The sequence below is a fragment of the Ailuropoda melanoleuca genome, chromosome 7, assembly GCF_002007445.2.
Source record: "Ailuropoda melanoleuca isolate Jingjing chromosome 7, ASM200744v2, whole genome shotgun sequence".
Taxonomy (NCBI): domain Eukaryota; kingdom Metazoa; phylum Chordata; class Mammalia; order Carnivora; family Ursidae; genus Ailuropoda; species Ailuropoda melanoleuca.
Window position 1 is genome coordinate 40,446,051 of NC_048224.1, and position 63,027 is coordinate 40,509,077.

The 63,027-nt window shown below is 46.3% G+C and overlaps 2 protein-coding genes across 3 annotated transcripts; one reads left to right on the forward strand and one right to left on the reverse strand.

The window, feature by feature from the left end:
* Positions 1-20,850: 20,850 nt before the first annotated feature.
* SLC31A2 (solute carrier family 31 member 2) lies at positions 20,851-29,363 on the forward strand. Its single transcript, XM_002915797.4, has 4 exons — positions 20,851-21,000; positions 24,509-24,575; positions 26,749-26,935; positions 27,953-29,363. Exons 2-4 carry the CDS (start codon positions 24,509-24,511, stop codon positions 28,119-28,121), a joined length of 423 nt encoding a protein of 140 aa, XP_002915843.1. The 5' UTR covers positions 20,851-21,000; the 3' UTR covers positions 28,122-29,363.
* A 1,979-nt stretch (positions 29,364-31,342) lies between these two features.
* FKBP15 (FKBP prolyl isomerase 15) lies at positions 31,343-60,295 on the reverse strand. Of its 2 annotated transcripts, none has more exons than XM_034664315.1 (19): positions 60,116-60,295; positions 59,557-59,614; positions 56,934-57,041; positions 54,883-54,985; positions 54,299-54,405; positions 52,514-52,628; positions 50,980-51,089; positions 50,315-50,422; positions 49,788-49,882; positions 48,887-48,959; positions 43,183-43,354; positions 41,057-41,193; positions 39,183-39,338; positions 38,402-38,554; positions 37,286-37,408; positions 36,601-36,708; positions 35,656-36,329; positions 34,706-34,802; positions 31,343-31,993 (listed from the first exon to the last, which is right to left on the reverse strand). In XM_034664315.1, the coding sequence occupies exons 3-19, from the start codon at positions 57,003-57,005 to the stop codon at positions 31,916-31,918; spliced, it is 2,481 nt and encodes an 826-aa protein (XP_034520206.1). In that variant the 5' UTR covers positions 57,006-57,041; positions 59,557-59,614; positions 60,116-60,295; the 3' UTR covers positions 31,343-31,915. The 2 variants fall into 2 exon arrangements, with proteins under 2 accessions (XP_034520206.1, XP_034520205.1); XM_034664314.1 differs by having other exon boundaries at positions 48,857-48,959; positions 60,116-60,293.
* Positions 60,296-63,027: the final 2,732 nt, after the last annotated feature.

Below are 63,027 nucleotides of genomic sequence, written 5' to 3' on the forward strand. Positions count from 1 at the left end.
TGACTGGGACATGGATCAGGACACATCCTTCCTCTGATTAAGGCAGGTAACAATTAGTCAGCGTTGGGCACAGTGCTAAGCTCTGGGGTTATAAAGGTACAGAAAACACATTTCCTATCTGCTGGGATCTCAAGGTCTAGAGAGAAATACAGAAATTTAAATACACAGTTTTAATGAAGTTGGGTCCAGAGGGAGGGTGCAGAAGTTTCACATACTTGGGCCTCGGATTGAGGACGCAGATGCTGTTGCTCACTGTGTGGTCCTTCACCTGATGTCTGGGACACTGTGGGACCTGGGGAGGGCCAGCAAGGCGATGTGGCTTCCTAGTGAGCTGCCCAAACCTGCTGGGGCTTGGGGCTTCACTCCTATGTCAGGATGAAATGCCTGGGTGGGGTCACAACAGTTTTCATGGGAGTCAGGAAGGTTGTTCTTGGCCCAGCCCAGCACCCAGCCCAGTGCCTGAGGGAGGAAATGTCATCCCTCTCAAACCTGGTCTCAACTCTCAACCCTGGATCCCCAGATTCCCTGGGAATGGCTTTCTCTGGCTTCTGAGATACATAATGGAGACAGATAATCTTAAGGCTATCAGATAATAGGATGGCTATCATAAAAAAAAAGATAACAAGTATTAGTGAGGATGTGCAGAAAAGGAAAGGGTTGTGCACTGTTGGTGGGAATGAAAATTGGTGCAGCCACTGTGAAAAATAGTACAAATTTCCTCCAAAAATTAAAATTAGAACAACCATATGCTCCAGCAATCCCATGTCTGGGTATATATCCCAAGGACTGAAATCAGGATATCAAGAGATATTGCACTCCCACGTTCACTGCAGCAATATTGACAATAACCAAGATATGGAAGCAAACTAAGTGTCCACTGATGGTTGACTGGATAAAGAAAAACGTGGCATATATATATAATGGAATATTACTTGGCCATCAAAAAAGAAGGAAATCCTGCCACTGTGATAACATGGGTGAACCTGGAGGACATTATGCTAAATGAAATAAGCCAGTCACAGAAGGACAAATACTACATATCACTTATATGAGGAATCTAAAACAGTCAAAAATAGAAGGCAAAAGCAGAATGGTGGTTGCCAGGCGGCGGGGGACAGGGAAGTGTTAGTTAAAGGGTACAAAGTTTCAAATATACAAGATGAAGACTTCCTAGGGACCTATTGTACAGCACAGTGCCTATAGTTAATAATACTCTATTGTATACTTTTACATTTGCTAAGAGGCTACATCTCAGGTTAAAAGTTCATATCCCCAAAAATAATAAAGAATTTGGGCAGGAAGAAACTTCTGGAGGTGATGGTACGTGTGTAGCACAGACTGCGGTGATGGTTTCAAGGGGGTACGCTGACCCCAAATTCATCACGTTGTCTACATCCCATATGGTTTGCACATGTCAACCGCACCTCCATAAAGTGGGGGTTTTTTAAAACAAAAAAGCATGTTGCTTCACTAAGCGGCTGTCAAATCCCAAATATTTCTACATTATCTTGCCATGAACCCTATTTTTCCAATAAGAAAACTAACAGAACTTCATTCTTCCAGAAGAACTATTGTCAAAATGATTCCTCTATACCCCCAACCTCCCCAAGATCATTCCTCTCCTTTACTCAGAGACCTGTCATGCAGGAACTGTGTTTTCTTGTTAGTGAATCTGACGAAAAGTATGGATTCTCTCTAAAGAAATGACCCTGCACATGTGACATAACCTTTTGCATGTAATTTCTGTGGCTATTTGACAAATGCCCTTGGATCCAGGTTTTTTAAGTCTAGAAAAGGAACATTGACCTCTAAAACGTCTTAGAAGCCGAGGTGATGATTCTTTATTACACTGGTCAAGCCAGTCCAGACAATGATAACACCCCCTCTGTTTCTAGGGTGCTGCTCCATCTCCAGGGAATGTTCAGTTCAGACCGACCAAAGTCAACTGTCCCAGCAGAGGTCATGACTTCAAATATCTTTTCCCTCACACTCCTGGCTCCTCAAACATCCTGAACCAGTCTTGACTCATTGCACCGGTGTGGGGTAGATGGAATGGAGAAGCACATGGGCAGGTGGAAAGCTTCTAGTGGTAAATCAAGGCTGGGGACCAGCTCAGCTCTCCCACCAGTGCTCCCGGGTCCTTGGCAAGCCCGCTCCCTAGATCTCTGGCCATCCCTCCCTCCCTCTGCTGTACCACCACCCTGGGCCCACCTAAAGGGTCACACAAAAGGAAAATGCCTCCTTAGAGAGAACCCAGCTTGATCGGGGGCTCCCAGCAAATGCAAGAAGCTCAGAGAAGGGCCTCTGAGTGCAAGTGGTAGGACCTCACACTGCTTGCTGTCACAGACGGTGGTAGGTCATTCTGTATGGTCCCTAAGTGGTATAGGAATGGGGGATTGGGCCTCTCTCCACCTTCCGAAAGTGCAGAAGTAGAGGGTTGCTCCCGCTGTGCTGTCCTTTGGAGATTCGGATCTCATGCTAGATCAATGCCTGATAGGTAGGAAGCTTCGGAGAGTATTCTGAAGAGATCAGAATCAGACACAGTCCTGGGCCGTGTCCTTTGCTTCAACACTGAACATTCATTCACATTTTCTACACAATCTGTGAAATGGGTATAATTACCCAGGCTCATGACAAACTCCCTGGGCTGCTTCATGAGAATAACGAAATTTCCAAGGACTACTCTGTCTTAGGGTGAAGTCAGGCAAGCTCCATTTGTAGGCCTCTTCTTCTTAGATGCAAAATAAATTTTCAATGAGTTTCTGTACTCCTTTTTCAGAGAGCAAAGAACATATTAAAGTTTATTTGCAAGGCTTGCACAAGAAAGAGCCTCACGGCTAAAATTCCAGAGAACTCATGGTTATCTAGAATTTCCTACTAGATTATTTAGCCTTGGGCTTCTTGTCAAATTTTTTTCTTTTCTTAAGAAATGGGTCACAGGTGTATAACCTGCCTTTTCTTAATAAAGCTTTGATAACATCTGATTGGGTATCCAAACTCTTTTGTAAAGTTCTGCAGAAGTTTCCCCGGGGCACCATAAAATAGCACCTTTCCTTTGTGTAACCTGGAAGCCCGATAGCACTGGGGGGCCTTGGACTCCAGATGCCACCTCTAACCCATCATCTGGCTCATCTAATCTGCCCCAATGCCCCGCTGCGCGTGGGGAGAGATCACCTACCATGCTCCGGGAAGTCCGTGTCTGGGCCAAGCTGCAGTTCTTTGCAAAAGGTCTTCTGATGTGGGCCTAGGGTGAGGCAAGGACTGGGGTAATCAGTTACCTTGCGGCGGCGGCCCTCCTCGGTCAGACTTCTCCCGAGGGCGGAGCTAAACGAACACTAGCGCCACCCAGTGGCCAACTTCATTAAAACAGTGCCTCTTTTCTGGAGCTGCTGTTATGTGATGATTGATCACTTGAAATGTGGCTAAATGGGAATCAAACCCAGGCAGAGAACGGGGCTGAGAGAGTGATGCAGCATTCTCTTCTGCACGCTGAGCCTCTTGATGTCGTTAGAAGGACTGATTTGGAATGCAGCCCCAGCTCTTCCCTTGCTCTCTAGGGGTCCTTGAAGAAAGCACTACCCTTGCTGGCATTCATTTTCTCCTCTATCAGATGGGAAAGTATTTAACAAGATGAGCCCGAGGCGCTGTCAGGCCCAAATCCCATAATCTCTCTTGTTTCTTCTGTCCTCTCCGGACGAAGTGAAAGGGGGAGCTGTAAGGGAGGGCCTGATTTCTTGCTGGTCACAGGTTCCCACCATTGCCTAGCAGCTCAGGAGCTTTGAGGGGGAGAAAAGAGACACTCAGCATCTCAGCTCTTCACAGGACGCTGTCACACAGCCCTGTGGGGAAGACCAGTGTGTGTGTGTGGTGGGGTGGTTCTCCCCATTTTACAGAGGAGAAAACAGTTTCAGAGGCACTGTGGGACTCCTGCAGAGTCAGACACGGACTGACAGGATGTTAGTCCTGGAAGAGATGTCAGAGATTAAAGGAAGACAGTCCCCACTGTCACTTCGCTGATAAGGAGACAAGAGGATGGGACCAGGTAGTCGTTGTGGTAGTGCCCTCAGCTTCCAAGGTCCTATGATCTTCTCTTTAAACTGTGCCCCAGGGGAGCCTGGGTGGCTCAGCCAGTTGATTGGCTGACTCTTGGTTTCAGCCCAGGTCGTGATCACAGGGTTGTGAGATCGAGACCCCACGTGGGTCTCTGTGCTCAATGTGCAGTCGGCTTGAGATTCTCTCTCCCTCTGCCTCTCCCCCGGACCCCCCCCCACCTTCCTCTCTCTAAATAAATAAATCTTTAAAAATAAATAAAAATAAACTGTACCGCAGTTTCCTCATCTATATACTGAGGATGAGAATAGTGCCCAACTTACATGGTGCTTGTGAGCACTTAGAGGCAAGTTCTTAATAAATACAGCTATTAATGTGAGGCTGACCGTGCTGGCCTTTCATTTCCATTTAAGATTTATTATCCATGATGTCTTTGGCTAGAACTACCCCCAAACAGACTTTTCAAAAAAATTCACCCTTCCGTTATCCGCAGTGGTGGCCATAGAATGAGGCGGGTGATAAAGACCAGTGATAGAGTTGAAAGCATACCATGTGGAGGGTGTGGAGGTGGCTGTGATTTGGGGAAGGTTCTCTTGCAGGTATAAAGGAATAAAGCTCCTGACAGTCTCCCCCCCTCCTCCGCAAAGACGAATGCCGTAGGGGGAGGGACATCCGGGTCCAGCTGGCAGCTGACAAAGAGTTATTGTCAATGTGTGGCTGACCTAGCTGGAAGTCCCCTGAGAGAGGGGCAGCTGGGTCCTCGTGGCAATGAGTGCCATCCTCAGAGCACAGAGCCATCTCTGTGTGTGTTCCCGCCTCTCTGCTCATGGCGCTCACAGCGCACCGCGCTTCACAGTTTCTCAAGGTCAGACCGCTCAGATTGTATCCTCGCCCATGCTCCCAGCATCCCTGCGCAGGGTGCAAAGAAATATCTGTCTTCATTTCACAAGGCTTTCGTCTCCATTGTACCAGCTAGGGAACCAAGAGGCAAGGACGGTTGCGCGACTTCACATACCGTCACAGAGCGAGGACCCGGCTCAGCCACCACCGGAACTATGGGCTGACTTCCGGGTGAGTCCTGTCCCAGCCGCTCCTCCAAAGGACTGCACCGACCAAGTGATGTCAGCATTTGCCATCGCTCGGCTCAAACCCTAAACGCGCAGAGAAGCTTCTCCAGTCCCGTGTGGTCATGCTCTTTCTTTGCTCTCTTTTTTTCCATGCCTGCTCTGAGCCCTGAACATACTGCCTGGTATGTTGGGAGAGAGCATGTCAACATCACCAGTTAGAAGAACGCAAAGCATTTGTGGTCCAGGAAATCCCCAGACCCGAGGACGATGACGTGCCATTTCAGTGGTCCCATTTCTGGGGGGAAAAAAAATTTTTTTTCTAGCATTACAAAGGACCTCTGGGTAGGAAAGAAAACAGCCTGACACAGCTATTCCGCTCCTAGGTACGTACCCAAGAAAAAGGAGAGCATTATGTCCACAAAATTACTTGTACGTCAGAGTTCTCATATAACCCGAATACAGATTGACAGGAAATAATATATCCACACAGTGGAACACTACTCAGCAATTAAAAAAAAAAGAACTTTGGACAACGACAGGGATGAATCTGAGACTTTAGGTTTACCAAAAGGAGCCAGACACAAAAGAGTATTCATTTGGTGATTCTATTTAGATGACATTCCAGAACAAACAAAATAAATAATAGCGATAGAAATCAGAACGATTGTAGAGGGCAAGAGGGAGGTGGTGGGAAGAATTAACCAGAAGGTGACACATTCTAGGATGATGGAAGTGTTTCTATCTTGTTTGGGGTGATGGTTTACAGGTGTATATATTGGTCAAAATTCACCAAAGCGTACATTATGCCTCATTAGGTGAAGACATTAACAATAACTTGTTAAGTTATGCATCATTTTTGAAAGTCAAAATGGAGGGAAGGGTCAGAGTCACTTTAGGAAAAAGTATTTTCCCCATAATTTTACTCACACGCACATTCTCTTCTGCGTGCATGGTTCTATAAATCACTGGTTTTATACATATTGATTTTACGGTCACTTTGGGAACATTTTCAGAAGTGATCATTGGCCTTTTGTTATTCAGTCAACCTAGCATTGCGTGAGCACCTAACCACACACCTGGAAACATCTAGAAGTAGTGGATTGGGAAGACAGAAGCAAGCAAGACACAGGCCCATCAGCAGATAGGAAGTAAGCCAATAACCACGAAGGCAAGATTGAGGAAAAAGCACCAAATACTGTTCAAAAAAAAAAAAAAGAAGTATCCGTAAGACAGTTGTGGTGTCAGGGAAACTGAGCCCTAAAAAGGGATTTGACAGACTGAGAAAAGGAGGACATTTAATTGCAGGGAACACCTTATTTCACTCCAGCAATAATCAATCCTCTCTTATAAGCACCTGGACAGGTCCCCTAAGGAAGACCATTTTGTTTGCCCCTAAGAGGGGGCCTCTGGAATCAGACTGCTTGGGGTCTGTCCTTGACCAGCTGTGTGCCCCGAGCAAGCTACATGGCTTCTCCAAAAAGATGGGGATCAGCATGACATTCACGTCATTGGTCAATGCTGATTAGAAAAGATAGTCCATGTGGAGTGGTCAACATCGAATCAGGTACAGAGTGAAGTCTCAATGACTGTTAGATACCACCGCTGTTACTGCCGTCCTTTATATATGCCAGGACCTCGGGCAGGCCCTGAAATCCAGGAGAAAACCCCACGTTTGTATTACTCAGCTCAGGCTGCTATAAAAGAACACATAGACTGGGTGGTTTAAACAACAGATGTCTATTCTCACAGTTTCGGATGCTGGGGAGTCCAAGATCAAGGTGCTGGCAGATTCCAGTCCTGGTGAGAGCCCACTTCTGGATTTGCAGATAGCTGCCTCCTCTCTGTGTCTCCACTGGGCAGAGAGAGCTTGAGCCCTGGTCTTCCTTCCTTTTATAAGGACACTAATCCCATCAGGGGCTTCACCCTCATAACCTCATTTATTTTTTTAATGTTTTTTTATTATATTATGTTAGTCACCATACAGTACATCCCCAGTTTCCGATGTAAAGTTCGATGATTCATTTTGCGTATAACACCCAGTGCACCATGCAATATGTGCCCTCCTTACTACCCATCCTCATTTAAAACTAATTCTCTCCCAAAGGCCACACCTCCAAATACCATCACACTGGGAGTTGGAGCTTCAACGGATGAACTGTGTGGGGAGGAGGAGGGCAGACCAACCCTCCGTCTATAGCAACATTCGAACTGGGGAGAGAGACAAGTTGACAGATCATTACGATACTCTGTGTGCTAACAACTTGGCCAAAGAAGGAAATCTAGAGATTCTGTGCTCAGACGATCTTTTCTCCTCAATAGAGGCCCAGAGGAGGGAAATGACGTTCCTGAGTTTTGAGGGCAATAGACAAGACAGTCTGGCATCAGGCCTCCTGAGTCTCAGTCCGGGGCGGGCAGTGTCCACTACTGTTTATATCTCCGAAGGAAAAAGACCTGTATCCTTGCCCCTTTGGATTGACTAGAGCTTTGATGGTAGTTTTCTGGAAATGGCTAACCCCTCTATGACTAGAGAGACAAGCAAGGTCACCCCTCCATCCGGCTCGTGTGCTCGGTCCATTTATACAGAAATGTGTAGGCAGCTTTCTGGAATGTAACACCTTCATCCGTCCCCCCTGCAAACCAGGCAGGGACCTACAGAAGGAGATGGTCTGCAGAGAGGTGTGTCTCAGGGCACCAAGAAATGGGGGGAGAATTTCACGAGCTGTATGAGAGTAGGACCCAGACAGACTAGTCCTGGGGTTAGTAAAGCACGTAGTAAATCAACACTGACTCTGGCTGGGAGCAGTGGCAGCCCTGGGGTTTACCAAGTAAGGGTTTGCCCACTTACTTGGCAGTATCTGTGACCCATGTGGACCTCCCTGCTGCGGGGGGGGTGTCTCATGGCCCACAGTGAGCAGGCACCCCTTCCCCTTTCCCCCTTCACTGGAAGTGCCACACTCACACAGACCTACGTGCATGTCTGCACACACACGCATACACCATTCCAGCACTTACCCGCATTCGCAGCTCACATGCTAGCTTACGCAAGCTCAGGCTTGCCCTCTCATTCCAACTCGCAAGCGCAGAACCACAAATCCTCCCAACACACATACACAGTCACACACGCACTCACCGCACACACATCCACTCCTCATACACATACAGGCGGCCCCTCGTCCACAGTGCTTTGCTGACCTCTCCCTGCCAGTCTCGTGTGGTTTGTCAGAAGGGGACATGCGGGCATGTTTGGGACAGAACACTCTGGACCTCTGGGTGCTCACAGCAAAAACAAACAAAAACAACCTCCCTGACCTACAAACCTCCACGTGGTTCTCTGCAATACCTGCGGGCCCGAACAGGGCAAGGTGTCTGTTGAGGGAACAGATAAAGTAGGACCTGGTTATCTGATTCCTCGGATTTGCCTCTGAGTCACTGTTGGGGCTTCAACTATTTACTGCCAAGTTTATATACACTTTATGTTTGGCTAAATTAAGCATTCCTTAATACCAACCCCGTAAAAAAAGGAGTTTGTATGTGGGGATTATCAACCAAAGGAAGATAGCAATGGCGTTAATTGTCCAGCCCCCTGAGCCCTGATCAGCAGCCACAGAGTTGAGGTCTGGGCATGTTGCCTCTTAGGAAGGAGGCTGCTCAGAACGGATGTGGTACGAAGGGCTTCCTCCTGGGATGCTGATGGGCCACTGGGGTCTCACCTTCCCTATCCGGAGAGAACCAAAGGGATAGAGCTGTGTCTCAAAGACATTTCCTTTTTTTCTTGTTTAATTTTTAAATTTTTAATTAACATATAATCTATTATTTGTTTCAGGGGTACAGGTCTGTGATTCGTCAGTCTTACACAACTCACAGCGCTCACCATAGCACATACCCTCCCCAATGTCCATCCCCCAGCCACGCCAGCCCCCCAGCCCCCTCCACTCCAGCAACCCTCAGTTTGTTTCCTGAGATTAAGAGTCTTTTATGGTTTGTCTCTCTCTCTGGTTTCATCTTGTTTCATTTTTTTCCTCTCTTCCCCTATGTGCCTCTGCCTTGTTTCTCAAACTCCACATATCAGTGAGATCATATGATATTTGTCTTTCTCTGATTGACTTATTTTGCTTAGTATAATACCCTCTAGTTCCAGCCATGTCATTGCAAATGGCAAGATTTCATTTTTGATGGCCGAGTAATATTCCTTCATATATAAATAAACCAAATCTTCTTTATCCATTCACTGTCGATGGACATCTGGGCTCTTTCCACAGTTTGGCTATTGTGGACATTGCTGCTACAAACATTGGAGTGCACGTGCCCCTTCGGATCACTACATTTGTATCTTTGGGGTAAATACCCAGTAGTGCAATTGCTGGGTGATAGCGTAGCTCTATTTTTAACTTTCTGAGGAACCTCCATACTGTTTTCCAGAGTGGCTGCACCAGCTTGCTTTCCCATCAACAGTGTGGGAGGGTTCCCCATCTCCACATCCTTGCAAACATTGGTCGTTTCCTGACTTGTTAATTTTAGCCATTCTGACTGGTGTGAGGTTGTATCTCATTGTGGTTTTGATTTGTATTTCCCTGATGCCAAGTGATGTTGAGCATTTTTTCATGTGTCTGTTGGCCATTTAGATGTCTTCTTTGGAGAAATGTCTGCTCATGTCTTCTGCCCATTTCTTGATTGGATTATTTGTTCTTTGGGTATTGAGTTTGATAAGTTCTTTATAGACTTTGGATACTAGCCCTTTATCTGATATGTCATTTGCAAATATTTTCTCCCATTTTGTCAGTTCCTTTTGGTTTTGTTGACTGTTCCCTTTACAACAGCTTTTTATCTTGATGAAGTCCCAATAGTTCATTTTTACCCTTGCTTCCCTTGTCTTTGGTGATGTGTCCAGGAAGAAGTTGCTGTGGCCAAGGTCACAGAGGTTGCTGCCTGTGTTCTCCTCTAGGATTTTGATGGATTCCTGTCTCACATTTAGGTCTTTCATCCATTTTGAGTCTATTTTTATGTATGGTGTAAGGAAACGACCCAGTTTCATTCTTCTGCATGTGGCGGTCCAATTTTCCCAACACCATTTATTGAAGAGACCGTCTTTTTTCCATTGAATATTCTTTCCTGCTTTGTCAAAGATTAGTTGACCATAGAGTTGAGAGTCCATTTCTGAGTTCTCTATTCTGTTCCATTGATCTATGTGTCTGTTTTTGTGCCAGTACCATACTGTCTTGATGACTTCGGCTTTGTAATAGAGCTCGAAGTCCGGAATTGNTCGGCTTTGTAATAGAACTCGAAGTCCGGAATTGTGATGCCACCAGCTTTGCTTTTCTTTTTCAAAATTCCTCTGGCTATTCAGGGTTTTTTCTGGTTCCATACAAATTTTAGGATTATTTGTTCCATTTCTGTGAAAAAAGTTGATGGTATTTTGATAGAGATTGCATTAAATGTGTAGATTGCTCTAAGTAGCATAGACATTTTCACAATATTTGTTCTTTCAGTCCGTGAGCACGGAATGTTTTTCCATTTCTTTGTGTCTTCCTCAATTTATTTCATGAGTAGTCTATAGTTTTCTGAGTACAGATTCTTTGCCTCTTTGGTTAGATTTATTCCTAGGTATTTTATGGTTTTGGGTGCAATTGTAAATGGGATTGACTCCTTAATTTCTCTTTCTTCTGTCTTGTTGTTGGTGTATAGAAATGCACCTGGTTTCTGTGCATTGATTTTATATCCTGCCACTTCACTGAATTCCTGTATGAGTTCTAGCAATTTTGGGGTGGGGTCTTTTGGGTTTTCCACATAAAGTATCATATCATCTGCAAAGAGTGAGAGTTTGACTTCTTCTTTGCCGATTTGGATGCTTTTTTCGTTTTTTTTTTTTTTNGACTCTGCACCCAGCATGGGCCCTCCACAGGGAAAGAGAGATGGGGTCAGTTCACACTTTCTTTCCATAAGAACTGACAATGCAGGGTCAAGTTTCTTGATAAGTACTCACTTTTAAAAAGCATTTGTGGGCACCTGGGTGGCTCAGTCAGTTAAGTGTCTACCTTTGGCTCAGGTCATGATCCCAGGGTCTTGGGATCGAGCCCTGCATCGGCTTCCTGTTCAGCAGGGAGCCTGCTTCTCCCTCTCCCACTCCCCCTGCTTGTTTTCTCTCTCTCTCTTCAAAATAAATAAAATCTTTTAAAAAACATTTGTCTGTGTATAGCCACATTCAAAGCAGCATTGTTCATAATAGCCAAGAGGTGGAAACAACCCAAGTGTCCATGGACAAGATGAATAAACAAAATATGGTATATACACACAATGGAATGTTATTCAGCCTTAAAATGGAAGGAGATCCTGACATGCGCTCCAACATGGACGAACCTTGAGAATATTATGACAAATGAAATAAGCCAGTCACAGAAAGAGATATTGTGTGATTCCACTTATATAATCTATCGGGAGTAGTCGAACTCACAGAAACAGCGGGTAGAATGGTGATTCTCAGGAGCTGAAGAGGGCTGGGGGGAGGAATGGGAAGCTGTTGTTTAACAGGTAGAGTTTCAGTTTTGTAAGATGGAAAGTTCTGAAAATAGGTTGCATAACAATGTGAATCTGCTTAACACTGAAAAATGCTTAAGGTGGCAAATTTTATGCTATTTTGCCACAATTTTTTTAAAAAGCATTTTGTGAATCTGCTGTCATCTGCTGACTGGGGTGTGGACAGCTCTGTTTTGCAGACTTTGGCTCCGACACATGTGGGACAGTCTGAGGGGCTGGCCGTCCGAGCTCCATGCAGCTCTGATGGCAAGTTCTCAAAGCCCATAGTCTTCCTGCAGGAAGCAGAGGTGCCAGGCCTGGGAGTCCTTGGCAGCTGGAGTGGACAGCCTCATGGCAGAAGGAGGAGACTGTCAGGACGACTCAGGTCAGAGTCCCCATGAAGTTGAGCAGGGAGCCTGTGCCTGAGAATTCTTAGCGGTGTTCCCCTCCTCAACACTGGCTTCCAGAATGAAGGGGTCAGCACAGAACTGCCCTTCCCAAAGAGGCCCAAACAAACCGGTCTTTTCTTTCTCATCTGTCTGTCGTCCTGTTCCTTGCTCTGGGTTGGCTAAGGGCCCTTCTAGACAACAGGAAAGTTATAAATGTCGACGAGCCCTATGATAGGCTGAACAATGGCCCTAAAAAAATATCCTGGTCTTAATTCCTGGCCCCTGTGAATGTTCCCTTATCTGGCAAAGGAGACTTGCACGCAGAATTGAATCAAGGATCTTGCGATGGGGAGATTACCCCGGATTGTCTGGATGGACCCTAAACGTAATTGCAAACTGTGTATTTTAGAAGTAAGCAGGGGGCTGGACACAGAAGAGTGAAGGCAAGGTGAGATGTGACGGGAGATTTGAAGTCGCAACCCTTCAGCCTCCGAAGATGGAGGAAGGTTCCCCAAAGGCAAGGAATCCAAGAGCACAGCTCTAGAAGCTGGGAAGGACAAGGAAAGGACTCTCCCCTAGAGCCTTGGGAAGGAGAGATACCTTAATTTCATCCCAGTGAAACTAGTTTCAGACTTGACTCCCAAATGTAAGAGAATCAATGAGGGTTGTTTTAGCCACCAAATTTGTGGTAATTTTTTATAGCAGCCCTAGGAAACTAATATCCCCTTCATGGTAGGCTGGCCGGCCCATGCCCTCCTTCATCCCAGCAGGCTTCAGACCCACCAGAAGGGGATGAATGGGGAGTTCAGAGGCACCGAGTGCACCCTGCATTCCTTGGGGATCTCTACTAGAATGGGGGGTGGCGAGGCCTTGCGGATACAGCATGAGAAGTGCCCNTGGATGCTTTTTTCGTTTTTTTTTTTTTTTAAGATTTATTTATTTATTTTAGGAAGAGTGTGTGCACAAGGTGAGGAGGGGGAGAAGGAGAAGGAGAGAATTGCAGGTGGACTTTCTGCCGAGCAGACGTGGGGCTAGATCTCATGACCCTGAGATCATGACCCGAGCTGAAATCAAGAGTCAGACACTTAACTGACTGAGCCAGCCAGGAGCCCCTCACAGACATTTCCTGATGGGTATGCATAATTTAACCACTGCTGCTTCAGACTGGGACCACAGCTGGACTCTTTACAGTGCCTCCTACTCCCACCCCCACTTTCTTCCCCCAGGCATAAAAACAACTTCTACTATATCAGAACAGAACCAGTTTGGTCTCTCCCAAGGCAATCGAGTCAAAGCCAAAAGGTTTGTCTCCCACTGGCTCCGTTCCCCACCAGATACAAGCAATTGGCTCCACTATTGGTTGACCAGTGTGAAATTGCTATCCAGGGAGTTAAAAGTCATTCGATGTCAGCAATTTCATCTGTTTCTAATGAATACTTTATTATACTACCAGAGGTAAGGTAAACAAATCCGAATGGTTTCTCTAGTTGGGTCCTTCCTCCAGTATCAAGTGATCATTTGATTTACGATCCATTAAGGGCCAAAATATACATAGTAGATAAACAAGTGGATATTAACAAGATGTTGTTGTCTGACTTGTTTTAAGGTTACTGGGGATGAAAATCAGGTTTGTCCTTTTTTTAACAAGGGGAGAAAACCTGCTGTAGAGGAAACTTTCCACACACAAGCTGAAAGCTTACTTTGCCTAACCTTCCTTTAAGATTAGAAAATAATGTGCAGTCAGGATTAAGTTGAGATTTTCATGGACACATTCAGGACTCTGCACCCAGCATGGGCCCTCCACAGGGAAAGAGAGATGGGGTCAGTTCACACTTTCTTTCCATAAGAATTGACAATGCAGGGTCAAGTTTCTTGATAAGTACTCACTTTTAAAAAGCATTTGTGGGCACCTGGGTGGCTCAGTCAGTTAAGTGTCTACCTTTGGCTCAGGTCATGATCCCAGGGTCTTGGGATCGAGCCCTGCATCGGCTTCCTGTTCAGCAGGGAGCCTGCTTCTCCCTCTCCCACTCCCCCTGCTTGTTTTCTCTCTCTCTCTTCAAAATAAATAAAATCTTTTAAAAAACATTTGTCTGTGTATAGCCACATTCAAAGCAGCATTGTTCATAATAGCCAAGAGGTGGAAACAACCCAAGTGTCCATGGACAAGATGAATAAACAAAATATGGTATATACACACAATGGAATGTTATTCAGCCTTAAAATGGAAGGAGATCCTGACATGCGCTCCAACATGGACGAACCTTGAGAATATTATGACAAATGAAATAAGCCAGTCACAGAAAGAGATATTGTGTGATTCCACTTATATAATCTATCGGGAGTAGTCGAACTCACAGAAACAGCGGGTAGAATGGTGATTCTCAGGAGCTGAAGGGGGCTGGGGGGAGGAATGGGAAGCTGTTGTTTAACAGGTAGAGTTTCAGTTTTGTAAGATGGAAAGTTCTGAAAATAGGTTGCATAACAATGTGAATCTGCTTAACACTGAAAAATGCTTAAGGTGGCAAATTTTATGCTATTTTGCCACAATTTTTTTAAAAAGCATTTTGTGAATCTGCTGTCATCTGCTGACTGGGGTGTGGACAGCTCTGTTTTGCAGACTTTGGCTCCGACACATGTGGGACAGTCTGAGGGGCTGGCCGTCCGAGCTCCATGCAGCTCTGATGGCAAGTTCTCAAAGCCCATAGTCTTCCTGCAGGAAGCAGAGGTGCCAGGCCTGGGAGTCCTTGGCAGCTGGAGTGGACAGCCTCATGGCAGAAGGAGGAGACTGTCAGGACGACTCAGGTCAGAGTCCCCATGAAGTTGAGCAGGGAGCCTGTGCCTGAGAATTCTTAGCGGTGTTCCCCTCCTCAACACTGGCTTCCAGAATGAAGGGGTCAGCACAGAACTGCCCTTCCCAAAGAGGCCCAAACAAACCGGTCTTTTCTTTCTCATCTGTCTGTCGTCCTATTCCTTGCTCTGGGTTGGCTAAGGGCCCTTCTAGACAACAGGAAAGTTATAAATGTCGATGAGCCCTATGATAGGCTGAACAATGGCCCTAAAAAAATATCCTGGTCTTAATTCCTGGCCCCTGTGAATGTTCCCTTATCTGGCAAAGGAGACTTGCACGCAGAATTGAATCAAGGATCTTGCGATGGGGAGATTACCCCGGATTGTCTGGATGGACCCTAAACGTAATTGCAAACTGTGTATTTTAGAAGTAAGCAGGGGGCTGGACACAGAAGAGTGAAGGCAAGGTGAGATGTGACGGGAGATTTGAAGTCGCAACCCTTCAGCCTCCGAAGATGGAGGAAGGTTCCCCAAAGGCAAGGAATCCAAGAGCACAGCTCTAGAAGCTGGGAAGGACAAGGAAAGGACTCTCCCCTAGAGCCTTGGGAAGGAGAGATACCTTAATTTCATCCCAGTGAAACTAGTTTCAGACTTGACTCCCAAATGTAAGAGAATCAATGAGGGTTGTTTTAGCCACCAAATTTGTGGTAATTTTTTATAGCAGCCCTAGGAAACTAATATCCCCTTCATGGTAGGCTGGCCGGCCCATGCCCTCCTTCATCCCAGCAGGCTTCAGACCCACCAGAAGGGGATGAATGGGGAGTTCAGAGGCACCGAGTGCACCCTGCATTCCTTGGGGATCTCTACTAGAATGGGGGGTGGCGAGGCCTTGCGGATACAGCATGAGAAGTGCCCCAGCAGAAAGAAAGATAGGCAGCATAGCCCTGGCTCCCTGCAAACTTGGAAGCAGGCTGCAAGAACCCCCAGCAGCTGCCCCCTACATGCTCAATGACCCAGGGTGAGCAGGGTCAAGTTCTGGAGCAAAGAGAAAGCTCAGAGCCTGAGCAGACAGATATCTCAGGCAGGGAGGAACTTGGGCTTGGACCATCAGTCTTCAGAATAACCAGGCCCAGAGTCAAAGTTCACAATCCCCAGAAGGGGCAGGGCCCCAGGGTTGAAGACAGGGCATAACCTCCCACATGTGACTCCTAGCACGTTCCCTGATGCTCCCTGAAAGTCCTTGCTGGAGAGGCCCAGAGAGGCCTGGAAGGCCTACACCACAACCCTGTCACAGCTGCTGGTTGGTGAGCAATCTCTGTGTGCCCAGTGCTAATGTCACTCCCTTCATGGGCTCCTCTGGAGAACTTTATTACTTTTGTCCCCTAATCATGGTGAATTTGTCTCTCACTTATTTTCTATCTTTTCTTGACTGTCTGTGAGCTGTCTCAAAGCCTTTGGTGGCAAGACACACTCTTAAACAAATGGTTATTTAAAAAAAAAAACCCCAACTTTCAGAAAAAGCAAATGTTAAGGACAGTCCCCACCCCTGGTTTCACCTCACATTCACTAAATGACCCCAAGAGATGAAGGAGAAATCAGCTGGATTATAAGTGTCCCCATTCTCTATTAATGCTTAACAGATTATCCCCCGAATTTAAAACCACCATTTTATTTTGTCTGAGATCTTGCGGGACAGGACTTGGCTGGACAGTTCTTGCTCAGAGTCTCTCATGCAACTTCACTAAGATGTCTGCTGAGGCCAGAGTCATCTGAAGGCTTGACGGGGCTGGAGCTCCAAGGTGGCTTCACTCACGGATGCCAGCTGACAGCTGGGACATCAGTGGGCCGCCAGCCGGAGCATGTATGTGTAGCCTCTCCATGTGGCCTGGGCTTCCTCACAACGTGGTGGCCTCAGAGAATTCAGGGTTTTGTTTTTTTTTTTAAAGATCTTATTTATTTATTCGACAGAGATAGAGACAGCCAGCGAGAGAAGGAACACAAGCAGGGGGAGTGGGAGAGGAAGAAGCAGGCTCACAGCAGAGGAGCCTGATGTGGGGCTCGATCCCACAATGCCGGGATCGCGCCCTGAGCCGAAGGCAGACGCTTAACTGCTGTGCCACCCAGGCGCCCCGAATTCAGGGGTTTTTTATACTTAATAGCTCAGAGCCCTGAAAGTGAGAGACCTGATATATAAAATCTTCCCTGTCTTTAAAGAAAAAAAATAACAACTTTCGGGGAGCCTGGATGGCTCAGAAGTTAAGCGTCCAACTCTTGATTTCAGCACAGGTCATAATCTCAGGGTTGTGGAATTAAGCCCTGCTTGAGGATTCTCTCCCTCTGCCTCTTCCCCTGCTCTCTCGCTCTCTCAAATAAATAAATAACTCTAAAAAAAAAAAAAAACTTTCTTGAGACGTAATTCTTCCATCATAAGGTATAAAATTTTAGTATAGTCACAAAGTTGTGCAATCACCACCACTATCCAATTTCAGAGTATTTTTACCACTCAAAAGGAACCCCATACCCATTATCTGTCACTCCTGCTCCCCCCTCCCTCCAGGCCTGTCCTGGCGGTGGAGGTGCTTCTGCACCTCGGTGTGACCAGCTGAGCCCACCCTGCTTCTTCCTGGGTCTGCCAAAAGCTGGCCCAGAGGCCCCTTGCTCTGGGCCCTCGCTCTCACTCCCTCTTCTAGGCTTAGGGATTCAGCGGGTGGGGGGAGGGCAGCCCTGCTTTTCCTTGTGCTTCTCCATAAATTATTTTCTCACTTCTGCCAAAAGCTGCCCCAAACCCACCCAAACTCTCGTGGGAAACAAAATTGTCATGTCTCACAGGCTGCTTGGGTTTCTACCGCTTCCTTCCTCTGAAGCAATGAAACACAAGCCATGAACCTGCTGGGATTCATTAATTTAGGACGTATTTATTAACAGTCTGCACTGCGACATGAACTGTTTTAGGAACCGGGGGTGCCTTCCTGAACAAAAATACAGAAATCCCTGTTCCCCTGGATCTGTTTGAGTGGAGAGAAAGGAATAAGGAATAACCCAATTAAATAGCATGTCACAAGGTGATAGGTACTATGGGGACATGCAGCAGAGTAAGCAGGACAGGGAAGGCGAGCGGGACGGCAGTTTTAAATAGGGTGGTCAGGGTTGGCCTCACCAAGAGAGTGACATTCAGGAAAGACAAGGGAGAAATGCAGGGAGAAAAGCATACGTGAAAAACCCTTTGCTGGCTCTCCTTTGTCCCTGAATAAATTCCTGACTTTCAACATGGCCTTCGGCTTGTTCGTGGCCTGCATCCTGCTTTCTCCAGTCTCACCAACACAAAGTCCACTACATACACACACACACACACACACACGCATGAACACACACACACTCTCTCTCTCTCTCTCTTNCAACATGGCCTTCGGCTTGTTCGTGGCCTGCATCCTGCTTTCTCCAGTCTCACCAACACAAAGTCCACTACACACACACACACACACACACGCATGAACACACACACACACTCTCTCTCTCTTTCACACACACACACGCATGAACACACACACACTCTGTCTTCTCTCTCTCTCTCTCTCTCTCTCTCACACACACACACACACACACACACACACACACACACACACTTTGACCAGCCTTGACTGTGTGGACTCTCCCTGTGTCCCACTAAGCAGGTATGGAATGCTACTCACAGCATAAACAAAAAGTAACAGAGGGTTTGTGACAGAACATAGGAGGCTAGCTGAGGGGAGCAACATGGAAAACAAGCAAAAGTCCTAGCCATAGGGGTGCCTGGCTGGCTCAGGTGGTAGAACATGGGTTGTGAGTTTGAGCCCTATGTTGGGTGTGGGGCCTACTTGAGAACAACCACAACAAAAGTCCTAGCCACGAAGTGAGGGTTCCAACCTCAAGCTCATTTATAACTGCAGATCATCGGCATGTGAAGGGACAGTTAGAGATCATCCATTCCACCCCTTGGTGGGGTCCAGAGAGGGATGGTGGCATTCTTGGGGTCACACAGCCTTATCTGCACATCAGGGTCAGATATTCCGCAGGAATAACATTTTGTGCATGCAGTTTTTTCATGAGACTTCAAGTTCCTCTATTGAGTGTCAGAAGGAGAAATGACTGGTTAGACTTCCCCTCCACCAACTGACCATGGCTGAGCTGAGCACCTAAGTTAAAGGTCCCCTTGTGGATCTCTGTGACACCCAAAGCAACACTGTCTTTCCTGACTGAGGATTCTGTCTGGGGGCTCTAGGTGTGTGCTGGAAAGACAAGGGTGGGCTCTTTGTTGATCCTCAGGAGGAAGGGACTGTCAAAGCACAGAATCCGGAAAGAATCTTGCCATGGACAGAGGCTTGGGCCACTGTGGTGTGATCTTATGAGTTGGGATTCTGTGGTTGGCACCAAATTCTCTGCCTGGGGGCCAGAGGAGGGGAGTCTCTGGTGGCTGAGAAAGAAAAGGGGCACTTTAGAACTTCAGGGCTAAAGTGTGATAAGCATAACACACATGAGGAAGTTAGAACTAAGTGTGAAGGTCATCAGATTGTGACAAAGCCAACAAAAACAGTCAAATGAGCTGTGTTGTCAATCCTTCTACAGGGGGATGGAGGTGGAGGGTAAGGGAGTGCATGAGAGCCTGCTTGTGTGAAGGTCAAGTCTTACTCCTACTTCCCCAGATGATTACACCTAAATCACCAAATCCCTCCCAAGCTCTTGGGGCCCAGATGCTTCAAGAATATCTGTAAGCCCTTCTCCCCATTATTTCTTCCATGGGCTAGTGCCTCTCTTGCCACAGGCCTCGCTCCCAGACCTCCTTATGGTGTTGGTACCATATTCTTCCCCGAGGCTGCCCCTATCTCTGACTTCCCTCTAACCCCCACTATCCTTCAGATTGAGGCTGTTAGAAGCTGCGTGACCCTGAGCAAGCGTCTTGACCTTTTGCAATCAGCTTCCTGTCCAGAAGCATTTGTGCTGGTGATGACAAGGCCCACCATTTATTGAGCAAGCTCCCACTGCCAGGTTCTGTGCTGAGAATTTAACATACGCGTCTTCATTTAAGCCTCACAACACCCCGATCACGTAGATTCTGTTGCTATTTTCATTTTACTGACCAGGAAACTGAGGCTTAGAAACATAAAACCAGGGGCACCTGGGTGGCTCAGCCGTTAAGCGTCTGCCTTTGGCTCAGGTCATGATCCCAGGGTCCTGGGATAGAGCCCTGCATTGGGCTCCCTGCTTGGCAGGAAGCCTGCTTCTCCTTCTCCCACTCCCCTCACTTGTGTTCCCTCTCTCGCTGTCTCTCTCTGTCATATAAATAAATAAAATCTTGAAAAGAAAAAAAGAAAAGAAAAGAAAAGAAAAAAAGAAAAGAACCATATGCCTGAGGTCCCATAGCCAATATTTGGCTGGCTCAGGATTTGAACAGAGGTCATACTCCAGGCTCGAGTCCCCTACTACTGTCTCTGGCAAGGTTTCTCTGAGGCTTCCCTTTTCCCACAGGAGGACTGGCAAAGGGTTGCTAAGTATATTTAAAAATGAAATACTGTTAAAGGTCACTCATCCACCAGAAAAGTCTCCCCCTCCAGCCACCAAAACTGGATGGGTAAAATGGACAGACAACACACTAATAGAGATACCAATAAGAAAAAAGTTTACCACCCCAGTAATCAAAGAAATACAAGTTAAAATTAAAACTGTGTATTGCTTTTTGCTTACCAAATTGGGAAAGACAGAAAAAGAATGGCTACACTCAAGCCCCGGGGCGTAATTTAACTTACTCCTAATGTGTTGCTATTTTGTCCATAGAATGGACCTGACAATTTTTCCCTCAACATGTTAAGCTTCGCTGGGCTTATTAGAAGAGCAATAAACTTCGTCATGATAGTTGCAAAGACAAGTCAAGTGCAAAACGAGATAAGGGGCCAAACGGAGCGCAGGAGGAGGCCCTCGCTGCGCTCGCGCCTCGGGCTGGCGCGCCGCTGGCTCCGTTGGGGTGGGCGCGCCCCAGGCTGCGGGGAGTGAGGCCACACACGGGGACCACAATTCCCAGGCGCCCGCGCGCCCGCCTCGCCCCGACCACGTGACCTCGCGGCCCGCATCGCGACCGCGACGGCGACGGCGAGACGGACTCGGAGCGAGGAGTCCCGAGCGAGCGGCAGCGGTCCCGGCGCCCGTCCGGCGCGCTCACCTCGAAGGTGAGTGCCGGCGCCGCCGACAGCGGCCACGCGGAGAGGGCGGACGGGAGCACGGTTGAGGGGACGCGGGAGGCGGAGCCGGCGGTGGCTTGGCTATGGGGTTTTCCCTTATTCGTGCCTCCTGCTGAGAGTCAAGTCCGGCCGGACGAGCAGCGGGGGCGCGGTGGGTGAAGACAGACTTGGCCGGGGGTCCCCTGCCCTGGGCGCAGGGGGAGATTCCGGGAGGCCCCCATCGCGGGGAAGGCCCCGTGCACTTGACGCACCGAGCACACGCCCCAGGGCCGGCTCCCTGTCCTGGCAAGCTGGTGGTCTGAATCTCGGGGGGCGGGGAACACCTCAGACCCAGCTGCTTTCCATCCTCCCTACATTTGGTTAGGAAGCGGCGTTTCAGACAAAAGGGTTTTTTAGGCAGAATTCACCTGGGTGGAGAGGATGACAGCTTGCAAGACTTTTTGGTCTTCGAAGAATTCATAATTTTCTTCATCCCATGAATATCATAGTATTTAAGATACAGGAAGCCAGTACTGGTCATTTAGTCAAACGGTCACCCCCACCTCCTTCTAGCCTTCTAAAAGGGGAAATAGATGGGAAGAGCTTGTGAAAAGTTCCTGAGCCAGGCGGCGCAGGACAGGGACCTTAACCTCCCCTTGTACTCTTGGGTTTATAAATGAGAGCGCTCTTCTCAAAGTAGAAGTAACCCCAAATGCGAAGGAACATAAAGAAGAAAACAAGTTCCTGATTGCTCTCTTCTTCACCACAACCCCTCCCTACCCAGGGTGGGGCCCTGAAGAAGGCGCAGATAAGTTAGACTCAGGGGCTGGAGGCTGAGATTCTGCTTAAGTGCGGAAACAAAAGTAGGGCGCTGCCTCTTACAAATCTGACCACAGGGCCCTATTACTGAAAAATGCAGCCCCAAGTCAGGGTGTGCTGATTTGAATCTTTCTCCAGCGAAAAGGCAAGGGTAGGTGAGCCTCTGTCCTTCCCGGACTCCTCACTCCCCAGTGAGGTGGAACTACTGTCTGGGCACTTCCAGCTTGGAACATACTAGACTGTCCGTTTTCCTCTGGCTGTCTCCTGCTCCTCCTGCTTCAGAAGGTGTCCTAGCCATCTGCCTTCCTAGCTGCGTTAGGTGTCTCCTAGGGGGCTTCCTCCCCAGCACCCCCAGGAGGCCTCCCCTGTGCCTCCGTCTCACAGACTGCGTTCACCCTGTTGTAATGATCTGTTCCCTTCCCTCTCCCCTAACCGACGGTTAGTTCCCTGAGGCCCAAAGCCTTGTCTCATCCGTCTCTATATCTCCAGCATCTGCACCCCTAGCAAAACCAACGTCAATGTTTGTCCGTTGAATTACTCTTATTGCTTTGTGGGTGTTCAAGTTTACAGCAAAAGCTGTTTGAGGCCCCTGAGACAGCTGGCCCAGGCCCAAGGATGATAGAAGGAAGCCAGTTAGGGAACTTCTCTGATTAACTAGCCGTTGGGGACATTCCAGTCATGCCAACTGCTTTACTGAGTGAACTCAGAGAAGGGGCATGGTGCAACACCTGCCACCTTCCCCACCACAGAGATGGTGCTCGAGGCTTCTGCTGAAGCTGAATGAGCGTAACTCCAGTGTAAATGGAGTTTCACAGGATGATTTGTACGTGTTTTCTTCGCCTGTCCATCTTTCATGAACATTTTGCCACATCAACAAATATGCTTATATTTTGAAATCTTAACAAGGGATGTCTCTGGATAGTAGGACTCAAATGATTCCTACTATCCAGAGGACTCAAAATGATTCCTACTTTTTTGGGCCCTGTTTCAGCTTTTACATTCAACAAGTACCCCTCTCACATTGGGGGAATAAGAAGCTATTTCTATTTTAGAATTCTTCCACATGATTTTTAAATGACTGCCTAGGTTTCCATTTTCTTCTCATGAGGTCTTGGCCAAATCTCTTCCCCTGTTGGGACTATTTTCCCCATCTGGAAATGAGATGGGGGTAGAGAGGGGCCAAGCTGGACCAGATCCATGTTTTTCACACTGAGTTTCAGCAGAGTTCGGACTGCTCTCCCCTCTTCACTCAGAGCCCTGGTTTTATATGGTGGAGTTACAAGGAAGAATTTATTTGCTGGTGATCCCTGGCCAAGAAAAAAAAAGAAAAAAACTGAAAGCCAGGGGACTAAAAGCCTCGGAGAAAACTAATAACGTCCCGGTGATGTGCTGCCCTATTGTATTGTATGTTTGAGAGTCACTGAGAGAGTAGGTCTTAAAAGTTCTCATCACAAGAAAAAAAATTGTGACTTTGTGCGGTGCTGGGTATTAAGTAGTCTTAACAGTGGTGGTCATTTCACAATATATACAAATATCAAGTCATGTTGTAACTCAAAGTTAGTATTAAGTTACATGTCAATTATATCACAATAAGAAAAAAAAAGAACTTTCTAAGAACACTCTAGCTCTGACACTTGGGGATTCTAATACCTGCCTTAAAAGGCAAAGGCTTCTATCACCCGATCCCGCTCCTCCAGGATCTCCTTAGCCAGAGAAGCAGAGCCGCTGCTGTGGACTGAGGTCCTACTTACCTGGTGATGAGGGGGGACCTTCCTTTCCCTGAGACGGTGAACTCACATTAATCCCTCCAGCTTTAATCTTGCCAAACGGAGTCGTTAAGCGTGGTGTGGGTACTGAGGATTGCCAGCTGGCTTCCTTCTTGTCCGCCTTTCTTGGTGAGCGAGAAGCAGCGTAGAATCCTGGAATGCACAGCGCTTTGGCACCCAGCTAGACCCGGCTTTGAATCCCAGCTCTACCAGCTTTCTAGCTTTGTGGCCTTCAGCAAATGACTTAACCCTTCTGAGCCTAGTTTCCCCAGTCTTCCTTTCTATATGATGGGCCTGATTGTCCCTGTCACACAGAAGATGGTTATGAAATGAGGTGATGTGTGAAGAGCCACAGGCTGGCCAAGGCGCTCTCTGAGAAGGGCATTCAGATGGGTGCGGCACGGTCAGTGCGTCCACCTGTGTTCTTTCTATAAGGCTGGGAGCTCATTGAGGGCAGAGACGTTAACCTTTGTCCAGAATGCTGGGCACAGAATGGGGTCAGCAAATGTTTAATGAATGAGTGGAGACAGCTGCCCCGGCCCCTCCATGATACACACGGCCGGAGCAAAATGACTGGGGCCCCGGGGGAAAGACAGGCAGTCACTTCTCAGTCTGGTGCTTCCCCATTGGATTTGGAGGGCACAGAGGGGACATCTCAGCATGACCTGAGAACACTGACCTGGGTGGTACCCCCTATACCTCATGTCCACCTCGAGTAGGGCCAGCTCAGTTATAGCTCTGCTGTGGGACCTTGAGTAAGTTCCTGCCCTGTCTGGCCTCAGTTGGTCCTGATGACCACTAGTGGCCCTTCCAGCACTTAAAACCAGTGCCCTTGTTCCTCTGGGCCATTAGGGGAGGCTGCTGGAGAGCATTAGGGACCATGACTTTTACTGCCTTAAGCCCCCTGAAATGCAAATTCCCTTCTCTTTCAGATGCATTTCATCTTCTCCGATAAGGTGGTGCTTCTGTTTGATTTCTGGAGTGTCCACAGTCCTGCAGGTAAGAACTGGAAAGCCTAGGCTTGTAGCTTGGAAAGCCCTGTAGCTCTAGGCAGTGGAGAGCCTGGGTTCCCTTTAGTGTTGGACTCTGTGGATATGTAAGTGAGCCTGACTCCTCTTACATAAACACTGAGCAGGAAATTTTCGTTTTTTAATTCCATCTGCAAGCACTGCTCTTCACATCACAAAAGGTTCCATTATCTCACTGTCACAAAGGCCCAGAGAGGCCAAGGATACAGCTTTTGCCTCTGTGACACGAGAAGGAACTGAAGCCCAAAGAGGGGAAGAGACTCGTCCAGGGTCACATAGCAAGTAAGGATCAGAGCCAGAACTAGATTGGGGCCTCTTGTTGCCTCCTAGCACCCTCCTAGCACCTACCTCCTGCCATGTCGGCATCAGCCAGAAGCCCAGAACAGCTGCTGCCAGCTGGACCTCAAATGAAACACCAGTTTGCAAGAGAATGGTATTGTTTTGACTTGAAAAGGCAACGCTGGGCCCGGATTCATGACATAGTTCTGTTTCAACTTAAATAACTGTGTCTTAAAAGTAGACGGAAAATAGCCCAAGTGCCCAGCCCTGCAGGTGCTGATGAAATAAATCACGGTCATCCGTGGGTTACCGACCCCATAAGCCCAGTCATTGTTGTATTCCTTCTCGAGCTTCCGAGTTGACTGGGCTCAGCTAGGCTCCCCACTCACAGCCTCTCATGCAGGTGTAGTCAGACAGTGGCTACTGGAGTCCTCCTAAATGCTTCCTCACGCCTGTCATGCCTGTGTCTCCTGGTTGCTGCTGGTTGTCAGCAAGGACCTCCGGCGGGGGGGCGGGGGTGCCGGCCGAACACCTACGTGTGGCGTCTCCTATGGCCTGGGCTTCCCTGTGGCAGGGCAGCTGGCTTCCAAGGAGTGAGTGTGTCAAGAGAACAAGGTGGAAGTGCATGGGAGTTTTAAGACCCAGCCTTGGAAGTTACAGAGCCTCACTTGCACCTTGCTTGGGTGAGGAAGTCACAAAGGTCTCAGCCTAAAGGGGAGGGGACACGGACCCCACCCTTGATGGCAGGGGTGCTGACACTGTAGGAAGAGCATGTGGGGTGGGGTGAGGTGGCCCCTCCTTGGACAACAGACTGTATCACAGATACTATGAAGCCACAGAAATAAGGCAGATGTGCGTGAACTGAGGGGAACCTCTGTACGCGGTGTACTTGGAGGACGTCAGATGCGGAAGACTGCACGGGTGATGCCTGCAGCGGGTATCCCCGGACAGCTGGATAGAAAAAGGCTCCAGGGAGAGGACTGGGGTTTTAGGGACTGGGCTGGGAAGAAGACTTACCTTCTACTGTATACCCTTTGGTCCCAGTTGAATTCATACCACACGCACGTAATTACATGTAATTTTATATTTTAAAATACCACCTGCATCTTTTGTAGGTATTTCCTCCTGGGAGCCCAATAAAATAACTAGAGCTGGACTGTTTAGTATCGCTCCTTGTCTTGTAAAACAGAAGTAGCAATTAGCCGCTAATTTTACAGCAGCTCTTGTAAGCACTGCATGTTTTCTGTAAAATAACTTGGTAGTGTTTTCCACTATTATAAAAGCAATACACACAGTAGAAACTTTGAAAAATTAGATGAGAAGAAAATAAAAATCTCTTATATCCTAGTTTGCTGAGGTAATTATGACTCCTTTGCTGTATCTCCCTCCTTCCAGACTTTTCTTTATACATACTCCTACTCAGGACCTTGTTGTACATGCTCTTCCGTTAACAAGAAGTCATGACAGAGACTTGTGCCGCCTGAGGCGGGGCAGGGAAGGGGGGGAAGCCGCTGTGGGCAGTGGTGTGTGACCTCTTCACCCTTAGCCCCTGGCTTTTCCAGACCTGGCTTCTCTTCCTGATCTCAAAGCCATACCCCAATAGGCCATCCCTCCCAAGAAAGAGCTGGAGGGGGAAAGAGATAGTGAAGTTCTGAGCCTGGGGGGAGAGGGGGAGATGCGAGAGAGAGAGAGAGAGAGAGAGAGAGAGAGAGAGAGAGAGAGAAAGAAAGAGAGAGAATGAATGGATTCAGAGGGACCGGGTGGAGGCACTCTGCTGCCACCTATCCCCAGCCCCGGTGGGAAGCTGCCAGAAGGGGATCAGTGCTTGCCTGGCCAGGTCTCTGCGACTCAACTTCGTTTGACAGGCATGGCCCTTTCGGTGCTGGTGGTCCTGCTCCTGGCCGTGTTGTATGAAAGCATCAAGGTCGGCAAAGCTAAGCTGCTCTACCAGGCTGCAGTGAGCATGTCCATCCCCACCATCCAGCTCACTGAGGAGACAGACCAGGATTCTTTGGGCTCAGACTCAGCCCCGGTCAGCAGAACCCACCTCAGGTAACAGGCACGGTGTGTGGAGAATGGCAGCATACCCACATTCACCCTGAGAAAGACGCTGGGCCCAGAGGGCATGAGCCCCACTTCACAGAAAGCAAACTGAGGCCCAAGGAAGGACCAGGACTCGCCAAAGTGCTTACAGTGAGTGAGCAGTGAGGTGAGCTAGAGCTCGGGTCTCCTGATCCCAGGGCAGCGCTCTTACGAACGGCCACTCGGGAGGCCCGGATCTTCAGAACTCTGCTGCAGGCCTCAGTCCAGCAACAGGGGTGTCCACCCAGTCCTCCTCCAAATCTCAGCAGCCTTTCTGAGGTCACTAAGGCATCCAAACCCAGGATGGAATCTGCAGCTGTCCCTACACAGAGAGTAAGGATTGCTGTCAGCAGAGGACCGATCTTGCGGGGGAGCTCCTGCTTCCTGCCCTCCCATCCCAGGCTGGTAAGGCAGCCGCGTGGGGTCCCCCGCCTGCCCTCACGCCTGCCCTCTCTCCAGCTCCAGCCGTGCTTCCCGAGCCTGCCTGTTCCTCATACAGGCATCTCTGCTGTTCACACCCAGCCTGCAAGGGAGGTATTCTTATTCCTCCTTTACTGATGAGGAAATTTAAGTCCAGAGAGGTTAAGATATTTGTGCTACGCCACAGTTAGTAAGGGGCTGAGCTGGGAGTTGATTTTTCCGTTGTAATACTGCCTCCCACGGCAGATTCAGAAAGAAAAACATACCTGCCCTGCTGATGATTTTGTATTATCCTTTATCAGACATAACAGAATGCAGGTCTTTTCATTTTTGCTTTTTGCCTTGGATGCCAGGAAGCTCAGAGCTGAAGTAGTAGAGATGTGATTACCCAAGGCTCCTTGTACAAGACCCTGTCCCCTCTCAGTGGTTTCTCATGTATCTCTTTAGAAAGAAATCTCTTCTGGGTCAAGCACACAAATTACAAATAAGCTGGTCCTATAACTCAGCTGCCCTAATTCCTGACACCAGCTCATTACCAACATTAACTTGACTCTCCTTTTCATCTAGGTGGTTTTTCTTTCACTTTGGCCAGTCTCTAATCCATGTCATTCAGGTGGTCATAGGCTACTTCATGATGCTGGCTGTCATGTCGTACAACACGTGGATCTTCTTCGGCGTGATCGTCGGCTCTGCTGTGGGCTACTACCTAGCCTACCCGCTTCTCAGCACGGTTTAGCTGGTGAAGGCTAGGCAGGCACTGGGGGCTGGAGAGAGCTGGGGCCCCCTCTTGCAGACACTGAACTTCCAGCCCCATGTCTCGTTTCTTCTGATGGCTGTTCCTCACCTCGCTCCCAGCTCCTGGAGATGTTCTGCTGAAGCCAGCGCTTTGCTGCCCGGAGTTCAGAGGCCCCTGCAGCTACCTCTGTCCTCAGCCAGCCTGCACAGTGCCTGGGCAGAGGTGTTTTGTGTCTTAGTGAGGCTGCTGTGACCCAAGGGGGACTGGAGAAACCAGAACCTGCAGACAGGGTTGCTGAGCCCCTGATAACTTATCTCTGTGACTCAAGATTAAGAATTTCCAAAGATCTTCATGCCAGGGAGATGGGTTCTGGGTGACGAAGGGCATGGAAGCTGCATCCCTTCTGCCCTCGTGATTTGTGCCTTACACAGAGGAGCACCTTCCACTGGACTTCCTGACCTCCTCTGTCTTTGAGGGACGGAGACCAAGCTGGCTCCTTTTCCTCACATTTCTGCCTTTGAGACACATAAAGATGGTCTGTTCTGTGGATCACGGTGACAAAGTAAGAGTTTTCATTTTTCCCACTGAACCCCTGGTTCGCAATTTTGCACATGAATACAACATTTTTTTAGCGAAATGACTTCCTCGGGTTCCTGATGGATAGCTGTGTCTGCTGGGAACTGTCTCTTTCTTGTGGGGCGTAACAACAGATTCAAGGCCGAGAAGCAGGACTGTTCTCCAGGCTCCTGACCTATGCTCTGGATGGTGAGCTGCTCTCATCAGACAGCAATGCCTGTGGGAGGAAGGCAGTCTAATGGCTTGAAGTGCTTGGGGTGCTCTTCAGAACCCCAGTGCTCCCTTTTATCCTGCTCCTTTTATGCAGAACAGAGAACTGCACTGACTATTCAGTACTTCATTTTCTCTAGTTCTTACTTACTGCTCACGCATCTCACCTGGTGGGAAAACACCGTTCATTCACTGGAAATACTGGGTAAGCCACGGGGAGTGTTGACTCAGGAGGCAGTAAGCAGTCAAACCAAAGCATTACACGTAGAGTTAGATGGGACTCTCCAGATAGTTCACTTGACAGAGAAGCAAACGAGAGACCCAGGGAGGGAGCATCACGGCTGGATACTGGAATGTCTCTGCTCAAGTACCTCACGGGCTAGAGGAAGGACAGTCTTAAGCTTTGGGAATTAAAAAAGAAATAGACGTTTTAATAAATACTATTTTTAAACAATCTGTGACCGTTCTTGGGTTTCTGCTGACACAGCAAGCACACGCCACACTTGTAGCCACTGCAGGAGCTGAGGGGGGCGAATGCAGCTGGTAGTGCTAGCGGGAGGGCTGTCCAAGGACGGAGTCTGTCCATCTGCTAGGAAGACAATTCTGTGCTCAGGGAAGCCAGCCCTGAAACGCTGTGCCCTCAGGCAGTCACCCCACAACCTAGACTCCCCGAGAGTCATTCTCACGTTCGCACACCAAGCCCTGACTGGGGGCTGCCTGCTGTGAGAACAACTAGCTGCCACGTGGACTGCAAAGCACCTTCTCTCCCTGAGGGCAGCAGCAAAAATACATCAAAACCACTTTTGAATTTGCAGTGAGAACTACAACAGAAAATATGTGACACCGTCAGTATTCCTCCCCACCTCAGCAGCCACTTGGAAGGCTGCTCCGTGTCACAAGGGAGGGGGTAAGGTTTGCAGGGTCCAGTGCGGTCTTGCTGATGGAGCCTCACGTATCCAGTTATGCATCCTGACCAGCCAAGGCTCCCTCCCCTGGGGCACTGCTGACATGAGCGCTTTCGTGGGTGATCGGCCACCTCTTCGGTTTGATACAATGGTAACGCGTGTGAGGGCTTTTTAAAAAATCTATGCTTTCGAGAAGCTGGTTAGACTATTAAGTGCTTCAACATTCTTCGTGGCCAAGTCACATAAGGTGGCACTTTCTCTACCTGAATTTTTTTTTTTTAATTTAGCAGACACCTATCTAGTGCTTTCTGTGTGCTAGGCAGTGTTGTAAGCACCTCACAACATTAAATCATTTACCCTCACAACCAGGTAGAAACTCTTCGTCCTTGTTTTAGAGAAGAGGGAGCGGAGGCAGAGAGAAGTTAAATAAAGCCACCCAGCTCGTGAGTAGCTGGGCTAGCTGCGGTGCCAGGGAGCCAGGCCCGTCTGCTCATTAGCACAGATGAGCCTGAGGCACACGGGGTAACTGGCCGAGGCCACACGGCACCCACGGGCACGAGGCTGTGAACGCAGACAGTGGGGCTGAAAAGCCCGTGCTGTGTGTTTTACCACGGGGCAGAGATTCCGTTTCAGGAGATCTGGGCTGAGGACCAGGAGCCTGTATTTTGACAAGCACCACTGCCCCTCTTCCCCCAACTCAGTGATGGATGCCACCATGGGGGACAAGAGCCCAGGCTCCAGAATAGGCTGGGCAGGATCTGAAGTCTCGTTCTCCTACTTCCTAGCTGCGTAACGTTGGATAAGTTAATTTAACTCTCTCAGCCTTGGTCTCTATAAAATGGGGTAACTATCTTCTGCAAGCCGGGCCGCTAGAAATGAGACAGTCTGTGTAAAGTGCCCAACAACAAAGTTTAGTGAACAGTGGTTCTTATTGCCTCCCAGCCCCACTTATGGCACACACGCTCGCAAAGGATCTGTTTTCACAAAGAATGGGGTCAGGCCATCGGAATTCAGGCTCTTCTCTTAGAAACACTTTAAACCAGGGAACATTTTTATTACAATTATTCTCCTTTTTGAAGACTGGTTGCATGGTCTTTGAAAAATCCTGAAATAAGTACAATGACCACAGATATTTTCTTACTACTCTTCTCTGCACTCGTCCTGGCCCTGAGTCCAGAGGGAATGGAAGCTGCTCTCCAAGTGAAGAATCTATCACGTGCCATGATGAACGACAACGCAATGCAGGGACCCTCCCACCTTCTGTGCAGGGCTTCCTAGGGTAGAGGACCAAGTGTACCAGAGCGAGTGGACGATACAGCCAGTTCTCAGATAACCATGGTGCCCCAAGGCTTCGTGTGCCTAGGTTGAGCTGGGACAGCAGAGTGGTGACCTTTCTTGAAAGCCTAGGTTCAGGGTTAGGTGCCAAAGGGAGTATGCCACAGTGGTTTCATGCATGTTAACCAACCCCAGTCTGTTCCAACTCCTACCCGGAGATTCCCAGAGAGGAGCACAGCCAGCCTTACAACCGAATTCGATTTCTCCCCAAGAGCTTGAGGCAAGTTTCATTGCAGACATTTATTTTAGTTTTGTTAATTTCAAATATTCATTGACCTCTTGTATCAGAATTAAGGCAGAGAAAAGATACATGTCCCAGGACTGCAGGCAAGGCTGTCAACTGAACCCGGGTTTAGACAGTGCGGTCCACCCTAGGTTCCTCCAGGCAGACCTCCCCCGAGACGACAGTTCCCGCGGCTGGTACACAACTGAGCATCAGGAGGCAGACCAGTCTGAGTTAGTGAAGAGAATAAAAAGCTTGGAGGAGGGCAGGATTCTTGTAGGTGACTGGCTGCAGGCAGCCCACCAGCCCTTCCTCCCAAGGGGACTCTGAGGCAGGACCCCGACATTGTGAAGACAGGCTCCCACTCCTCTCGGACCAGCCGGGCGGGGAGCTCAGAAGTTGGCTAACTCAGGTATGTGCACTGCCGTCCTCAGAATGCTCACCTTCACCTCACCCTGTGGCTTGTCTAGACACAGGGCTGGCTGTGCAAAATCATGCTTAGGGAAGGGTCGGTAGAGAAACCTTTGCACCAGTTTCCCGGGTCTTCATCCCAGCCAGTCAATGTCATCGTCATCGTCGTCATCTCCAAAAAGGGGTGTTGGGGGCGGCCGTCCCTTCATGCTCTGACAAAACAGGAAAGAGCAGTCAGTCCTCACCTGTCCCTCCACCAGATGGCCTTCCCGCCTGTGTAAGGTGACGTGAACTGACACCTGTTCCTGGCTGCAGGTTGGGAAGGAGGGTGTTGGTTAGGGTTTTACCAAAAGGACTAAGCCTGCGGCCAGCAAACCTGGGCTTCCAGATAAAGCTGAGACAAGCAGGCAGAGAAGGGAGGCAATCTTCCACACATAGACAAGACGACCAACACTGGCTAATTTTGTCATTTATTTGTATTGTCAACACATGTAGTGATTTGACAGGTTTCTTCTCATGCAGTAACTTAACACATTTCGTGCGGGAAAAGAAGGGTCGATGGAGGAGAGATGGGAGTGGGAGGAAGAAAGAGAGAAGCAGAGCAGCCTAAGGGGGAGAGAGAAGATGCAAGAAGACGAAGGGAGGTTGGAAAGAATACAGCTCCATCTGAAGAAACGCTGTGGCCTATGGTGGCCTGTCTGGTCTGGACGTGACCCCACCATGTGAGGAGTGGAGTTCAGTGGCCACATTACCAAGTGGTGAATCCAAGAGATGAAGCAAGCCCAGGAGCACAGGCCCATAGCCCCCAGCACCTTTGATCTCACTGGCCCTTCCCTCGCTCCCTCCACAAGGTAGTAGGAAAAGGGAGATTAACAGGCCATGGAGGAAACTCTCCCCCACTTTTCATGACTTAAGCTCCTGACCTTTCTCTTCTGGATTGGCAGGGAACAGGTCCCACAGGGGTAGCAGGGATTGACGCTGGAGAAAGGCACACCCGGAGTATCCCGCTCTGAGCTACTCTGGCCCAGGGTTGGTCTTCACAGAGCCGGCAAAAAGAAGGCAGCGTGATGCGGTCAGGGGTCCCTGGAACAGACCTTGTACCTCTCTCTGGGCATAGACTAAATGATCTTTAAACTCTGACAGTAGTGAATTAAACGGTGGCCCACTGCTTCTGTTTTACTGCAGCTAAAGTTCTGGCTCTGCATTTACTAGCATTATACCTTTTTTTTTTTTTTTAAGGTTTTATTTATTTATTCAACAGAGATAGAGACAGCCAGGGAGAGAGGGAACACAAGCAGGGGGAGTGGGAGAGGAAGAAGCAGGCTCATAGCGGAGGAGCCTGATGTGGGGCTCGATCCCATAACGCCGGGATCACGCCCTGAGCCGAAGGCAGACTCTTAACCGCTGTGCCACCCAGGCGCCCCTACTACCATTATACCTTGAGCATATTACTCAATCTCGCTGAGCCTGTTATCTTTTCTATAAAATGGGATAAAATCCTCACTGGATTAGTAGAGTATTAAATGAGAATGTCTGTGAAGTTTTCAGAGTATCCCAGAAATAGAAATTAACTTGCTAGTATTCATATTAATACCAGTAATATACTGCTAACTAAACATTCCAGCTATATTTAGGGCAGCCACTTGGGATACTCATTGCTTTTTTGTTTTTATTTTTAAGTGCAGAATTCATATTCAGAATTTTTTTTTTTTAAGATTTTATTTATTTATTTGACAGAGATAGANAGAGATAGAGACAGCCAGCGAGAGAGGGAACACAAGCAGGGGGAGTGGGAGAGGAAGAAGCAGGCTCATAGCGGAGGAGCCTGATGTGGGGCTCGATCCCATAACGCCGGGATCACGCCCTGAGCTGAAGGCAGACGCTTAACCGCTGTGCCCACCCAGGCGCCCCATATTCAGAATTCTTGAATGAAAATTTAATTCTTGGGAAGAAAGGCCGACGGGAGGAAATGGCGCACTTCCCCCAGAGGAGCGCAGGCAAGAGGCGAGGGCGTTGGTACACACAAGCCAGCTCCTCGCTCCACCACAGCCACTTCCCCAATGTTTTGGCTAAAGGCAAAGCCTACTCTGGTTGGCACATGAGGGGAGAAAAATGTGCCCCCAGTCACCTCACATTTCTGTCCTTGGGACAGGCTGAGCTTGAAGCTGATCTCTGTTCTCCACCCACATTTTGCTCTAGTGACATTCCCATCAGAGCAGTCAAATGCCCCAGTGACAGCCTAACTTCGCACGTGGGGACAACAAATGCAAGAATCGGGGCTCTGATCCAGGCCCCATGAGCAAGTCGCCCTCCGGCCGTCACTCTGAAGCTCTGTAGAGCGAGGTCATGCTATCAGCACTTAACCCATTTTCTGCCCAGGATGTTATGAGGACAAAACAAGCTAGCAGCTTGGAATGCAGGCTGAGGACACGGAAAGGCCCAGAAACAGGTGGTCTTAGAAGGAGCCTGGGGTATCTGTCCTAGCTCTGCCACTAACTCCCTCTGTGGCTATAGGTAAATCATCTTTCTGAGCCTCAGTCTGTCTATGAATAATGATATAAGACAAGAACTTCAAAGTCCCTTCTGATTGTAAAACAGACATAATCTCTGAGCAGATCTGAGGGAACCTGAGGCCTTAGCATTCTAAGGCTAGACTAAGCAGCCCAACTTCCTTCACTGAAAGTAGAAATCATTCCTGCATGGACAGAGATCGTGATCCTTTTTCAGGAATAAAGTGGTATTTGCCCATCCCCACTGTGCTTACCGAGCTGCCCCCTCCCAGCCCCACGCCTGCTCCCACAGGGTGCTGCACACAGAGCCCAGGGCGCGGGCCACCCACAGACTCCACTCCTCTTCTCGGAGCCAGTGGGGAAGGGCCCCCGGGTGGTGCTGTGAGGACTGGGCAGTGCCTGGGATTTCCTTACCACCTCATCTTCATCTTCCTCCTCAGGCTGTGCTTTGGGTCTTGAAACTTTCAGAGTTGCCCCTTTAAATAGTTCATCTTCTTCATCCCCTGAGACTCTGAAGGAAAAATCAAGAAAATCAAGTCATAGAAAATGGTGCTATTCCTGTTCCCATTCTAGGCCACAGGGCCCACAAACTCTGGAGAAAGAATCCAACAGCAGTGGTAATCACCCAGGGATTCCTCCTGCCTCCACGCTGGCCTCCTGGCGCTCTTGACTCCCCCATGACCTACAGCCAGAGTGATCTTTAAAAACTAATACATTAGGCCATGTCATTTTTTTTTTTTTTGCTTAAATCCCTTTAATAGCTCTTCACAGTACCTAAAATCCAAACTTCTAAGAGTGACATAAAATCTCACATGTCTTGTCCCTACTTCATTCCCCAATCTCAGATTAACACCATTCTCCTACTTACTGTGCCTTCCCTAGTTCCTTGACCGTCATGTTTCCTCCAACCACAGGGCCTTTTCATGTGGGGCGCCTGCTTTCTGCAATCTCTTCCTCCCGATCTCGGCATTGAAGGCTCCTTTCCATCCTTTAGGTCCCAGTTTAAACATTACCTTCTCAGAATTCTTCCCTAACCACTCAATCTTAAAGAAGAATAACTCCCCCTTTATTCTCTATTATAATAATAATTACTTTTTTTAAGCATACTTTTATAATACATAAATATTTGTCTGTCTTCCCCACTAGACTGTAAGCTCCTTAAGAACCAAATCTGCCTACCACCCTATTGCACTGCTGACCACAGAGCCTCTTACCTAGTAGGTATTATTGAATAAATACATGAATGAATGAGTAAGTGAATATGACAGTCCTTCTCTGAAGAGGAGTTACCAGTCCTGGGAAAGCCAGCGACAGCCTCCACATATAGCTGCCCTGTCCTGGAAACTCTGCTCAGGAAGACCTACCTGGCATGCTGAGAACAGTGGTTGGGTCCACTTGCTGCTCCGACAGCTGGTGAACCTGACTCTGTGTTTTCCAGCTCCTCAGAGGGAGCAGTGGACTTAGCGACATCCTCATCCTTCTTGAGCTCTGGAGGCTGAGGCTCCTCTCCTGGACTCTCAGGCCCCAAGGCTAGTGGGTCCTCTTCCATGGAATGTGAAGTCAGGGATAGTCTCGTGGAGCTTTCTGGCTCCCCAACGCAGGCATTTTCCAGTGGGTTGGCAGCAAGTGTCTCCTCACACTCGGAGTCCACAAGCACAGGGCCCGGAGGCTTCGGGGGAATTGAAGTTGGGGGCCCCAGAGGTCTCTGGGAGGGGATACAAGCCAGTTCGGGTGGGGGGGAATCACCTTTTCTCTCTGAGAGCACCTCTGCTTCTTCAGGCTCCCCTTCCCTTCCCTGTACTTCATCCTGGGGGGCAGGGAGGGCCTGGGGAGGCAGGGGGACAGCCTCCTGGACTGCCTGCTCTGACGACACCAGAGGGGACTCCTGTGACTCCCTACTCAGGGGCGCTGGAGAACTGGCTGAGACCGAGTGCTCCCGGGAAGGTCTCTGGGGCTGCTCTTCCTCCTCCTCCTCCTCTTCATTGCTGCTCTGTCCCTTGTCTTGCTCGTGCTGGTTTAACAGCTCAAGAGTCACCATCTGTTCAAAAGCCAAGAAGGAGGAGATGCTCACTGACTGGAAAACAGCAGACGCTCCTACTTCTTCGCTCCCTGACAGCACACCTGCTCGTGCAGGTCGATGCCTGCTTCTTCCTCACTGGAGGCTGCCCTCGTCTCTCCAGATAAAAGTCATTCCACTTATCCTGATCCTTAAGGAATGGTCTCGAATACCTTTTCGATTTATGATCCCTTAGAAGGTCCTTAAGCCACGAGGTTCCCCCTTCAGTGAAACAATCACCAGCCGGCCGTACCTTGATGGTGTTCATGATGGTCCCCAGAACGGCCCTGCCGCTGTAGGATTCCTCCAGCTCAAACTCTCCCCGCAACGACTGGAACACCTGGTTCATGATCTTCTTGACCTGCATGAAGATGTGCGGAGACGAAAACAAAATCTATGCTGCCAAAATCAAGTGATTAAACGATGCATGTAAATGCCAGAGAGGGGTTTGGAGGGCTGAAAGGAAGCCCTCTGGGTCCTGTACCACGTGCCACAGCTGGTCATGAACTGAGATGCCGAAGGCTGTCACTGTGGAGAGGGCGATGTTAAATAAGGAACAGCATTTGGCGGAAGGGTTATCAAGGACAGGCAAGCTGTGGCCCATGTTTACCAATGCCTCCTCACACTGTGGCCACCACGGGAGCTGCCGTGGGCCAAGAGGACTGGTACTACCCGATGCTGGGCACATTCCTCACTGTGCTGATTTAGAGACACTTCCCTTATTGGTCAAAACCTCAGGACAGGGGCCTCTGGGGCTTGTCACCAAAGTGACAGGCTCCAAAGAGTTAATCTTTACTGATGTCAGACAAATGGTATACCACTAAAGTCAGAGAAAAAGCTACCAACACAACAAATTGGCCACATTCTTCCTGAAGGCCTGATAAGCACATTCAGTCCCTTGATATGACCTGGGTTGCTTCTTTGAAATACCCACTCACCTTCTCTGAGGGGTCAGTGGCAGCGGCCGCAACTCCAGACATGTGGGGCTTGGTCTCCAGGTCCTTGGCGTGCTGTTCATTTTGCTCTGTCAGGGCTGTGACTTGGGCCTGGAGGGCCAGACACTGCAAAACAACAGACTGCGGCTGTGGCCTCGGGAGCCCAGACTGCCAGGTGAAAATCGGGACACTGGGAGGACGAGAACCATCCTAAGCATCCAGTGTTAACCTCAGGTAGGTCTGCTGGTGTCCATACACCCCCCACCCCAGGCCCGCCCACTCAGGGCATTCTTTTTCCTTATCTCTCAGTCTCAACTCACAACTTCACCTCTGCTTCCCCACCAAGGTCACTTGCCTTGTTCCTAATCAGGTTCAAGAGCATGATGAAAAAGGAGGGTATGAGTCCAGTGACACACACATATGAAACCTGGCCATTAGAAGCAGCCTATTCACCTGCAAGATGGCCTTCATCATCTTTGAGTCAAAGATTTTTAACTAGATACTCTAAGGAAAGAAAGCCACCTCCAGCTAGGGGGTGGTTTTCATACCATGACCCTAAACCATCTTCCATCTCTGTCACTTTCATGCCAGTGACCCACCATACCCAGGCCCCGCCCCACCTCCGTGCCTCTGCCCAGGGCCTTCGGCCATCTTCTGCATCTCACTTCTCCTCACCAACGTTACTGGTCCTTCTTAGCTCGGCTCCCTCAGGCACTTCCTCTTCTGGGCCTCACAGCTGCTTCATGCTTATCTTTGTTTCTCTTCGTCTCCCTTTCTTGACTGTGAGATGCTTGAGGGCAGAGTTCTTTATAAGCCCTTTCCCTACCACAGTATCTGGACTACCACTGGCACTCAATAAATATTTGCTTCATAAATGATCAAATAACGGAATCAAACACATTCTAGAACACTAGTGTTGCTTTTTCTTTTTCTAGGTCACAGACCTGTCTTCTCAAAATCAGTGCGTGAAAGATTACTGATCAACTAGAGAGCTGAACAAGCATGGTTTGGTTTTCAAGCTATTAACATCTTTTCGGTTCAGAAGGATTTACAAGACCCAACATGTTGGCCTCAACTGAACTGGGCCGCCTAAGCTGTCTGGCCCAGGGAAACGCCTACCTTTTCCTGAAGGTGGAGCAGCTTCTGCCGGCTGGCATCTCTCTGCGCGCACACTTCCTGGTACTGCTGCCGGTGCTCGTCCTTGGCAGAGGCCAGCAGCTCTTCACACTTCGCTTCCCACTGGGTCTGCAGCTCAGCCTGCACCAGAGACAGCTGCCAAGAGAGGGCATATATGAGGGCAGGGGGCACAGCCGCATTTAGGGAAGCCCCTCTTTCCTAAGGCAAAAACAATAAGCTAACATCCCAGATTTAATAGGGACACAACTATTTGAATGACCTTGATTACTTTGAAAGTAAATGTGCTTTTTTAATATAGGTACGCAGATGTCATTGGTGGTCAGGATTCTAAAAGCTACTCCAACCAGATAAAGGGGTGAGTGTCTAGACAGGTCGGCTAGAAGACAGGGCCATACTGTGATCTTCTCAGAGTCTGGGCCTTAAACTGTATGGGTTCAGGCGAAACGGTTTGTCAAAGTCCCCAAAGGAGACTAAACTGAGAGCACCAATTCACGCAACAGTCAGACACACAAATATGAATTCATGAACTTATGAGGAAAAAGGTCTCTTCAAATGAACTAGAGATCCAGGTGTGTCCTGTCACCATCCCTGGTTTCCCTGCCTGATTACCTAAATAAATCCCTTCTCTTCAAGGACGGTAATGGGCCTGAAGGATGGTGTCTGCTGGTTGAAGACTCTGGCCTTATGACATTTGGAATCCCTTTTTTCAAGGACAATAATGTGCCTAAAGGCACGTTTCCAAAGTGCTTCAGTTTCCCATTACCTGCTCTGCAGCTGCTTGGTCTGTGGACATCCGAGCCTTTTTCAAGAGCTGCCGAAGCTTGTCCAATTCCTCCTGGTAGGACTTGCGGATTTCGTCGATCTCCTCCTCAGCCTGACAGCGCTCTTGAGCGGACTTCTTTTTCCTTTCAGAGAGGTTCTTAGGAATAAGAGAACCATCATCAGCTCTAGCTGTTTCACAGAGGATAAACGCAGAAGATGGTGACAATGGTGGTAGTTTTTGACCTGGGTCCTTCTGGAAACAATTCGATATTTAATTTGTCATCTATATTTAGCATTCTTGGCTACTGAGTGACAAAAATTGTGACAAGAAGAAAGAAAACAAGAAGGTCTTTATCTACCATTCTATTAAGAGATGGGGAACATCTTTACAGTGGTAAGGGTACAGAGAAGTGGACACTTTCATACTTGCTAGTAGGAAAATAAATGGGTGATCTCTTTGGATGGCAATTTAGCAGTCCTGTGAAAGGATTTTCAAAATACATCCAGAAATTCCACAAATTATGATTTATCTTAAGGAAGCAATAAATCATGTTCACAAAGACTGTGGTACAAGGAGTGGTATGTCTCACAATGAAAAAGTGAAAACAGCCCCCCAAAATCAAAAGGAATTAGGTTTAAAAAAACCCTGATAAAATCATAGAAGAAACTGAAAATGTAGACCAAGATTTATCCCCTAAAAGGATACTAGGCCACAAAAGCTTTACTAGAGAGTTTTACAGAAATCTCAGAAATAGTCTGCTCTTTTCATATTTAAACTGTTCCAGAAGAGAGAAAGACCCACTTTGTTCAATGGGGCTAGTTTAGGCTGACCTTAAAATTTTAACACAATAGGGCGCCTGGGTGGCTCAGCTGGTTAAGCGACTGCCTTCAGCTCAGGTCATGATCCTAGAGTCCCAGAATCGAGTCCCACATCGGGCTCCCTGCTGAGCAGGGAGTCTGCTTCTCCCTCTGACCCTGCCTCCTCTCATGCTCTTTCTCTCCCAAATAAATAAATAAATAAATATATACATAAAATCTTTTTAAAAAACTTACCACAACAAAAGATACTATAAATACTAAGTGATATTTGTAACATCTATGAGTGACAAAGGATTAATACCCTCAGTAATGTTTATAAATCAAACTAATATCACAATAGGAAAGAGGACAAAGGACATTAAAAAGTGATCCAGCAATTCTAATTCAAGCAATTCATTTTATGGAAATGCTCAAATGAATTTGCAAAAAATAGTTATACAGCGTGTGCTTGAAATTACGAAAAAACAGAAACAAATACCCATCAGTAGGCAGTTCAATAAGTTATGGTATAACCTCACAACAGACTAGACTACTATGCTGTAGTTAAAAGGAATAACAAAGTTTTCTCTCCTTTCTTTTTTTTTTTAAGATTTTAGTTTTAAGCAATCTCTACACCCAACTTGGGGCTTGAACTCACAACCCCAAGATCAAGAGTCACACGTTCTACTGACTGAGCCAGCCAGGCATCCCAGAAAGTTCTCATTCTTATTAGCACAATGTCTATGATCTTTAAAAAAAAAAAAGCATGAAACATGATCCTATTACAGTTTAAAAACGATCAGCGTACATATATGTATGCACGAATACGTGTGTGCACGTTTTATACACACAGAAAACAAACTGCATGGATAATCATACATTACAGTTGTTATCTCTAATGCTTGAGATTAGACAGGAAAAATATTTTATTTTTTATTTCATACTTTTATGCATTATTTGTATTTGTTACAATGAGCACATACTACCGTCATTTTTTAAAGGAAAGTAAAAACATTTATTCAACAGCTAATCCTGGCCACTTGGGTCCAACAGAGAAACTTCGGGTGCAGAACTTACCTTTTCCAGAGATTCCTTCTCAGCTCGAAGATCAGCCAGCTCCTCCTCCAGGGATGTGACCTTGAGCTCCAGTTGTCTCCGGCTTTGCTTTTCACTTTTGAATTTGGACTGTGCTTGCTCTGAGGTTTCCTGGAGCTCTGGGACAACAGCAGAGAGACTGGCTGCAGAACCAGAGCCGCAGAGGCACCTGGCAATCCAGCCGCTCCTGCCGAGCTGCGCCCTGTGGCCTCCCAATTTGACCACGTGCGCGCCTTCCCCTCCCTCCCTTCAGCACCACCTCACTGACCAGCAAAAGGTGAAGCAGGTCAGGAACCAACTCCACCACCAACCCATGTTCCTGTCTGTATGTGTGTGTCCGCTTCTCCACATACAAAATGAAACATTCCAAGTCATCCGAAACCACCTTCGAAATGTATCATTGCCACGATCCCATTTCAGCCACCACCTCAACACACTGAACAGATCTTTATTTAGCATAGTCCAGGCCCTGTCTCACCACCTTGATGAGATACTTCCATCCTTCTTGGTAGCTGGGACATTCTACCAAGAGCTTCCTTTTAAAACACCAAAAAAAAAAAAAGAAAAAAAAAAAAGCCCCTCAAATAAAGCTACTTGGAATATTTCTTAAAAATGTAACACGTCAAAATTAAGTTTGTATAGAAAACTTCTGAGACCCTTATGGCGCTTTTGGGGTAACTGTCATAGGGTACCACAAAAGCAGAAAAGACACCTGTACGACGTTCAAATCTAAGATTGTCCCTCAGGTGCACCCAGATGATGCTCTAAAAGGGAAGGGGTTTATCCTTAAGGTATCACTCTACTGACTGACATCAGTGTTTTTAGCTCTCTTTTCAGGCAAGTGAAATTTGCTTCTTCCCAATTCTGCTGCTGCCCCAGCTACACCCTGCCCCTGGTCTCATCTGTCTTTCACACTTGTTTCTATATACCAGGGTACATGAATCAACATGCTGGTCTTCACAGCTCTTCTATTCGAGTCCCTGTCTTCAGCAGCACCTTCATGCCAGGTACTGAACTAATGCTAACTTGGAGGAAAGGACTTTGCAAAGATGAGCAAGACACCATCCTTGTCCTCCAGAGGGTTGTATTCTAGAAGGGAATACAGACATATAAATAGTGCTGATTTGAGGCTAACTCTGATAATGGTCATAACAATGTACTCAGAGGTAAAGGATTCTAAAGGACATCAAATGTTCTGAAAGAGATTTTGGAGAACTGGAGGCAAATACTGGTGACAGTGGACACATCAAGTCCAGAGAAGGGCATGGATAAAAAGCAAGACCAGAACCCTAGGATGGGCTGAAGCTGCAGCAGGCTGGCTACTATGTCCAGAGCCAAGATGAACTGAGTAACATAAGAGGAAGTAAGCCAAGCTGGAGGCACCTCGAGTGCCAGGCTGAAGGACTGGAATCCACCCTCTAGGAAGGATGTAGCCGCTACAGGAAGCACTTTTCTTAAATTTCCACGGAGTCACGGGTTAGAAGAACACATTAAACCTTTCCAGGCCTATGAGCCAAACACAAGTACCAAAGACACTGAGGACAACACTCGCCAAGGTGGGAAAGTGGTCACTGATCAAACGCAGATGAACAGTCGGCTCTTTAGCTGCCCTTTATGTCAAGCGATGGTGTAGGTTTATACCGGTCTGCTTTCCTTTCTGCCTCAGTCCTTCACAAACTTCACGAGCATCAAGGCAAATGGATTTGAAGAAAGGACAGAGTTTCTTTTTTTTTTTTTTTCTCATTTATTTATTTGAGAGAGAGACAGAGAGTGTGTGAGAGAGAGCACTAGCGGTGGGGCGGGGGGAGGTGAGGGGCAGAGGGAAAAGCAGGCTCCCTGCTGAGCAGACAGCCCAATGCGGGGCTTGATCCCAGGACTCCAGGATCATGGCCTGAGCTGAAGGCTGACGCTTAACTGACGGAGCCACCCAAGCGCTCCAGTCTTCTTTTTTTTTAATTAAGTAAATTCTACCCCTCAGTGTGGGGCTTGAACTCACAACCCTGAGATCAAGAGTCCCATGCTCTACTGACTGAGCCACCCAGGTGTCCTTCAGTTTAATTCCTTAGGTTTAAATGGTGAACGTCCCAGCCCCTCCACCAAGGACGTACCTGAAAGCTCTGCCTGCAGTTTGGCAAGCTGGCCCCTAAGGAGGTCTGTCTCCTTCAAGCTTTCGGTCAGCTCCATCTGCAGCTCCGTTTCTTTCTTTTGGTGACCAGTCACTTTCAGCTGCAGACGAGAGACTTGAGCGGTGGCGGCTGCTAACTCTTCTGTCACCTTGGCCTGAATAGTGACAAAGTACGACGCCACTTCAAACATGGGTGTCTCTTGTCTCCAAGTGATGGCCCAACCTTACACACTCTATGCTGACTGAACTGGTAGGAAGGGAGATAAGGCATGCTCAACCTGCATGAAGCCAAAATCAAGCCTTCAAAACGTGCCCAGCCTCTGACCCAGGCATTCCCTTGCAGAAATCTGTCCTTAGGAAGCACTGTGCAAACTTACAAAACTTTTGCTACTAGATGTTCAATGCAGATTGTTTACAGTTGCAAAAGAATGAAAAATAAATGCTGGAAAATGGACTTGCTTAAGCAAATGTTGATACATGCATCCCGTATGCAGCTATGGAGAACGGTGCTGTGACAAAGGCACAGTCCCCAGTTCGATGTTACCGATCTGATACAGGAGAAATAGTATTCCTGCCATTTGCTAACTTTTCTAGGATACACGTGTATTTTTCTTAACAAGAAAGGGATATTTTAAAATTGAACTGGATGCCTTCAACAGCAATCAATGTCTGAGTCTGTAGTTTCTCCCTAATGGTCCTGACTACCCATGGAAGTATGATGGAAAGCTCAGCCATCGAAGGGTGATTGCTCTGGGGGTTCTTGGAAGAACAGAGCTAAAAAAGACAGCAGGGGCGCCTGGGTGGCACAGCAGTTAAGCATCTGCCTTTGGCTCAGGGCGTGATCCCGGCGTTATGGGATCGAGCCCCACATCAGGCTCCTCTGCTATGAGCCTGCTTCTTCCTCTCCCATTCCCCCTGCTTGTGTTCCCTCTCTCGCTGGCTCTATCTCTGTCAAATAAATAAATAAAATCTTTAAAAAAAATAAAAAAAAAATAAAAAAAAAAATAAAAAAGACAGCAACACTTCAGTTTTTTGTCGTATTGCAAATGGTGCTCTGTCCTGGCCTCACAGAAGCTATATGCTCTCAAGAAACATCTCATGAAACCACAATGACTCCCTGGAGAACCCTCTAATGATACTCTGTGTGGTAAGGGTGATGATTAAGGGGATGGTCAATAAAACGGAATTATAAGTGACAAATACCATATCCTTGTCACCTGAACTGATGTGCTCCCATAAAAACGAAAAGAAATGAGATAACAAGAAAGGCAGCGAACAGTTGCTCCACTGGTGAACAGTCTTGACTGTCCAAATACTTGGACAGCCAAGGATTTATGGGTTTGGACCGTCTCTCCTACATTATTATGCTGCTGTTCCCATTACTCCTCCTATGCTATTCTACTTGATGTGCATTTATAGTTGTCTCCTTTCTTACTGTCACTTGTCCCTTCTTAGGCTATTCACTGTGCCCCTGCAGATTTAAACATTCCAAAGCCTTTATTGGTTTGCTAGCTTCCATTTAAAATCTAGCATTTTGGCTCTCCTAAATGTGAAAGAAATAAAGCAAATTAAAAGTGTATATAAAATTTAAAAAAAAAAAAAACAGGCTATGAATGAGTATCTGAAAGTCCACTGACAAAGACTCTTTTTGACCAAACTTTAGTCAGGCTCCTCTGAGCCCCTGACCTTGGCCTCCCATCCCGTCTGTGGCCTGCCCAGCCTAGTTTCAGCAAGAATCCTGCTTTGTCCGTTCAGAGAGAACCCCTCCCCCCATATCTGAACAAGTTCTTCATCCTTGACCTTTGGTATCCCAGTCCTTGGCCAGTCATTAGCAAGAATCCTACTAGGTCAGTTTAGCAAAAATCCCCCCACCTATGAGGCCTCCTCTGAATAATTTTCCAGCACTGACCCTTCATTCCCCTCCTTAGCTACAAATTCCCCGTCTGCCCTTATTGTATTTGGAGTGGAGCCCAATCTTTCTCTCGTACTGCAAAAGCCTTGAATAAAGTCCTCTTTACTGCTTCAGGAAGGGTCTGAACAATTTTTTCTTTAACAGTATGCGACCTTTCGAGTGAGCTCTAAGATACTTATTTTTGCTCTTCAGTAGCCTTAGGTTTTTACCTGTTAAACACAGAGGACAATGGCAGCTGGAACTTCCAGATGGAAGAGGGGTTTTCATCTGCCCCAAACAGAATAAAAGTTTCAGTCACTGTCCTGCCACAAGTGGCCTAATGGGACCTGAGCTCAAACAGCACCAGAGAGCGTCGTGTCTGTCTGCAGCTCTAGAGTTCACAAATATCAGAGTGAGAGCCACTCACAAAGCCTCACAGCGGCTACGACTACTGAAAGGGCTGAAGGTCCCTGGAGGGGAGGCAGTGGGATGGGTGTCCCTCGCTCACCAAAGGACAAGCATAGTGAAAGGTCACTCAAAAGCTCTTTTTACCTCAGGGCCTTATTCGGAAAGGCCTATTAGAAGCATGACAAGTAATACTCTCACCCAAACACACCTGTGTGCACAGAGAAAACAGCAAAGGGACGAGTAAACAGGAAAGGAAAGCAAAGGCAGGGAGAACCAAGAGTTCAGAAAAACAATAAAAAGGAGCATTCAAGTCAGAAGCAGGAAAATGGTACCAAAGCAAAATGGCAATTTGACAAAAGGAAAAAGGACACAGCTGACTGGAAGTGAGGCCCTGGGCAAACCGCTTCCTCTCTGGGCCGCAGTTTGCACTCTATAAAACAGGAAGGTCAAACCAGGTGACCTCCAATAGCTCTTCCGTTAGTCCAGGGTTTTGTGTGGAAATACTAACCCCGTCACAGAGAAAAATAATGAATTCCGTTCACCAAATGTCCACTGAGTGCTCAGCCAAAACTCTCTGAGCTGCATTTGAAGGCAGAGAGCTGCCTCCAGGGATGAAAGGACCTCGATGATCTCCCTGTAGGAGGACAGCCTTCACAGGGACAACTGTCATGCAAGAAAGAAGTGGAGCAAAAGGAAAGCAGGAAGGGGTGAGCCTTGCAAAGTTCCACTGAAATCACAGCAGCCAAGCGAGGTGTGTGATCCCTGGTAGCCAGCTCATCAAGCATAGCGCTACTCAGCCCAGAAATGCTCTCAGACAGATGCATGGGAAGCACGGCGCCTAGAACCTGGTGGGGATTTAACAGATCACAGCTGTTCTCACCGCTGTTGCTACTGCACGTTCTGCTATTACAGAACCATCTACAAGGTGCCAGGCACTGTGCCAACCATTTTTGTTTTTCGATATGGGGCCCCTGGGTAGCTCAGTTGGTTGAGCGTCTGACTCCTAATTTGACTCAGGTCATGGTCCAGGGTCATGAGATCCAGCCCCGCTCTGGGCTCCATGCTCAGTGCAGAGTCTGCTTAAGATTCTCTCCCTCTCCATCTGCCCCTTCCCCTGCTCGCGCATGTGCTCTAAAATAAATAAATAAATCTTAAAAAAGAAAAGAATCATGTGGGTGGATTAATAAGCTAACTCATGGCGTTGGCAAACTCTGACCCACAGGCCAAACTGGCCTGCTGCCTGGTTTTGTAAATAAAATTTTATTGGCACACACACACACTCACCCCCACTGATGCTCAAAATGAGAATCACATGGTGAAGTTCCTAAAAACAAAGGCGCCCAGCTGCCACGTCCAGAGACTGCGGCAAAAGAAACCACTGACAAAGAGCAGCAAGTCCTAGCTAGCTGTGCGTCAGAATCAAAAGGAGCTTCTGAAAAGTTCAGATTCAGCCCTCCGCTACCTAATGCTGAATTAGAATCTCAAGGTGAAGTTTAAGAATATGTATTTTAATCAAGCACCTCAAGTGATCCTGAGGCAGCCACACTAGCGTGTGGAAACCACTGATCTAGAACAAGCTCTAGTAATCATGCTAGACCTGAATAACAGGTCTAACAGCTCAACCAAACAATATATTTGGGTGTCCCTGCCAGGCCTACAGGTTTAAAAAAAAAAAAAAAAGGAAATTAGAGCAAGAAAATAAAAGTAGAGGAAGGAGAAATAGTAAAAAGTATGGTTAATGGACAGTGAAGTGACTCCAGTACTGTTCAGTGATGCCAGCATCACAGGCTGCTGACCTTGATCCAGGCTGGAGGAGTCAGCTACAACAAACAAGGGATGGTGGAAAGTAGCAGTGAGAAAGGACTGGGGTCAAGCTGGGATGGAGCTGTGCAGGGCACGGCACTGCTCATTGGAGGATAAGGGGTCAGAGCTATTTCTTCCCGGGACACTATGATTAAGAGGACACAGAGAATAATAATAGCATGAGACACAATGAGGAATCCTCGGCATTACTAGACTGTGAGAAAGTAAGTAAACTCCATGGGTTATAAAGTGCATTCCACTCAATTCTTCAAGTGTTCAGGAAAAAAGCAAATACAAAATATAAACTATCTCTTAAACCTCTGAGATAACAGCAGATGATTGGGTCAAGATCTCTAGCTGGGGAGCAGGAGCACAAACTAGAAGGACTCCACTCCAGATAAATGGTGTCACTGGAGCAGCGACGGGAGGAGTGAGCATCAGCCCAGCCCGAGACCCACTAGAGTCTTCCTTAGAGCTACTCCAGGAACAGGTCGAAATGCCTCATTCTGAACAGACTGAAGCCAGACAGCAGTACTTTAAAATGCTCTGGCAGATGCAGATGAAGGAATAAGCTAGACCATCTTAAATTTCACTGAAGTGTTTTTTACAAGGCGTAACAGGAATTTTCTGTTGATTGGGTCAAGAGAATAAATTTTAGGGGCGCCTGGGTGGCACAGCGGTTAAGCGTCTGCCTTTGGCTCAGGGCGTGATCCCGGCATTATGGGATCGAGCCACATCAGGGCTCCTCTGCTATAAGCCTGCTTCTTCCTCTCCCACTCTCCCTGCTTGTGTTCCCTCTCTCGCTGGCTGTCTCTATCTCTGTCGAATAAATAATTAAAATCTTAAAAAAAAAAAAAAAGAGAATAAATTTTATTTGCTAATAAACAATGTAATCCTCACCTTAACCAAATTACTAAGATCAGTGATAGTTTTTGTGTCAACTCATTGCAAAGCATACTTTAAAACAAGTCTGAGGACTCCTGGGTGGCTCAGTCTTGTTAAGCATCTGCCTTCAGCTCAGGTCATGATCCCAGGGTCCTGGGATCAAGTCCCGCATCCCCTGCTCATCGGGGAGCCTGCTTCTCCCTCTGCCTTCCACTCACCCTGCCTGTACTCTAATGGGCTCTCTCTCTCTGGCAAATAAATAAATAAAATCTTTATAAAAGAAAATAAAACAGAAGTCTGGATGGTGGATATAGTAAAATCTGTTAGAAGCTTTCTAGTTCTGTTCCGAATGATGGCAAAAGTTTTTGCTGAGGGGCGCCTGGGTGGCGCAGCGGTTAAGCATCTGCCTTCGGCTCAGGGCGTGATCCCGCGTTGTGGGATCGAGCCCCACATCAGGCTCCTCCGCTGTGAGCCTGCTTCTTCCTCTCCCACTCCCCCTGCTTGTGTTCCCTCTCTCGCTGGCTGTCTCTATCTCTGTCAAATAAATAAATAAATAAAATCTTTAAAAAAAAAAAAGTTTTTGCTGAAAAGCAGATTGATAAGTACATACACAGGACCACTCCTTAGCTCTACACATCCTGGTTGGCTTTTCTCTCCCTAGTTACTTTACCTTCTCTTGTTCAGCATGCAATACTCTTGCCTGTGTGTTTTCTGTGGCTGTTTGAAGTGAGTTGTTCCTCTTCTCCATCATCAGGTTACTCTGCTCAACATACCTGTGAAACAGGGGAAAAGACATTTATCAAGCACTGAATGTATACCAGACACAACCAATGCACATTCAGTCCTATTGCAGATTGCTCTGTACCTTCAAAAAAAAAATCTGAAAGCATTTTGTTCTCCTTAGATCTGCAGTAATCAATCTGGAGGTAGGAACCTGGGCCAGAAGTGAATTGCTTTGCATAATGAAGAGAAAAGGAACTGGAAGCATGTGTGGTGAGGAGGAATGAAGGACGGAAGGGGAGAGGTGAGAAGAAAAGAAATCGCTTTTCCCCTCACCTACCCCCGCCATGTGGGAGACAAGAGACACTAGAAAAAAGAAACACGGAAGAAAGATTTTCTAAGTGAAATGCTATTTGCCACAACATGTTCCCCTGACCACACCACAACCCCCCCCCGCCCACCAAAATCTTCAGAAGGATCTAGAAAAATTACACAATGTTTGGGCTTTATATGGAAATTGGTGAAGTTCTGGTCGATGAAATAGCCCACACAGAAGAGAAAAGAGCTGACGACAGTATTTTCTAAGAGTGTTCTAAGTATTAGCACCACTTTTACAGATGAAAAAAAAAAGGGCCAGGAAGAATAAATACCCAAAGCCACACAACAAAAGATTCAAACACAGGTCTGCCTGACGTCACAGCCTACTGTGCTCTTTCTACCGGAATGCCTCTCGGAAAACAAACAATAATTCACATGACAGGCAAGAAACAGAAACAGTAGGAGTACACATAAACTACCCTAGACAAACATGTTTATCTAACTTGGGCATTTACAAAGGAAACCCTTGTCCATCCTAGCCAGTGCCCCGTACCTGTCATTACCTCTGATTTCGTTCAATTAGTTCACTAATCTTGTCATTCTGTTCTTCTATCCGACTGCTCTTTTCAAGGATATCTTGCTTCAATCTTTCATTTTCCTGAATTCAAAATATAGTGTATAACTTTTTAGAAGAAAAGCGCCAGATATAAGGGAATCAACTTGAACTGAAAAGTGACACTGTTACAAATTTTGAGATAAAAAACTAGAACTTATGTCCACATAGAATATTTAAAACATCAAATCATATCTAATGGATACAAATCACTAGGTTTGTAGGTTAAACATATAAATGGCCATAAAATAAAGCAAAATTCTAAAATATGGTCCAAAAGAAATGTTTCCTTGTGACTCTACAGCAATGTCGCTTAGACAAAATTAGGCCATAATGGATTTTCCAGAATTTCCCAACTCGGTGTAGCACCGATCACATGCTCTCTATCTGTGCAGCAGAGGTTTCAGAGGTAGCGCATCCTAGGAGAGAAGGGGGCAAGACCTCCAGGTCTTGTGCTCCCTTCTCGATCCCTCTCACCTGAATAATACGCTGGATATTGCTCATAATCATGCTTGTCTCCATCGTAAGCGCCATGCTGGGAGGCAGCAGGGAATTGCCAGCACTGTGCTTCTGTAACTCTTCAACCTACAAACATGGGGACAGAAGGACCTTGAGAGACATTTTTAAATGGAAAAATATAATTTACCCAAGATCTGACCCCTTTTTGGAAGGGCCTAATGAGTTTCTGAGATAATCTCTAACATAAGCCAGAGTTTTCTTCTGCCAACTGGATTCCTTGAGAGCTTGTTTGGAGGTTCTAGCAGGGGAGCGAAGCTACTCGTATACCCTTGACCGAAGAACGGTCCTCCTCTATCGGGGAAGGTCGTCCTCTTTGACCGAGCGCGCAGCTTCGGGAGGGACGCACATGGAGCGGTGAGGGAGGAAGGGGACACCCGCCTAGCCAGCCAGATCAGCCGAATCAACCCTGGCGATCAATGGGATGACAGACGTCGCAGCCAGATCGCCCTCACATCCTGCCAACTGGATTCCAAACTAAAAACTAACCTTCTAGGGAAATAACTACTAACTACTAGGAATACAGGAAACCAAGAAAGAGTTTACCTATAGCCGTGATAGCTCCCTGCTTGTACCCCCTGTTGATTCCCCCACTTTCAACACAGCCCCAACCCTGACTCACTCACCTTTGTCATGAGATGATCCATTTTATCAGCCACTTTGCTGACTGCCATTCGAATTTCAGTGTTATGCTGCCGGGCTTCAGTCATGAGAAATGAAGCCATGTCACCGGATCCTAAACAGACATAAGCCAAAAAGAACTTTAAGGAACTGGAGCAGAGGGTACTGTATGAGGAAAAGCCGATAGTTCTTTCAGCAGAGGAAAGAAAGAAAATAACATCCCAATATAGTAGGAAATACTGTAGGTGATTCACACTGTCCAGAGAAGACATAGAGGACACAGAGGCAAAAGGTCTCCAAAGCTAACAGTAAGTAAGCTCTGCTCCTGCAAAATGCATCGAAGGGTACAGTCTGGTCCAGGGCACAAGCATGCCCACTTTGGTCTGCCAGAGCACCAACAGCTCAGATTGCTTCTACACTCGCCCGACTGCATGCCAGGCATTGTACCAGGTACCAGGAATTCAGCAACGAATGAAACCCAGTTCCTGCCCTTGGCGAGCTCACAGTCTGGTGGGGAGACTCACATGTAAACAGATCATTACGACAGAGTGTTTTAAGTGCAAAAAATGGACCATGTACCAGGTGCAAAAGGAGCACAAAGAGAAGCAAGATTAACTCTTTGGTGACACATATACACAATTATGTCTGTGGGAAGAGAGGAAGAAGGGATGATAAGAATCAGGAGGTCTCACAGAGGTGATAGATTTGATGGTCTCCCAGATGGAGAAATGGCAGGGACTCCAGACAAAGGTAGCATCCATGAAACCCTTAGCAATCTGAGACCACAAATTATGTTGTAGGATATACTGGCTCCTTCCTACCACTGTCCTAATACCAAAGACAAGTTGCAGAATAAGAAGGTAGAATAGCATGCCAGCTATTTACATTTTATTTTGTTTTTATACAAAATTACATTTTGTTTTGTTTTTTATGTCAGTATGCTTTTTATGCACACTTGTACACGCATGAAAGATATCTGAAAAGTTACCCAAGTAACTGTTAACAACAGTTTCCTATGGTGGGGTGTTAATGATGGAGATGAGTAGCTTTTCATTTTATACTCTTTTGTGTTGACTTTTTTATAAAAGCATACGATTTCCATAATTTAAAAATGTTAACAAAGTAGCTTTCATTTGAGATACTGAACACCCGCAGTTACCATGCTTCTCCCAATTTCCCCCAACATTTCACTCTTATTGTTTTCTAGAAACGCTACAGAGCCACATTGACCGAGCAATGGAAAAGGGCTGGCGGGAGAAAATGCAAGAAACAAAACAGAAAGTGGCATGAGGGAGTTTTTGGGGAAGATGTAAACGTTCTAAAATTAGATTTCGGTGAAGGTTGCACAACTCTGTAAACTTACTGAAAAAATCCAAAATTATACACTTAAAGTGAGTGAATTGTATGATACATAAATTTCACCTCAACAAAGCTGTTTAAAAAAAAAAAGTAGAGATCTGTTGGAGTGAAAATGGAAAGGGGGCGGGAGGAAGGAGAGCAGAGCAAGAGTGGAAGACAAGACGAGGGCCCACGGCCTACCTTGAAAATGGGGAGACTGAGAGAGCGGAGCAGGGTACAGGGGCCGGGCAGGCTGCAGCTGGGAGGTGACAGCTGACGTGTGGGGATAAGCGTAGGCTTGCATACCTGCATAGGGCTGAGAAAACGCCAAGTTATATGCACGGCTCTCTTTGCTGCTTAATCTGTCTTTGATGGAATAAAGAGATTAAACTGGAAGGAGATGCAAATTTATTAAAGCTGCAGACAGAGGAGATGGGATTTGGTACTCGGTAGGCACTGCAGTAAAATTCTCTGTGTCATCCAGTGGTGCCCGGTCACTGAAGTCCTATCCAGACAGTGAGGGAAGGCTGTCTCAGGTCACTCCCCAGTCCTCTGGCACTATGATTTAATCAAGCAGGAATTCAGTTCCCAGCTGTTAGACCTACTGATGGTCTAAGAAATTGTAAATCTAAAGAGATTTGGCTGAGGGCGCCTGGGTGGCTCAGTCAGTTAAGCGTCTGCCTTTGGATCGGGTCATGATCCCAGAGTCCCGGGACAGAGTCCTGCTTCAGGCTCTCTGCTCAGTGGCAAGTCTGCTTCTCCTCTGCCCCTGCCTCCCCACCACCCCATCCCGTGAGCGTGCACGCTCTCTCCTCTCTCTCTCTCTCGTGCATGCATGCGCACAAAAATAAATAAATAGAATCTTTAAAAATAAACAAAGAGACTTGGCTGAGTTTTCATTGGGATCAAAGGACAGGTGTTCACTGAGATTCCAAAATAAATCCACGGGTCTCCAAAGGATGCCTCTTCCCTGCAAGATTGTGATGCTCTTGTGATCAAGAGCTCTCATTTCCCCCTGAATCTTGGTCACCTCAACTGTAAGACGAAAATAGTAACGCCACTCAGGGTTGTTGTGTGGACTAGATGAAGTGATATATAGGTAAAGTTCCTCACAGCTGGTAAACTAAGTACCCAGCAGATAGTAAATGCTCAATAAACAGCAGTTTTCTTTTAAATGATGATTTAGAAGAGTTAAGGAAATCCAGCTCATTTCCAGGGAAAGATAAACTACCCATCCATTACTAAAAAAAATAAATAAATCTTAGTCTATGGGATAGAACTGTCCACTAGGGAGTAGGGAGAGGGCACGGTGAGACATTTTTTAAATTCTAATATGCCCTGTCCCAGTGGGGCATAGCCCGCTCACCATCACTCCCACCCTTCCAATAAGAATCACCAAGGACGTGAGGCCCTCTTATCATTGGGAGTATGTTTTACCCATCCAATGTGTCAGGGCAGAAGAAAGAGTCCACTATCCTGGCAAACAGCAGAAGCAGACAGGCTGCTGCCACTACCTTCTGCGAAAACAGAAAAAACCTACTTTAAGAGATCGCTTTTGGAAGATAAACAGACAGCAGAGTTCAGCTATATTTTCCATACACCCTCAACCTACAACGTTGCTATGTACGGTGCAGAATCTTAGCCTATCAGCTCTCACAGACAAGAACAGAGGACTTGCACTGATACCCCTCAAGGAGACATGTGTGAAAAGGAAAGGAAACAAACACTGACTGGGCCTCTACTATGTGCCAGGCCTTGTGCTGGGTGCTCTGACTGTTTTTGCCTTTTGGCTTTACGTCAACCTGTAAGGGAGGTATTCCTTCATCTGGTTTAGAGATGAGACAGCGCTGGTTCAGGAAGGAGGGAAATGACAAATTCTGGTGTGGGGAACTGCTACTGCACAAACCGTGCAGGAGGGGGAAGAGAGACTGACTAGAACCTAAAAAATTACAGCCTATAACTGATATGGTTTAAAAACATTGTTACCTGAAAGGACTGGGCGTTTCCAGACACAGCGGAGTGCGAGTCGAGAGAGGCAACTTGCATTAAGGCCGCAGAGGGCGCTTGGAGGCCAGAGACAGATGGCTGAGGTGCTACGATAAAGCAAGAAGCTGTCACTGTATTCACTCTGGTTTCTTGTTAAAGTCTGGACTAGAACCTGACATACTGCAACATGCTTCAGACTTGACCACTCTCCTCACCTGCTCTCCCAAAACCAACCCTACTGGAGTCTCACGAACATGCTAGTACAATGAACCTGGGGTTCTTGGGCACATGGGACTCAGACCTACAGTCTCATCGGCGGACAGGAAGTGCACAATCACACACAGGAAGTGTCTCATCAGCGGAGCGCATGCTTCTGAAACGGGCAGTGCCACCCGGCAGGAGACAAAGCACACAGACCAAATCCATTTCCGGGGCTAAAAACGCCCTACCCAGGGATAAACTGACAAGTTTTACACTCTAGTCCAGCTCAGTACTAAAACAATGCAGCCCAACAACTTAAGGAGCTGGGATGCTAACTCTGGCGCCGACTCAGCTCCAGGCTGCAGAGCCGGAGAGGCCATTACCTTGTGCGGTCATCGGCGGTAACGTGGGGTGCGCCGGCTGAAGAGCAGGCTGCAGGGATGGAGTTGCCACGGGCTGTGCAGCTCCTCGCGGAGCGTTCACATCCTGAAACAGGAACAAGCATTTTGGTGACTATGTATGTGGGTCCTGAGCTGGAGACTGAGGCTGACTGTCCACCCTAAACCTGCTTACAGCCAGTGTTTTTAGGCAAAGAAGAAGGAAAGGAAAGAGTTCAGGGTGTGGGCTGTGGGGAGATCCCTTCTCCCTATAAATCATATCAAATAATTAAGTATATTTAATTCCCTCTAACGTCCTAAGTTGTTGATGTTTTACTGACTGAACCAGCTAAAGTGACTCCTCTCCAGAATGCATCATTTTCCAAACCAGCAGCTACCTTAAATCTGACCAGTCTGTTCCCACAGAAGAAAGGCCTCTTGCAAGGGAAGCCAGGCAATAGTGCAGCCTCTTCTTTTCGGCCAAATCATCCCCACAGACCTCAAGGTACTCAATGAAAATCAGACAGGGCAGGATTCACTGCGCCTCACTACCGTGCTTTTTGGATAATGCAGTTTTAGAGTGTTTTTCCCCATTCTTTCTTTTCATAAAAGTTAAAGCAATGTTGGACCGTAGTATAGTCTAAACAAAGTTATCCTATAAACATCTTCCCAATTCATACAAGGAGAAGAAAAACTTGGGGCACAATATACTGTGACTTCCTATCCTACAGTTCAAAGGCTGAAATCGCTTTGACATTCTTTTACTTTAGAACTTCCCTTTGCCCCCCTGATATTCTCAAAAACGCATTATGCATTTCTGGAAAAGCATGCCAGTTTTATATCGCTGCAGCTCTGAATCCACCTAAATGTCTAACAACAAAATGAAAGGAATAATAATAAATCGATCTAACAGAACACTGAGTTGCCTTTAAAGGAAATAATGCTTTATTTACTTATATTAATTATATTATTTATGTTATTCATATTGGTATTAACATAAATATTCACAATACTAAGTTAAAAAATCAGGTTACAAAGCAGTAAGATAAAAAGAAGAATGCATTTTTTGTTAAATATATTTTTCTTTGTAATTTAAATCATTCTACAACGAGTAAGAAGCACTTAAAAATTTTAATAACAGTATTACCTTATGAAAATTTAATTTCCTGAAGCAGCTAAAAATCAATCCTATTCTCCTTTAAAATGTTAGATCTACTTACAGCTTTTCCAGGAAGAAATAAAACAAAATTATGAAAAATACAGCCTATGCTAGAACATTTTTTCAGGAGCATCATCTTTGCTTTGTTTTACATCAAAGTCAAAGAATCCTAAAAATCAATCTCTGTTAAGTGTTTCAATTCAACTGAGAGGATGATTTTACTCAATAAGGAACTAACCAACGTGAAAGGAACTAAGTTAGAACTGAGCTACCTCATATCATACACCAAATTCCATATGGATTAAAATTTTAGATCTAAATACAAAGTAATATTTTCAGAAAACACATGTGATGTCTATAATATCTGAAAGTGAGAAGGCTTTCTAAGCATAATGTCAAAAGCAAAAAACAAAGGGAAAAAACCAATAGATTTCACTGCAATAAAATTCTTGAACTTCAAAACGATCACACCATATACAAAGCCGAGAGACGCAACAATGCGATCTTCAGTAACAGCTAACATCAGGGGGAAGACCAACGTTTCCCAAGAGAATCTGAACAATCAACCAATATGAATTGAGCATCTTTTATGGGTTGGACACCATGCTGCCTAAAGTGTGATTTTTAGTGATAGCAGAGAATCTAGTAGAAGGCTATGTATATGGACTACTTAAAAATTCCCGTTCTTGAGGCAGATGAGTGGGATTGCTTCCATTTCTCAGGGGAAGTGCTAATCACAGTGGAAACACATGTACCAATACCAACCTATACCATTTTAAATATAAGCTTTCTACATGATGATTCTGGGTTACAGGCAGAAAAAGTAGTAATCTCAAACAAGCAAACATGAGGTAGAAACGTCTGCACTATTCATTCTAACACAGCCGAGGGGTCATACCTCGATTTCTGAATCATTGGAATCCAGCTGTGGTGGAAGGATGGGCAGCATGGGCTGGCCCATTTTAGCCATCCGAGAGATCAACTTGGCTTTGACTGTATCAGGATTCTAAAAAGAGGAAAGTCACAAAAATCACTATAATCAAGGCTCACTACTTTAGCTCTATGTCTTTGGCTCTTACATCAAACCCTTCAACAAGTCCCCCTGCTACAGAGATTTGAAACGATTTCTTCTACAAAATGAGAATAAACGATTTCTTGCCAAGAAGCATACATGGGTCACAATTAATAATAGCCATAAAAATAATCCCCTATATGTTGGAATGGACAAAGTGGTTCCACATGTATTACTTCATTTCAATCAAGTCTCCCCACCAGGCATAATTCTTCTCATTTTACACAGATGAAAAACTAAGTACAGATCAAGGGAGGGAGGCATCTTAAATGACAGTACCCTCTGAAAACCCTGGGAGCAATGCAGCAGACAGATATTCAGAAACGATTAGGGGAAGAAGGAAACAGGAGCTCTTTGTTCCAAATTCAGGTTCATTCAACTCTGACTTGGCACTGACTACACGATAGCCCCTGTGCTAGAAGCCTCTGTATCCATTAACTGGTCCAAAGTGCAGCCTTCAGAGTGGAGAGAACATACCCCTAAGGGTGTACATGATGATCTACTAGGTATAAAAAGAGATGATCACGGGGCACTTGGGTGGCTCAGTCAGTTACGCGTCTGACTCTTGATTTCGGCTCAGGTCTTGGTCTCATGAGTTGTGGATGGAGCCCTGTGTTGGGCTGCAAGCTCAGCGGGGAGTATGCTTGAAGATTCTCTCCCTCTGCCCCTCCCCACAGCCTCACAGGCGCACATCCACACACTCTCTCTCTCTTAAATAAATAAATAAATCTTTAAAAAAAGAGAGATGATCATCACCTCTATTTTGGAATTATTTCTAAGCTGTGGAAACATAAGACATTAAGCTTGTTTATAGGGATGGACAGTAGTTTATGTATATAATTTATAAATAGATATATATACAGGGAGTGTGTGCTCATTTTTTCTTGACTGATTGGAAGCACATAATCAAAGAAAGTTGGGTTCATCAAAAGAGGACTAGTTACATAAACCATACCACACAATACTGCAATCTACAGAAAAAAAAAGAAAGAAGAAGCTTTCTGTACACTAACATGGAAAGATATATATATATATATATATATATATACACACCGTAATATGTAGAAGCCATGGTAGACAATATATATACTATGCTATATTTTGTGAAAAGAGGGAGAAATAAAATATACATTCCTATCTGCTTCCATCTGCATAAAGAAACACTGAAAGAATATATATGAAACTAAGAAAAGCAGTTACCTAAAAGGAGAGTGGGATGGGATGGGGTACACAGAGGGAGGGGTGGAAGTGAGTCTTTTCAATGTATACCCTGTTACATTGTTTTAATAACTGAAACTTATGAATGCAATTACCTATTCAAAACAAAAAATAAAAACTTAAATGTAAAAAGAAAAGAAAAGGATGGTGAGTTTTGCTTCAATTAAAAAAAACTGTAAAAAAAAAATTTTAAAGGTTGGAGACACACTAGTCTACTGAAGTTACAGAAGCTTAGAAATAGGTGACAAATGTAGCTCTGCCTAGAAGTATCATAGAACCAATACTAAACAAATTTTGTGACTATTCAAAGATCTGAGATTATAGTTTTTTAATTTTCTTAATTCTTTGGCTTAACCTTCCGGGTTTCAGAGATCACTTCTTACACATACTGGAGCAATTATTTGCTTAATAATTCCTGCGCTGGGCTGAATATAAACAAGTAAACTAGGGCTGGAGAGAAAGCAACCACCGATTTCACTCCAAGCAATTATCCTGTTTCCCAACGTGGTAGGTGAAGGCCACAGGGCTTTCATCTCACGCTCATGCAGCCAACTCAGATGCCTTCACGAATCAAGCAGGGCAGCAGCAAAGTGCAGCGGACATGCTCCCAAAGGCATTCAAATCCAAATTTTACAAGTGTATGCTGGTCTTCCCATCTTACAGTTAGGAAAACACGGAGACCAACTCAAAGTCAACTAGTTGGTGAATTAGTGCAGATTTCATCTAAGAGAATGAAAGTGTGAAGGTATGTAGTGTTAGCAGTAATTATGATAATAATAAGAGCTAATGTTAATTGAACTCTTACAATATGCCAGACACAATACTAAACATTCCACACGCATTATTTCATTTAAATCTCATAAATATCTCTTGAGTATAAAAATTTTCTTGCTTCATGAAGTCACACTGAATGTAGGCTCTAAGCCTACATGCTTTGTGACCATATCACAAGAACTCTGCAAAAGGGGCTGTGAGAATTATTTCCATTTTAACAATGAAGAAGCAGAGGATCAGAAAAGGTAGATAATTTTCTCAAGGCCACGAGTTTACAAGAATAAAGACTTGAACCCAGGTTTGCCCATGTAGAACCCCATCTAATTTATAGTAACTCCCCAGTAAGGGGAAATTTCTAAAATAGCTTTTTTTTTTTGGTCTCTAACCTACCCTACCCCAAGGCACATGACACCTTCTCAGTAGACTGGGGGTGAGGGAGACAGACTTGTATACTCACTGTATTTACTGTAAGCTGTTCACTGAGGGAGTTAGATTTGATACGAAGGGCCGGCTCCCTGAAACCAAGTAAGACATATGCTGAGGTTAAAAAAAAAAAAAAAAAATCCCAAATCTATAATCATGAGTCCTGATTATGCGGGAAAACAAATTGTTTTTGAAAACGTTTGCCAATTCAATGGCTGTGAAACAGAATCGTAACCATTCTTCAATTTGCATTAATTTCTGACAGCTGGTGAAAATGAGTAATTTTTCATTCAAATTCTTATTATTTTCATTTTTTCCCTTGGGTATATATTTTACGTTTATACATTTTACCCAGCTTTCTTCCAGAGCTCAGCAGGTATTCATATACATCCCAAGTTAGTGCATTTAAAGACTATGAATATTAATCCCTTGTCAGAAAAATCTTGATGCTAGTATTTTCCCCATTTGTCTCATTCCATTTTTTTCCCAATTATTTAAAATTATTTTAGTTTTCAACCATCCCGACTTCTGAACCACTCTAAGGATCATTTTTATGGACAATAAAAGAACATGATACAACTGCAGGATCTTACCCTGATTTGAAAGGCACCGATGTGGGTGGTGATACAACAGGGTCAGCAGAGAGGCCGTCAGCACCTGGTATGGGAGAAGGGGCCACAGAATCCCGCGAACTAACGCTGTGCCCGTCAGAGCCCGAATCTCTGGCAAGCTTGACCTAAGGAGCGATCAACCACAGGTGGAACAGGCTATAAAAAAGGCACCCTGCCCTCTCCACCCTCCTCTCTTTCATTTATTCTTTACTACACAAGTCATTATCTGTTCCTCTGTAGCAAATCAGAAAATGTAGATAAGCCAACAATAATTAATCACCTGCAATCCAACCACGATGCAACACTGCTAGAATTTGGGATGCACTATTTCACGTTTATATTATGTCTATGTGTGTGTTTGATTATTTTTTTAATAAAAAAGGGTCGTATTGTTTTGTGACCTGCTTCACTCACTCACTCAGTGACACATGTCCATGTTATTAAGTATTAATCTACATCACTTGTAACTACTGAACATTATGTCCAACTTCAAGGGTCATGCCCAAACCTGCCATTATCTGCAGAAAAAAGTCTCTAAAAGATCTTGGGGACAGAAGTCTTAAATACCTATGCTGCTACCAAATACATTTCACCAATTCCTGGCTGTTAGATAATTTTCCTGTCACATCACAAACAATACTTCAATGAATAACTTTCTATCTATATCCTCGCACATGATCATTCCCAAAGTATAAATTCCCAGAAATTAAACAGTTGGGAGAAAAGGTATGTTCATTTTTAAGACTTTTGGTATATACCACTAAATTTCACACCACAAAGGGTAAGCTACTCTGTACTCCACAAGTAGTGTGTAATGTTCTCTCGACACTCATCACACTGGGTATTATCACTCTGTAACAGCCTGGTCAATTTAATAAGTCGATTTGTTAACAATAGCCAAGGGGTGCCTGGGTGACTCAGTCGGTTAAGCGCCTGCCTTCGGCTCAGGTCATGCTTGGCAGGAAGCCTGCTTGTCGCCCCCCCTCTGCCCTTCCCTCCAGCTTGTGCTCTTTTGTGCGCGCGCTCTCTCAAATTAAAAAAAAAAAACAAAAACAAAAACTTAAACAATAGCCAAACTATGGAACCGCCCAAGTGTCCACTGACTGATGAATGGATAAAGAAAATGTGATGCATATAAACAATGGAATATTACTCAGTCATAAAAAAGGAATGAAATCTTGCCATTAGCAATGACATACTTTTGCCTTATGGTTACAAAATGCCAGTCTTGATGGATTCAAATTGGTTTGTTATCTAAAACCATCATGACTTCCTCAAACTCAATGGAAAACTGAGACAGAATATAAAAGCTGTGAAAAAGGCAGCACATGAGTGCTAAGCCCATGAGTAAAAGAAGGTTGGAATGACCCAGCAGAGATAAGGGTGTTCAATTAGGAAAGAGCCACTGAGAAGAAAAGCATATCATTGGTTGCAGCAGAAACAATAGCCACAATAAAGATAACTACAGTATTTATTTTCTGTATTGTATTTTGTAGTTTATAGTCACAACCACTATCACACTTGGACCTAACAAACACAGTGTAAAGCAAACAAGGTCTTTTTTTTTTTTTTTTGGAGGGGGACATTAATTTATTTAACCACAATTTGTTACAAATTTTACTGTAGGAAATTATACATATCTTGATAACATTTTTTAACGGAAAATAAGGGGAGAATATCAAAAAGAAAAAGTTTCTGAACTACATTACCATTCCCCCAAGACGCTTTTAATCATTTCTTCTAACACTTTCAGAAATTGGAGATTGTTGAAAAGGAAAAACAAAGCTGGGGGCATCACAATGCCGGATTTCGAGCTGTACTACAAAGCTGTGATCAAAGACAGCATGGTACTGGCACAAAAACAGACACATGGACCAATGGAACAGAATAGAGAACCCAGAAATGGACCCTCGGCTCTTTGGGCAACTAATCTTTGATAAAGCAGGAAAAAACATCCGGTGGAAAAAAGACAGTCTCTTCAATAAATGGTGCTGGGAAAATTGGACAGCTACATGCAAAAGAATGAAACTTGACCACTCTCTCACACCATACACAAAAATAAACTCCAAATGGATGAAAGACCTCAATGTGAGACAGGAATCCATCAAAATTCTAGAGGAGAACATAGGCAACAACTTCTATGACATCGGCCAGAGCAACCTTTTTCACGACACATCTCCAAAGGCAAGAGAAATAAAAGATAAAATGAACTTATGGGACTTTATCAGGATAAAGAGCTTCTGCACAGCCAAGGAAACAGTCAAAAAAACTAAGAGACAGCCCACGGAATGGGAGAATATATTTGCAAAGGACACCACAGATAAAGGACTGGTATCCAAGATCTACAAAGAACTTCTCAAACTCAATACACGAGAAACAAATAAACAAATCATAAAATGGGCAGAAGATATGAACAGACACTTTTCCAATGAAGACATACAAATGGCTAACAGACACATGAAAAAATGTTCAAAATCATTAGCCATCAGGGAAATTCAAATCAAAACCACACTGAGATACCACCTTACGCCAGTTAGAATGGCAAAGATAGACAAGGCAAGAAACAACAATTGTTGGAGAGGATGTGGAGAAAGGGGATCCCTCCTACATTGTTGGTGGGAATGCAAGTTGGTACAGCCACTCTGGAAAACAGTGTGGAGGTCCCTTAAAAAGTTAAAAATTGAACTACCCTATGACCCAGCCATTGCACTACTGGGTGTTTACCCCAAAGATACAGACGTAGTAAAGAGAAGGGCCATATGCACCCCAATGTTCATAGCTGCATTGTCCACAATAGCCAAATCATGGAAGGAGCCGAGATGCCCTTCAACAGATGACTGGATTAAGAAGCTGTGGTCCATATATACAATGGAATATTACTCAGCTATCAGAAA

What these genes read in the sequence shown, in the direction of transcription:
- SLC31A2 (XM_002915797.4), top strand. Translation starts at nt 24,509, where the DNA reads ATGCATTTCATCTTCTCCGATAAGGTGGTGCTTCTGTTTGATTTCTGG. An exon ending in GAGTGTCCACAGTCCTGCAG is followed by an intron (nt 24,576 to 26,748) that starts GTAAGAACTGGA and finishes TTCGTTTGACAG; the next exon opens with GCATGGCCCTTTCGGTGCTG. An exon ending in GTCAGCAGAACCCACCTCAG is followed by an intron (nt 26,936 to 27,952) that starts GTAACAGGCACG and finishes CTTTTCATCTAG; the next exon opens with GTGGTTTTTCTTTCACTTTG.
- FKBP15 (XM_034664314.1), bottom strand. Translation starts at nt 57,005, where the DNA reads ATGGCTAAAATGGGCCAGCCCATGCTGCCCATCCTTCCACCACAGCTG. An exon ending in ACCGCCGATGACCGCACAAG is followed by an intron (nt 54,406 to 54,882) that starts GTAATGGCCTCT and finishes GCTTTATCGTAG; the next exon opens with CACCTCAGCCATCTGTCTCT. An exon ending in TCAGTCTCCCCATTTTCAAG is followed by an intron (nt 51,090 to 52,513) that starts GTAGGCCGTGGG and finishes ATGTCTGTTTAG; the next exon opens with GATCCGGTGACATGGCTTCA.